This window comes from Lactuca virosa, chromosome 4, assembly GCF_052849685.1.
Source record: "Lactuca virosa cultivar CGN04683 chromosome 4, Lactuca_virosa_CGN04683_v6, whole genome shotgun sequence".
In the NCBI taxonomy this organism is placed as follows: domain Eukaryota; kingdom Viridiplantae; phylum Streptophyta; class Magnoliopsida; order Asterales; family Asteraceae; genus Lactuca; species Lactuca virosa.
In genome coordinates, this window is record NC_136429.1 from 369214498 (window position 1) to 369286586 (window position 72089).

The 72089-nt window shown below is 38.0% G+C and overlaps 2 pseudogenes; one reads left to right on the plus strand and one right to left on the minus strand.

The window, feature by feature from the left end:
* Positions 1-35009: 35009 nt before the first annotated feature.
* LOC145106321 (secreted RxLR effector protein 161 pseudogene) lies at positions 35010-37493 on the plus strand (annotated as a pseudogene).
* Positions 37494-40267: 2774 nt separating this feature from the next.
* LOC145106322 (UDP-glycosyltransferase 85C1-like) lies at positions 40268-46578 on the minus strand (annotated as a pseudogene).
* Positions 46579-72089: the final 25511 nt, after the last annotated feature.

Here is a 72089-nt window from a genome sequence, read left to right on the forward strand (position 1 = left end):
GCCTAGCGTAAGTTGGGTTACGCCCAGCGTATAAATGGGAATGGTCGTGGGTGCGGAGGGGCGTACGCCCAGCGTACGCTCAGAGTCACTAAACCCTAATTTTAGCATTAAGCCCTATATAAAGGACCATATGTATCGAAGGCCAGCCTTCATTTCCACCCTAAAAGAGCTGCTACGAAACCCTAATCCATATTTTAAATGTTCTTGGAGCTTAGAAGGCCACTAGAGATCATTTTGATGTTGAGGATCAATTTTCCAAGCAAGAAAGGAGCAAAGCAAGGTGGTGGTTCAAAGGAGAGGTTGGAGATCTGGGATTGTTGCTTTATTTCTGATCATTTCAAGGTATAAAGATCTAAACATGGTGATTACTTCCTTAGAGCTCTTAGGTTGAGTTTTTGGACCATTTTGGTCCAAAAGGTTGGAGCTTTATGGTTCAATCTGATTTCTAGGACTTGGAGTTGCTACTCTCAATTCTAAATGAGGCCCTAAAGCAGAAATTTGCCATCTTGAATATCTTAATGAGTTCATACATGAGATCTAGCCATTTCCATGGAAGTATGTTGTCAAATTTCAAGTTTGGGCTCATTTGGTGGGTTGCAAACCACCAAGTAAGCAACTTTATGGTTTAAGACGTTGAAAATGACTTGGATCTATAATTGTAGCTTCTGGAGTAGAGTACTAAGTACTTAATGGAAAAGTGGCTTAACAGAGGACTATGTTGGGTGTACATGCAGGTACACGCAACGTACACTCCATTCAGCCAGTACGCGCTGCGTACATTTGAGTACGCCATGCGTACATTTGAGTACGCCCCGCGTACTCATCAGTTACGGCCTTGGCGTGTTTGGGCCTTGGGTTGGGCCAAGCAGTGGACTTTAGGTCTTTGGGACTTAGTGGGCCATTAAAAGTCAGATGTTTAGGGCCAATAATATGTTTGGGCTTACGGTAAGGCCCATTAGAGGGATTGGGCCCAATTTAGCAAATTGGGCCAATAGTGGGCTTGGGAAGCCTACCTAGCGGTGGGTCTTTTTATATTATGGTCTTGGGCCTTAGATATGGACCAAGTTAGACTAGGGGTAAAATGGTCATTTTACCCTAAGGAGGATTATTGGTTTTTGGGCTAAGTGTTATTTTGGTATTGATAGCTCAAGGAGCCGAAGGAGCAGCAGTTCCGGGAATTGCCACTTAGCAGCCAAAGGTTTATTGGTGGGATTTCAGCAGTGCGAGGTGAGTCTCCTCATTGTATGCATGGGTCTACGGCTACAATGTCGGCCCATTATGTTTGAGTAGAGTAGGAAGACCCGGGGGTTAGCCCTAGTCATTTTTATGATATATGTTACGGATTACGATCCGATGCCGGGCGAGGCCCGAGGTATGTTAGTATGCTAGAGGTCCTTATGATTCCTGCATGTGTCGGTAGTATGTTCCGGACTACGGTCCGATGTCGGGGTAAGCCCGAGGAATGTTATATGTTGCATAGTAGATTATACTTGTTGTCTTTGTGATACATATATGTGCCTGGTAGGGAGGTGAGTGTGGGGGAGGTCCCGTATCTCACCACTAGCTGAGTACGGACGGGGTTCCATATCCCATTATTAGCCGAGCAGGGGCGGGGCCCGGGATTGGAGAAAGGTGAGTGTGGGCAGGGGCCCGTATCACACAATTAGCAGGAGTATGTACGGGGTTCCATGACTCTTCAGTAGTAGGTCAGGGGTGGGGCCCAAGATAAGTGAGGCCTTAGAACAGGAATACAATAGTGTATGTTTGCTTAATGTGCTAGTATGTTTATATGATTGTATATGTATATCGGGCGGGGCCCGGAGACAGACGAGGCCTAAGAGAAATAGATTTGTATACCGAGTTGGGCTCGATGCCAGGTGGGGCCCGATGCCGGAGCGAGTCTGATGTCGGGCAAGTCCCGATGCAGTGGGCGGGGGCCCAGTATGTAGTTATGTGTATGGTATGTGGTAGGTTGGGGAACTCACTAAGCTTCGTGCTTACGGTTTTCGGTTTTGGTTTCAGGTACTTCTGGTAGCGGAGGGAAGAGCTCGGGATGACTGCATCGCACACACCATGACGTTTAGCCTGGGATGTTTTACTCTGATTTTTGATATGGAACTCTGATGACAATGTTTTGATGAAATGTTTTGATAACTTATGGTTTTATTAATGAATTAAAATGAAATTTTTGGTCTTGAATATTGGGATGTTACTAGTTGGTATCAGAGCCTTGGTTTGAGGGATTCAGGCACACTCTTGGGTGTGTCTGAACTGAAACTAAGGAATTGGTATGAAAAGTTTTCAAAAGAAAATCATTTTTATATAAAGGAATTTTGAAAAGAGAAAAGGACTTTGAAAAGAGAAAAGAATTTTGAAAAGAGATAAGGGTGTGGTGCATGCAATCAGCCGAGCTCAAGTAAGTTCTCCCAAATTACCCATAGATGTTTTTTTAGATATGATATGCTTATGAGAACTGCATACTAGATTAGGGCTAAGGATCTAGGAAGAGGCCTTATGTGCCTGTTATATGTGTATGAACCTAGAATCACATGCTAGTACAGATTCCTGATATGTGGACAGAATTGCTTGATTATGTTTCTGGTTAGATTTTTCCATTGGTCTAAATGCTGCTTTCTTTGTGCTTGGTGGGACTTTGAGTGATGGCAGTTAACTACTAGGTGAATACGTTAAGTCACATGTGACGAGGGTTGAATAATCTCAGAGTATTGGATTTGACCCTATTGCGCAGCTCTTGTTTGAGTCCAACCGTTGTAGGGATGAGTCCTTTACTCGAAGGATTATCTGAGCCTCGTAACATGTGATGGTATTCACATAGTGGTTAATTGGCATTATGAAGAGCCCTTCAGCAGCTGAGGACTGGGTGGGGTTATAGATTTCCCTAGGGTAAGCCTAGGATGAGATTAGTGTTGGGAGTAATAGTAGTTGTGCAAGGGACTTGGTGGAGTCAAGGAAATCTTTGAGGAAAGTACGGATAGATGTGGAAGGTAGTAGGGGCCCATACTACTGAAAGCAGAGGATATGTACTCAAATCAACGAGGGCTGAGATAAAGCCAGGAAACTTGTAGTGTGCGTATGTGATCACTCAGTAGTAATGAGTATTCTGATGGTTATTATGTTGCATGGCAGAATGGTGACGCTACGGGGTAGACCAGTTGGCGATTCAGGGGCAAGCGAGGGATCAGGCCTGGGCTCAGGAGCCGAGCAGCTCGGGGAGCAGATGAGAGAGTGTATTTCAGCAGAGATTACGTGCAGTATTTTAGACCAGACTCCTTTGATCTTTGGTACGGTCAAGGAGGGCATACTAGAGATTTTGGATGAGAAGGTGGGAGCTTTCCGTACTGAGGTGATAGCCATGATGGGGGCGCGTACCCTAATATTCCGAGAGTTCAGAGCTTGTGGAGCTCCATATTACCATGTGGCTCGGGACCCCATCGCTAGCAGCAGGTGGTTAGCTGATGTTGCCAATGCTTTCCGTACGAGCCGATGTCCCGAGGGGGACAAGGTCCGACTTGCCTCCTGTCTTCTGAAGGATAGAGAACGAGATTGGTGGGAGGAGGTTGGACATGCCAATGGGGAGGACGGCGCATTGGACGCAATGACATGGAGTGATTTCTCGGTCAGGTTCAAGGCCGAGTTTCCACCGGTGATTGAGGTGCATCAGTTAGCGCGGGAGTTTCAGGACCTCCGGCAGACGACTGAGACTGTGGCGGAGATTACCGCCAAGTTCAGGGAGAGGGCTCTTCTTGTTCTGCAGTATGTCGCGGACGAGGAGATGAAGAAGGCCCGATATCACGAGATGCTGAGGGATGACATCAGGCAGTTTGTGAGCAGGTCCAGCTGCAAGACGTTGGAGGATATAATTGTTGGAGCCAGGGAGAGGGAGATCGACCTAGAGCACCTCAAGAAGAGGAAGCCGGATGAGATTCAGGTAGCCACAGGTTCAGGCAAGAGACCCAAGGGGTCAGACTCGAGATTGATGGACTATCAGAGTTGCAGCTGATGTGGCAAGTGTGGCAGGACGCACGAGGGTGCGTGCAGGAGTGGTAGTGGTGGTGATTCTGGCTGCTTCAAGTGCGGCCGGACTGGTCATTTTAGCAAAGATTGTACAGCTACCACCGCCCAGGGATCAAACATGATATGCTTCCATTGCTGTCAGCGGGGACACAAGAAGGCCAAGTGTCCGAGCTTGGTTACCACGGGACAGGTGATAGCACCTGCCCCTGCGACGTTGAGGATCACTGACAACCGTCAGGGCCGGGTAGAGGCACCCACGTTGAGGAGCAGGGCTTTCCATCAGACATGATATGCTTCCATTGCAGTCAGCGGGGCCACAAGAAGGCCCAGTGTCCGAGCTTGGTTACCACGGGACAGGTGATAGCACCTGCCCCTGCGGCATTGAGAATCACCGACATCCATCAGGGTCGGGTAGAGGCACCCACGGTGAGGAGCAGGGCTTTCCAGCTGACCAGAGAGGAGCCACGAGCAGCTTCCGATGTTGCAGGTGCGTATGTTTTTCTGCCCTATCAGCTTTTGTTTATGATTTTATTGTTATGGTATTGCATCGATATTGAGTTATATGCCATTTGCATACCTTGGATTTTAGAATAGTAGTTAGAGGTCGTTCCCTTTTAGAGAAGGTTATCAGGATGCAGTAACTGTAGCAAGTATGACTAGAACTCGGGATATGTGTCGCTAGTATTTCAAGAGACGTATTGATTGGAACTTGTCAGTTAGATCACTAGAAGTGGTGAGCCTCGGATTGCGAGCGGATCGATCGTTGGGCGGTAAGAAGGATGAGGAACCCTTTCCAAGGTTGTGAGCTGTAAGGAGTTAGCTGAATCGAAGTGGGGGAGAACCATCCAAGTATTCAGGAGCAGAAGGAAGTGCGATCCGGGATAAGTTCGCATCGTGTTGGGTAGGGAAGTGGTCCGAGTAACCATGTGGATAGAGTAGTGCAGGAATTGGAAGTTTGGGAAACTTCCCGACGTTGGGTCCGTGTATTCACGACAGTAGATAGCTGGTTTGGGAAACCAGGTCGGAGAATTTCCGGTAGGACGAGGGTGTAGACAGGATGTAACACTACGGGATAGCCGTAGCATCCAGCAACAGTCAGACAGTGAGAAAAGAGTTGTAAGTCTGCGGGATAGTTGTAGCATTCATTAGCAGCCTAGTTAGCGGAATGTGGGCGGGGGCCCGTATCTCCTAGATTGCAGAGTATGTGTGAGGGCCCGTATCTCCCAGTTAGCGGAGTGTAGGCGAGGGTCGTATCTCCTAGTCAGCATGATAATAGTCAGGAAAGGATAGCTAGCTGAGATTTGAAGAGGAGTGGGCCTGCATAGCCCTAGAAAAATGAGACCTGTGGGAGAGGCCGCTCCGAGATATAGTTCAGGTGGGACCCGTGGACGAGGCCCGTGTACTTATAGCAGCGCAGGTGGGACCTGGTAGAGACCGTAGGGTCAAGGTAGAGGACCGAGTATCCCAGGACTTATAGAGCCAGAGTGGCAAGGAAGATAGAGCAGGTTTAGATAGCCAAAGTTTCTTCGGAAGTCGCCGGGAGCGACTGAGAGATTGAGCTTGGGTTTAGTAACCGGTGGGAGTCTGGTAACCCAGATGATGGCAGACCAGTTGGGACCGGGGTGGTCCCGGTTCATCCGGAACGCGGATAAGAGACAGCAGGACCTTCGGACAGGTAGTGATAAGAAAATTCTGGAGTGAAGCAGCTAGTTGATCGAGATTTGCTAAGTCACTCACAGTTGGATTAAATAATCTCAGAGTAAAGGGTTTGACTCTGTTGTGCAGCTCTCGTATGAGTCTAACCGTTGCAGGGATGAATCTTCTACTTGAAGGATTATCTGATTTTCACGCTGAGTTGAGTGTTCAGCATCTGGACATAGTAAGTGGAAGCATTCAGTGGGTAACAGCGAAGGGACCAGCACTGGGAGTGGCTGGAGATTTGTTACAGCGAAGGATATGCCCATCGCAGAGACCGGAAAGGTTGTCGCTTATGTACAGTTGCCTTGGGAAGGTTGTCAATTGCGAATGGTAATGGTTGGACCTCAGGAGGTCAAGTGTAGCGGTCCTTTCGTGGATCGGACTGAGTGGACAAGGTTAAGCGTTGTATAAGAATGGTTGTGAGCATTCAGGCTAGCTTGGAGTTGCTACTGTGACCCATGAGAAGTACCCGAGATAGTATCCGCAGAAGACTTCGAGGACGAAGTCTAATTTAAGTGGGGAAGAGTTGTAACACCCTGTTTTAAAGTACTAGGTTGTGGACTCGGAGGCCAAAGGATAGGGGCGATTCGGTCTTTTATGGGTCTCGGGTTTATTCGTAAGGTTTTAGGCTTGGGGGCGTGACTAGGAGCGTAGGGCTTCCCGCCACCTTTTCGTGTATATAAAGTTCGTCGGAAACGGACTTAGAATGAAGGAGTTATAGCACTTTCAAGTTATAGGCATTATTGGTCCTTAATGGAGAAAGATGGCAAGAAAGGACCATGCATGCAAGGTGGTAGGCGCGAGTGTACGCCCAGCGTAAGCTGGGTTACGCCCAGCCTAGAAATGGGAATGGTCCCAGGTGCGGAGGGGCGTACGCTCAGAGTCACTAAACCCTAATTTTAGGGTTAAGCCCGATATAAAGGACCTTATGTCTCACAGGCCAGCCTCCATTTCCACCCTAAAAGAGCTGCTACGAAACCCTAATCCATATTTAAGTGTTCTTGGAGCTTAGAAGGCCACTAGATAGTATTATGGTGTTGAGGATCCATTTTCCAAGCAAGAAAGGAGCAAAGCAAGGTGGTGGTTCAAAGGAGAGGTTGTAGATCTGGGATTGTTGCTTCATTTCTGATCATTTCAAGATATAAAGATCTGAACTTGGTGATTACTTCCTTAGATCTCTTAGGTTGAGTTTTTGGACCATTTTGGTCCAAAATGTTGGAGATTTATGGTTCAATCTGATTTCTAGGACTTGGAGTTGCTACTCTCAGTTCTAAATGAGTCCCTAAGGCAGAAAGTTGCCATCTTGAATGTCTTAATGAATTCATACATGAGATCTAGCTATTTCCGTGGAAGTATGTTGTCACATTTCAAGTTTGGGATTATTTGGTGGGTTTCAAGCCACCAAGTAAGGAACTTTATGGTTTAAGACGTTGAAGAGGACTTGGATCTGTAATTGTAGCTTCTGGAGTAGAGTATTAAGCACTTAATGGAAAAGTGGCTTAACAGAGGAGTACGCGCAGCGTACACTCCATTCAGCTAGTAAGCGCTGCGTACATTTGAGTACGCCCCACGTACTCATCAATTATGGGCTTGGTGTGTTTTGGGCCTCGGGTTGGGCCAAGCAGTGGACTTTAGGTCTTTAGGCCTTAGTGGGCCACCAGAAGTCAGATGTTTTGGGCCAAGAATATCTTTGCGCTTAGGGTAAGGCCCATTAGAGGGATTGGGCCCAATTTTGAAAATTGGGCCATTAGTGGGCCACTAGTGGGCTTGGGAAGCCTACCTAGTGTTGGGCCTTTTTATATTATGGTCTTGGACCTTAGATATGGACCAAGTTGGACTAAGGGTAAAATTGTCATTTTACCCTAAGGAGGATAATTGGTTTTTGGGGTAAGTGTTATTTTGGTACTGATAGCTCGAGGAGCCAAAGGAGCAGCAGTTCGGGGAATTTCCAGTTAACAGCCAGAGGTTTATCGGTGGGATTTCAGCAGTGCGAGGTGAGTCTCCTCATTGTGTGCATGTGTCTATAGCCTCAATGTCGGCCCATTATGTTTGAGTATAGTTAGCCCTAGGCATTTTTATGATATTTGTTCCGGATTACGATCTGATGTCGGGCGAGGCCCGAGGTATGTTAGTATGCTAGAGGTCCTTGTGATTCTTGCATGTGTCGGTAGTATGTTACGGACTAGGGTCCGATGTCGGGGTAATCCCGAGGAATGTTATATGTTGCATAGTAGATTATACTTGTTGTCTTTGGGATACATGTATGTGCCTGGTAAGGAAGTGAGTGTGGGGGAGGTCTTGTATCTCACCACTAGCTGAGTACGGACGGAATTCCATATCCCATTATTAGCAGAGCAGGGGCGGGGCCCGGGATAGGAGAAAGGTGAGTGTGGGCGGGGGCCCGTATCTCACCATTAGCAGGAGTATGGACGGGATTCCATGACTCTTTAGTAGCAGGTCAGGGGCGGGATCCAAGATAGGCGAGGCCTTAGAACAGGAATACAATAGTATATGTTTGATTAATGTGCTAGTATGTTTATGTGATTGTATATGTATACCGAGCGGCGCCCGGAGATACGCAAGGCCTAAGAAAAACAAATATGTATACTGAGCAGGGCTCGATGCCAGGTGGGGCCTGATGTCGGGCGGGGCCCGATGCCGGAGCGAGTCCGATGTCGGGCAAGTCCCGATGCAGTGGGCGGGGGCCCAGTATGTGGTTATGTATATGGTATGTGGTAGGTTGGGGAACTCACTAAGCTTCGTGCTTACGGTTTTCAGTTTTGGTTTCAGGTACTTGCGGTAGCGGAGGGAAGAGCTCGGGATGACTGCATCGCACACACCTTGACGTTTACCCTGGGATGTTTTACTCTGATTTTTTATATGGAACTCTGATGACAATGTTTTGATGAAATGTTTTGATAAGTTATGGTTTTATTAATGAATTAAAATGAAATTTTTGGTCTTCAATTTTGGGATGTTACATATTAATTTGGCATATTAAAATAGTTAAGATCTTTAGGAAAATAAACTCTTCATCATTACGTAGGAAAAATATCTTTAAGGATAGATAACACCTGGTGATCTTTAGGTTTCGTAACCTTTTGATTTAGGAGAAGTCTTAAGTTATGATCCCACATGATCTTTAGAGTTTGCATAGAGAATAAACCCTATTAAAATACCTTTGAGGATCCTTATTTTTCTTTTAAATCTGCTTAGCAAATAATAGGGGGAGATCCCAACTAGGCCTCCACTTGAAGTCTTCAAAAAAGGCCTCCGTCTTCATCTTATTACATTTTTCATAAAATAAATCTAGTCTAAAACTAATCTATTACAAAAAAAATTACAAGAATAAAAACTAATTACTTTTATTACATGCTTTTATGAATTAAAGAATATTACAAACCATTTTCAAATAAATCACACAAACAACAACACAAATGGTCCAAGACTTGTTTATGCACTCTAAAATACATACAAACATAAAACAACCTTTGTTTTTCTAAGACAACTTTAAGTGACAAAAAATGCATGTAAGTTTTTGTCATAAAAAATAAAAAATTAAAAAAGTTGTCAAAGAAAATATGTATGAACTTGTTTTTAAACAAAACCAAGTTATTCATATTCTCCAAAAACTAAGATTTCCATAAATCAAAAATCTAACCAAACTTGCAAGGTGTATCTAATACCAATTGTTGGGTTTTGGACAAAGTTAGTTTCTAAAAACTCATAATATTAGCAACAGAAGTCTTAAAATTTCAAACCTAATAACATATTACAACCCACCAAGGATCTTCTATAAAGTAATGGAAAGATAAAAACACAAACATAGAATAAGGAAGTAACAACAACCTTTGAAGAACTTTGGGTCCTCTAAGGGAGGCTTGGATGTTGAATAAGATGGATGAACTTTGAGACACCAACAATTGATCAACTTGAAGAGAATGCTAGTTCTTTTGTTAACTCTTAAGCTTAGAATCAAATACACAAGTATTTAATCTAAGAGAGCATAAAAAAACAAGTAAGAACTCCTTAAGCTTTGCAAGAACAATTCTCGAGAGCATAGAGAGAGGGAGTTACGCTTTTAGCATGCATGAATGAAAGACCAAATTCAAGCAACTAGTCTTAAGTCATAAAGCAAAGTCCTTAACCATTAGGTCTTAGCACTTTAAAACAACCATGTCCCTATGTCATCAACATGTCTCTCTTAGGGTGATTATTTTGCATTAAACAAATGGAAAAGCTATGCTCCTTCACTAGAAAACTATTTTCGGCCATGCTCACCAAGAGAAGACAAATAGTTTAAATTTTATAAACTCAAAGTTTATAAAATATGAACTTTGTGTCTAGGTAAAAGACAAAAGACTCAACTAGTCTAAAATGTTGTACATGGCTGATTAATTCATGCCTTATGAAATAATGTGTTACTTGTATTGTAAAATAATTATTTCCATGAAATAAATATTTTCCCAATTCATTATAAGAGTTTATGAATATTTATTAAAATCAATTTTTAATAAATATTCAATTGTATCAAGTTGTTGTTAGTGTGACCCTTAGTATCATATGTTAATTAGCAATATCATTCTAATATGACTCTTAAGCATATAAGATATTTCATCAGGATCATGGGCGGTGAGATCTTCTGGCATCTTGGTTTGATATTCTATTCTTGGGATCATTATGTGAACCATTGGGACCTTGGTCTCTAGTGGAATCCTAAGGGAAGATCCTAGATTGGCTAGTGCATCTGCTTCAACATTATCATCTCCATGAACTTGGTTTAAACTAAAATTTATAAATTTTGAGGCTAACGTTTTATGTATTTGAAGGTATAACGTTAATCTTCCACCTTTAACTTCATAGGATCCATTGAAATGGTTAGCTATCAATAGTGAATCAGCATATACTTGCGGCTCCTTGATCTGAAGATCCTTCGCTAGTTGTAGTCCCTTGATTAGTGCTTCATATTCTGCTTCATTGTTACTCTCATTGAATTCACAACTAACTGCCTGAGGTAGGATGTTCCCCTGTGGAGATTTTAGTATGATCCCAATACCTAATCCTCTGAAGGTTGATGCTCCATCTGTAAAGAGTATCCACTCCCCCATGCTTTCTTCTTTCTGAAGTCGTTGAATTTCAAATTCTACCTCAGGTTGAAGGTCATCACTAAAATCAGCCACAAATTCTTCTAATGCTTGTGACTTTATTGTCGATCTTGGCTAGTATTTAATGTCATACGTTTTGAGCTTCACTGACCACTTAGCCATTCTGCCTGACATTTCTGGTTTTCTCATGACATTCTTAATATGATAGTTAGTTTTGACGTGTATAGTATGAGTTTCAAAATAATTTCTTTGTTTGGTAGAAGCTATAACTAGTGCAAGTATTAATTTTTCAAGGTGAGAGTACTTGGTTTCAGGATCCAATACACTTTTACTTACATAGTCAACAAGATGCTGATATCTGTCAATATCCTTGGCCAGGATTGCACTAACGACATTGGATAAAACTGAAAGATAAAGGAGGAGTGGTTCCCCATTTAGTGGTTTCACCAGTAGTGGTGCTGAACTTAAATATTTTTTAAGTTCTTGGAATGTATCTTCATGTTCTTTGGTCCATTCAAACTTCTTGTTTTTCTTCAAGATATCATTTAACGGTTTGCACCTCTTTGAGGATCTTGAGATGAATCTATTCAAAGATGCCACTCTTCCTATCAATCTTTGGATATCCTTGCTTGAAGTTGGGAATTTTAGATTGATTATGGCTTTGATCTACTCCAAACATGCCTCTATTCCCCTCTTAGTGATCATGTAACCAAGGAAATTTCCTTTCTTCATTCCAAAGTGGCGCTTGGATGGGTTTACCTTCATGTTGTATTCATCTAGTATGTTGAAAGCCTCTTCAAGATCCCTGAGGTGATCTTCAGCATTTTCATATTTGACCACCATATCATCAATGTATACTTCCATGGTGTCCCCCATTATTTTCTTTGAACATATGATTTACTAATATTTGATACGGTGCGCCCACATTTTTTAAACCAAAGGTCGTAGCGATATATTAATATATACCCGTGGGGGTTATGAAGGTAGTATCTTCTTGATTAGATGGTTCCATTTATATTTGTTGGAACCCCACTGAGGAGTCCATGAATGTTATTAATTCATGGCCTGTTGTGGCATCTATCACCGAGTCGATATGTGGCAAAGGGAAATGATCCTTATGTCAAGCCTTATTAAGATCCGTGTAGTCCACACATACCCTCTATTTTCCATTCTTCTTTTGTACTACCACCATATTCACCAAACAACTTGGGAATTTTACTTCTTTAATCATTCCTATCTTAAGAAGTTTTTCTACTTCCTCTTGGATGATTTTGGTTCCTTTCAGGTTCACATTTCATTCTCTTTTGATGTATAGATCTGAAAAAAGATCTATATTAAGTTGGTGAGTTATAATTTCTTTGCTTATACCTATCACATCTTCTTGTTTCAACACGAAGGTCTTTCTTCTGTCCTTTAGGAACTTCACTAGGTGTTGTTCAATTTCTTTGGGTATTGAGGATCCTATAAGTACTTTGGCGTCAGGATCCTCAAGATTTAAGGGCCTACCTAATATAACAATTTACAAAGACAAAGCATCAATAACACAAAAGTGTTGCATAGATTTTACCCCTTCGATGTAGATAGGTAGTTTGATCTCTCCAATTGTATGCTTCGTTTCACTGCTGAATTCTATCAATACTGAGGATTTTTTTATTATCTTAGATTTTGGGATGTTCATCATAGTCAAAGAGTCTAAGAGTATGATGTTTACTAAGGATCCTCCATCTATCAGGATCCTTCTAACTAACTGATTGGCGATGTAGAGAGTGTTCACCATTCCATCATGGTGAGGATCTTAGATGTTCCCTTTATCCTGTTCATCGAAGGTGATTTCTTTCTCGATTGTTATTGATGTTTTCTTTCGGGGTCTCTATTCTTTCTCTGCCTTGGATACATTAGCGTGTCTTTTCACTGCAGAGTAAGAAGTTCCACAAATATCAGAGCCCCCAAAAATAACGTTAGTTACCTTGGCATCTGAAGGAGGGGATCCTGGTTTTTCCAGTATCTTTGCATGATCTTGCTCCATATCTTTGGAACTTTCTTTCCTTCTTATTAGGATTTCTTTAAGATATCCCTTTCTCATAGGATATTTAATTTCCTTCCTAAGGGTTATATACAGTCGTTAGTGATGTGGACAAAATCTTCGTGGTACACGCACCACATAGATTTGCCTTTCCAACCACTTGATTTTTTCCTTTCCTTGGCCACCTTGCTTTCTCACCTAGGTCATGCATGTCAAAGATCAGACCTGAATATCCACAGAAAAATAACAGTCATTGATCTTGGGGAATTCATCTTTATCCCCTTTATTATAAAGGGAATTAACCATATGGTGATCATGTTTGGAGTATGGTTTTGGTTTATAGGGTCTTTGGGTCGAGGAATCATCCTTCCTGTTAGGGTTATGATATGAATTTGGAATGCTAGTCCTCTTCTGAATTTCTTAGTCTTCGTCAAGTCTGATGAATCTCAATGCTCTACTTCTGACTTCATCCATTCTCTTGCATGGGCTCATCAGAAGATCTCCATAGAAAGGAAAATCTTTCTTTAGGCCCATCTCGAAAGCTTCTACGGTGGTGGCCATTTCAATATTAGGAATGTTCAATGCTTCCTTGCCAAGCCTGCATACAAACTCTGTAAGGGATTCATTAGGATCATGGACTACTCGATAAAGATCACTAGTGATCCTCTCGACTGTCCTGCTACAACAGAACTGACTGTTAAGAAGGTTAACAAAATAAACAAAAGAAGTAATGTATTAAAGAGGGACATTGAGAAGCCATTTCAAGGCTGATCCGATAAGGGTTGAACCAAAACCCTTGCATATACAAGTCTCTTTTAGGTGTGATGGAATAGGAATGATTTCCATCCTTTCTTTGTATTGTGCTATGTGTTCTTCAGGATCTGTAGTTCCATTATAGGGTTTCATGTTGGAAGATTGGAATCGTTTTGGAACTTCAGTGTCAGCTATTGCGGGACCAAATCTCAAGAATCTATGGCTAGTGGGGGACACATCAGGTATAGGTTGAACTACTCCTTGTACACTCGAGATCATCTACCTTAGTCCCTATAGTTTCCTAGCCATGAATGGACTTATCCATGCATCAATATCCACATAATTATTATTAAACGTATTGTTTTCCATGAAGCTACCAACATCTTTGTTTTTAGGAGTAATTAAGGTTTCATCAAGATCATGGATCATAGGAGTTCGATTGTTTGGGATTACACCCAAAGTTGAAACAGCGGCAGATGTTGAACTTGCAGTCTACCGACAATTCGCTAAGGATCATGCGGTATCAAAATTTAGGATCTTGGGTTGCAAGCTCGAGGGTACTGCTTCATTAGGTTTGCAGATCTATGCTACTTTTCTTTCCACATCCTTGAGGAATGTCTTGTTGTCCGCATGTTGTTGACTCACCTATTGCTTCAACACCTTCATCATAGAGAGGAGTTCGTTGTTAGAAATCAAAACGGAAGGATCCTGGAATCCCCCAGATCCTAGACTTCCATCGATACTGATCGCAGATGTGCTCTTCTTAGAGGTATCATGAGTTTTCTTCTGATTAGAAGGTCCGCTTGGAGGTGGTGGGATACTTTTAGAATAAGTGGGAGGAATAGAGGAAAATGATAAATTTTTTTGTGTAGACATGATTTTTTGAGAATTATGAACACCACTACCCCACGGTGGGTGCCAAATTGTATTGGTCAAAAAAACAATCAAATAAATATCAACCACGTTGTATGAGAGGTTGTTAAGTTGAATTCAATATGAATGTGAAAATGAAAGTGACACGATTGATCTTACACGGAAAGCCCTTGATCATTTCTATGATCTCCGGCATAAAACCTTGGGAGGTGATAATGATCACCTGCCTTTTTTAATCTTATTAATCCAAATATAAATTACAAATTTTTTTTAGAATACAAGTACAAGTGATACTGTTGCTCTAGCTGTGTGTTGTGCGATTTATACATGTGTATTTATAGCCTAGGTTGAGTAAATAGATGTCCGATATTCCCGAGATCCTGTTGAACAAGCTCTTGCACGTTGCCTTGACTTGGTAACTCTGGATTTGAAGCTTTGACTAGAGTTATTGTTCAGTGTAGACACGTGGTGTGTTTACTATTTCTACACATGAGAATAATAAACAAGAAATATATTCGTTAATCTGTAACACTTGGTTCTTTGCACATTTCAGTTTAGACCGTTTGGGGGTGTATTATTTGCAGAATTGCTCCCTAGGGGATGAATTTCCAACTCTAGGAAAGTTGGAATATGATGGGCGTACTAGCACAGGCTGGTCGTGGAGCTCATCCATGTATGCCGGGTGTACGTGGAGTACGCTTAGCGTACGTGAGCGGTTTAGAAACCCTAATTTTAGGGCTTGTACCCTATATAAAGCATAAGATAGCCTCTTTTGGACTTGTTTAACCAGCATCCATACCCTTGAAAGCCCTATTTCATTCCTTAGCCTTTTATGGTGCTTTTGAGCTCTTGTGAAGCTTTTATGGGGGATTTTGTGCATCCTGATGGGGAAGAAGAATCTTGAGACTCGTTCTTTGGAGGATGGCCTTGAGATCCACCTTTAGCACCTTCATTTTGTGGCTTTTGAGGTATAAGGTTCAAAGCTTCTCATCTCATTTCATATATCTACTCCTTGGTTTGTTGTTGGTCATTTTGGTCCTTTTGGTTGGTGATTGTGAGTTAAGGTCGTTTTGGAGCTTATCCTTGTAGATCTTGACACATTAAGGGTTTCTTAAGCATAAAAGTGCAAACTTTATGGTGGTTTTGGTCTCATGCATGTGTTAAGTCATTTATTAAGCTCTTTTGAGCTCTAGAGCCCCATTAAGCCATGCATGCACATAAGGTTGGCAACTTTACATGATTAACCACCTTGAGGAAGTCAGATATGAGTTTGAGTTGAAGTCTTAACCGATTAAGACCTGAAATTGGAAAGTTGGCCAAGTTGGTGGTCACGCGGAGCGCACACGCAGGTACGTTGCGCGTACAAGCCCCGTAGTGAGTACGTTAAGCGTACGAGCTGAGTACGCCTCGCGTACTCCACATATTGGGCTTCGGTATTTTAAGCTCTTAGTTTTGGGTCATGTTGGACTTTGGTTGTCTAGGGCCTTGTTGCGCCATCAGAATTCTATTGTTGGGCTGTTGATATTTTTGGTCTCTCTTGGTTAAAGGCCCATGAAAGGGATTGGGCCCAATTTGGACAATTGGGCCATATTTGGGCTTTGGGTGATTATTTTGGAATTTAGGCTTTTTGGGCAATTGGTTTAGGCCTTAGCCTTGGCCTAAGTTGGGGAAAGGGTAAAAAGGTCTTTTACCTTAATTTGGAATCTTAGTGTAAGTCAGGATCCAATTATTAATAAAATGTTATTTTGTGATTGATAGCGCAGGGATTTTAGTGGATCTGCAATCAAAGATTTATATGTGGGTTTCAGTTGTCCCCTGGTAGTTAAGTAGATTATTAGTTGTAGATGTTGGGTTATGAGCATTCTAACACTCCTAAGTGTGCATGCAACCCTAAATACCTTGGATCTATGTTTTCTCTATTATACATACAATTATGAACATCCAAGGTATTATCCTAATCTAGCATACAAAATAATAAATATAACAAGATAGAATACATACCTCTTTGATGTAGAATGTCTTCATGAAGCTTGAGTGCCTAGTGCCCCAAGTGTGACACCTCAAATGGTTCACACAACACCAAATACACTTGGAATAACTTGAGAGAAACTTGAACACTCCTTGAAATCGTCTAGCCCTCACACTCACACATTAGTGCACGATTTCTTGAGCCATGGGATTCTTTTATATGGTGGCTATTAGGGTTACACCATGTAACTCATAACTTTACCCATTCCTTATGCTCCATGGATTTTAACCTCCATGGAGTATCCATGGGTCACCCTATGGACTTAGTCCAACATAAGGAATCTTGGATCACAAGCCCACATATATAAGAATGAATGATTTACACAATCAACCCATATATTTAATTAGTCTCCTTTTGATCACTTAATTAATTCCAAATTAATTCTTGATCAATACTAATTAAATAACCTTATTAATATATTAGAACTTATAATATATTAACCAACCTTAAGTGTTATTTCTCTCATTATAGTCTATCCAAATGCATGATTCCATGCAACCCAAATGGACCATGCCGGGTCGGGTCAAGTCTTACCAATTATAGTTATGGACTTAGACATTAATCCAACAGTCTCCCACTTGGATAAGTCTAAAACTATTATTGCGTATGACTTCAGGAACCGATCAGCAATCGTAGCTCTCAAAAGCTTCTGTCGAACTCTGACCTTGTCGATGAACTCTGACCTTTGTCAATGACTTGTCCATTAGATAAGGGATCATATATTCCTCCATTCTAGATATCATATGGACTGAGACATGGATTATCAATCATTCTCTATGTCCATTTGTTGTTTCTCGATTTCCGATTCATGATGAGTGACTGATTGAACAAATCAAATCAGTCCTGGCTTGGCCAAGCACTCACATGTATCATCTTTAAATCATCGAGGGGCCCACAGATATCGCTTTTATCTCGAAGGTAAAAGGAATGGATAAACTTCGACTCATATGGCTTGTTCTACTACTTGTTGAATCATACACAAAGGCACGTTTTATAACATCGAGTTACCAATGCGTTTTCGTGCAATCAATGTATAACCAACTCATAGTAACAACTCATATCTCTAGGTTTGAAGAATATAAGATATTATCGTCTCATGATCACTCGTGATAAAATCCATGAAGTGATTCAAATGAGCGCGGGTTGAATCCAATACTCAGAACTTATGAGCACTCATGAGTGTTGTAGCACCACTTTGTCCACCAACTTGGACCTCTACAAACCAACCCATGACAGTCTTGATTCATATCTACTTCCAACATATGACCGACTGTGGATGGTTTGAATAACTTAATCATTCAGGAAGAGCGACTTAGTTATTCTGGAAGTCAAAACATGCAAAGTGAAACACAAGAATAAATGAATCAAATATGGTATCAAACCCTATGAATATAAATAAACACTTTTATTTATCACCATACTGATTACTCATTATTCATTGTTTCGGTTTTATCAACTTTATACTTGAATTTAAAACAATAGTTGTCCCATGCTCCAAGCATGTACACTATGTTTTCTAAACACTAGTCATGCCATACACCAAGTATGCATACTATGTTTGTCTATGATCTTTACTTTGTAAAATAGATCAATTGAACATCACTCCAATGATCCTCTTTTCACAGTCCCAAATCCTTACTGCAAATGCAAGAATTCCAAATTCATGTCATTTACTGAAATCTGTTATATTCTAAACTTATATGCATTGATCCTCTTAATGATTATGCACAAAGTCAGAAAGACTTGACAACAATCATTACAGAGCATTCCAAAGGAGATCAGCACCTTGGAAACATCCTTCTTTCATTAAGTTTCCTAATCTTACACAGATTGAATAATTTCTAACTTTGAAACATTTCCATATTCCATTTTGACTATCACTTCTGAACAAGAGTTGCCTCCTTACAGATTATGTCAATATGGTCCTTCCAGAATTAACATTATACTTCCAACTGTCCTTGAGCAACCAATCTTTGGTAAACCTTAGATTGTCCTCGACAATTGCTTAATCATTTTAGTCATATCCAATTCTAGACCTTTTCCCTTCATAATGCCCCAGGCATTTGGAAAATTTTAGAAAGGATGAATATAGCACATGTAATCGATCCTATATCCGAAGCATATGGGACACGATTCATGATATCTCACATAAAGACTAAACCAGTCTTTTGCTATAATATTTCCATTTCAATTTGCCAAGTTCTCAAAATTCAGATTATGAAAAGGGATGCCGTAATCATAATCGAATTTTAGAACGCAAATAATGGACCCATATATAGAATTTCCTTAGGTTGAGCCATTCCAACATGAAATTCATATATATATATATCCTTGATTAAATACGATTAAAATCTCAATCTAAGCTTTTAGAATTGAAATGAAGTATAATTTCCTCTCCCTTAATTATAGCAAAACAATTTTTTCAACCCCTGCAACCTCACGAATTGAAACTTTTGTTTTCTATAATTAACATTGCTAACTTGCAACCTTTGTCATAATTATCATGCTCCCACTAACATGATGATTATTAGCATAACACTTATGCTCCCACTAGCTTTGACATGTACTCAGAAATCAGCTGACTTTCTTACCAAAGTTCAGATTTCTGATACTAGATTGTTTTGATAAAACTTTATCAAAATCATACACCTCTCTTAGATAGCTCACATGTGTGTCTAAACAATTTTAGAACTATGAAAAGGGATGCCGTAATCATAGTCTCAATTGTTTAGACCTTTGCCACTTCTCACAAGTCCATGTTAGTGTGCCGGTAAACCACACACGCTCCACTAACGACTTTGAGAATGCAAATATCACAATTGCTATCTAGCTAAAATCTACTTAGTGAAAGTGTTTCCTCACCATCATATTCATGAATCGGAGAGAAACCTTATGACACTTAGATTTAATAGTGTATGTGTTCTTATCCATGTGAATTTGTCAAAACCATAATCACAAGACAAGGTTAGTGACAAATCCAAACTCATATTGATTAAACTTGTGCAATCTTAAATTCTTGCCATTTGGCAGCTCAGGTGCCTGCCATTGCTTCCAAGTAGTTGTGCAACCAACTGAGAACTTTCAGAACTCCTATGCAAAGTCAACTTTAACTGGAATGGGCACATAATATGTCAACACGATAGGTTATAAACCTCAAGTCGTGTGCTAGTGAAGAACCTCAGGTTTTATTCTTTATTAGTTCTTGAGACTTTCAAGACCTTTAAGACTCCCACTGTCCTCTTGACATATAAAACTCTCTTGTCAAATATTCAAGGGATAGTGCGGATTCTTTATCAAGACAAACACTTCACACAATTGGCCTAAGTTGGTCTTTATTTTATCTAAAACATCACAACTTACCAATTTCAAATGTACAAGAGTAGGACACGTTTACTCTTACATTTGACAAGTGTTTTAAACCTTTCTTTAAGATATGTCACTCAACTTACAGTCTTGGAGTATGACTCTAAGACTTGTTTTGAAACGAAGTATGACTCATCTTCTTGATTTAACCATTTCAACAATTCATGACTCCTCTTCTTAGTCATAAGAATGCACTAAGATGTCCTTAGAAAACCAATTGTGATGTGGTTCTTTAATCATTAAGATGATCACAAAACATGATACTAAAGTACTCTCCCGTCTTTTTAGATTTGAGAAACTTTTATCTGTCTACCATACTTTGATTCTTCTTATTCGTTCTGTCTCACATTGAAACTTCTCCAATGCTACAGACTTATACTTAAACTTATAAGTATAACCATATTTACTGAACTTAAGTAAATCATGACGAATAGTCTTCTTGATCTTTTGTGGTGCACTTGACCAGTGCACAAGAATGTGTACTCGATCCCTTAGTCCTTTCCTTATTCACATAAGGAATTAGTCTTAATTTTCCAAGCTGAAAGTTCTCATTCATCATACTATACAACTTGCATGATTCCAAGTTTTGGTCCAATTGAACCTTGGGTGATGAGAATCTTTCCTTATTTGGTAATATTAGACACTACCACAACCGAAAGAATCAAATCCATTTTTCCAATATTGCTATCAATGGAATCTTATAAGCAACAAATTTTCACAAATGCCATTGTAAGGATACTTAAAATAAATAAAATCAAAACCTTTTTCTTTTATTTTAAAACTTTGCGGAAAAACTTATCCTTACAATCCATATGAAAACCTTGTTGTTATCTATTCCTAAGCAATATAAATATCATAACTCTTAAGTAATAGCCCAAAATTCTGATCACCGAACCATGCGATTGAAATCCATCTTCGCGATCAGAATCAGCATGTACTTAATAGAGTTAGACAATGGACTTTACCTGAAGTAGAGCCAAACTTATTGACTTTAACATCCTTAGGTAAATTTGGCAGCTTCGTAACCAATGCCCCTTCCTTTGGCAATAGTTACCTATGGACCCTTGATAATGTGACTATCTCAAACTTCGCCTCTCTCTTTACCATTGGGTCAACCGAGTTGACTATGGCCGATCCCTTTCCATTGGGAAGAGAGAGCTTTACTGGATATCCAATGTCATCATTGTCAATGTCCATAGCGTTTTAGGAAGTTGATCTTAGCAAATAGATAAGATCATTAAGGGTCTTGTCTTAGTCTGTTTCATAGGATTCCCAAAAGAACTCACTATGTGACTTAGAAAGTAGTTGAGCCACCAACTTTCTCAAGACTTTGACACCCAACTCTCCCGGCTTGTCAATATGTGACTACATCTCCAAGATGTGATCACACCTAGACCTTGCCTTGCCAATAGGGTTTGAGTGACCTTAAACTTTTTAGGAACTTGTGGGTTAGGGAGAATAATTGGAGGAGGTGAAAGAAGTATGATATCCATGGGACATCATCTTCATTTAGGAAAGCTTGTTTCAAGAGATTTGGGAAGATCATAAATGTCTAGACCAAACATCTTTTTGGGAGATATTCAAGATAGTTGATCTAAAGTCCTTAATATAACACCCAATATGAAATATTAAGGCTAGGATCCAACAACCTATTTATAACTGGAAGAGGGATGCCGTAATCCGAGTTATAAAATAGTTGAAGGTAGGTAAATGACGATTTACCAATTTCCACCATGAAAAACGAAATAATTTAATTAGGTTTTTACTTGGATTTGAAACTCCTAGATATTTTTAGATTCATTGAACTTTTCAATGGCATGTTTCAATCTCGAGTGTGCCCTTCAGGTTTTGTGACTGGGATGCCGAGGATCACAAAACAAGGTGTGAAGTAACCATGCAAATATACTTGGTACCCTTAATATTTACCCCTCAATCGATGTGTCGGTTAACCACACGAGCTCCACTGATACTATGATAAATATTAAGTTACCCTTTGCCTACTTTGTTAAATCCAGGTTAGTGTGCCGATTAACCACACACGCTCCACTAAAGGGTTAAACAAAGTGCAAAGTGTAATTTCATGGGTTAGCACCAAATTCACATTTTCCTAAGTAACTAAGATTGGGTATTAATAAGAGTTTAGTTACTTAGTATTTATCATTAATACTTTTAATGAAAGGAGAATTATAGTCCTTGTCCTACCCGTTCGGCTAACGACCCTCCACCAGTCAAGGAAGCGGTGGGTGAGAGTGGACACCCATTAAACTGCCATTTTATAGGCAGTAACCTTATACCCCCCTTATAGACCGGCTTCGTGAATGAGGCCTACTAACGGTAAGACTGACTTTACTCTTATACATATATATAAATATTATTAACTTATAATATTATAAAGTATAAGGGTTGAATTTTAACTTTTAAAATTCTAAGGGCTAACTTGGAATTAAAGTATTCATAAGTGAAAACTTTTCAAATTCCAAAACTTGAGGGCAAGTTTTGAAACTATTCAAGGTATTATCCTAATCTAGCATACAAAATAATAAATATAACAAGATAGAATACATACCTCTTTGATGTAGAATGTCTTCATGAAGCTTGAGTGCCTAGTGCCCCAAGTGTGACACCTCAAATGGTTCACACAACACCAAATACACTTGGAATAACTTGAGAGAAACTTGAACACTCCTTGAAATCGTCTAGCCCTCACACTCACACATTAGTGCACGATTTCTTGAGCCATGGGATTCTTTTATATGGTGGCTATTAGGGTTACACCATGTAACTCATAACTTTATCCATTCCTTATGCTCCATGGATTTTAACCTCCATGGAGTATCCATGGGTCACCCCATGGACTTAGTCCAACATAAGGAATCTTGGATCACAAGCCCACATATATAAGAATGAATGATTTACACAATCAACCCATATATTTAATTAGTCTCCTTTTGATCACTTAATTAATTCCAAATTAATTCTTGATCAATACTAATTAAATAACCTTATTAATATATTAGAACTTATAATATATTAACCAACCTTAAGTGTTATTTCCCTCATTATAGTCTATCCAAATGCATGATGCCATGCAACCCAAATGGACCATGCCGGGTCGGGTCAAGTCTTACCAATTATAGTTATGGACTTAGACATTAATCCAACAGTAGATTGTATACTTGTTGTCTTTGTGGTGCTTGCATGGAAGACCAGGAGGTGGATCTTGGCACTTGTCTGTAAGACCCAGGGTATTGGCCTTCGGCTTGGCAAGGAAGGACCATGATATGGTTCATGATATAATGGCAACACTATGATATGGCTCATGGAATAATGGCAACACTATGGCTGGTACATAGCATTCTCTATTGTATGTATGGTATGTGGTATTTTGGGGAACTCACTAAGCTTTGTGCTTATGGTTTATTGTTTATGGTTTCATGTACTTCCCGTTCAAAAGGGAAGGGCCCGGCGTGAGCGTAGCGCATACACCCATGTTTTTCTACAACTTTGTGATTTTGGGACTATACTCTGATAAATGTTTTATTATGAAATAGTTTTAATTAATGAGTGAAAGATAAAGGGGTTTTTGATTGTATTAAAAATGAAATTTTTACCTTGAAATTTTGGGATGTTACAAGTTGGTATCAGAGCCTTGGTTTGAGGGATTCAGGCACACTCTTGGATATGTATGAACTAAAACTGAGGGATTGATAATCTTTTGAAAGAAAATGAGTTCTAAAAAGATTTTAAAAAAGGAATAACCTACTAAATGGATTTTATATAGACAAAAGGGGTGTGGTGCGTGCAATCAGCCGAGCTCAAGTAAGTGATTCCCATAATACCCATACATGTCTGTTATGATTATATGTTATGAGAATTGCATGCTAGATTAGGGCTAAGGATCTGCTCAGGATTTCATGCTAGGAAAGATGCCTTTATATGCCTGATTGTTTGAGCCTTAGGATTGCATTCTAGTATGTTTTCAAATAATCAGATAGAATGGCTTGATTAGTTGGCACGCTGGTTAGAATTTTTTGTGCTCGAATGTTGCTTGATTTATGCTTTGTGGGACTCCTAGTGTTGTGGGTTAGCCACTAAGTGAATATGTCACGTCCAATGTTGCATAGGTTAAATAATCTCAGAGTGATGGATTTGACCCTATTGTGTAGCTCTTGTCTGAGTCCAACCGTTGTAGGGATGAGTCTATTACTCGAAGGATTATCTAAGCTTTGTTGCATGTGATTGTATTCATGAAGTAGTTAACTGACATTATCGGGAGTTCTTCAGCAGCTGATGGAATGGTGAGGTCGGGAACTTAGGAAAGCCTACGAAGTGCTTCAGTGGGTTTAGTTACACTGTTTAGCGATCATTTGGAGTATCAGTTTGAGGAGGTGAATTATAGGATTTGGGATGACTCTTGAGGAAGGTATGGATAGGTGTGGAAGGTAGTATTGGACCCGTACTACTGAAAGCACATTATCCATACTCTAATCGGGGAGAGTTTTGGAGAATCTAGGAAGCCTATGGGATGAGCATTCTTGGGTATGTCTGATCATTTGCGTGTTGTTTTCAGTATGGTGATGAGCAATCAGGAAGGAGGTTCAGGTTCTGGTTCCGGCTCAGATGTTGGTACTGATCCGATTAGAGAGCAGGTGCGGGAGTTCATCTCGTCGGAGATTAGCCACGGTATTATGGAGCAAACTCATGTGATCTTTGGTACGGTCAAGGAGGGGATTTTGGAGATTTTAGATGAGCGTCTGGGCGCATTCTGTGTTGAGGTTTTGGCGATTGTTGGAGCTCGCACTCTTTCCTTTCGTGAGTTTCATGCTTGTGGAGCTCCCGAGTTCTTTGGGGAGAAGGACCCCAATGCCAATAGGAGGTGGTTAGCAGATATGGATAACGCTTTTCGGATGAGTTTCTGCCCTGAGGGGTCGAAGGTTAGATTTGTTTCCAGTCTTCTGAAAAACAGAGCTCCAGATTGGTGGGAGGAGGTGGACTTCGCTTTGAGAGGCGAGGCCCTAGATACGATGACTTGGGATGATTTTGTGACCCGTTTTAGGGCTGACTTCATTCCAGCTATTGAGGTATATTAGTTGTCAAGAGAGTTTTAGGACCTTCATCAGACTACGGAGACTGTGGCAGAGATCACTGCCAAGTTACGAGAGAGGGCTTTATTGGTTCTATAGTATGTAGCGGATGAGGAAATGAAGAAGGTAATGTATCATGATATGTTGAGGGATGAAATCACGGAGTTCATGAGTATTTCAGGGTGCAAGACCCTGAATGATACAATTTCTAGAGCCCGAGAGCAGGAGATTGATTTGGAACACCTGGGGAAGACGGAGTCAGAGCATGTGCAAGCAGTTGAGGGTCTTCCGAAGAGACCTAAGACTTCAGATCAGCGATTGAGGGGCCAGCAGGGTTGGGGTTGGTGCATCAGGTGAGGGAAGCAGCACGATGGTGTTTTTCGTTCTAGGGGCATGGGTTGCTTCTAGTGTTGAAGGGTTGGTCATGTCAGTCAGGATTGTCCTCAGGGGAAAATCCCGTTATGTTTCCACTGCAATCAAGTGGGCCACAAGAAGGCTGAATGTCTGATGTTGAGGGGTGGGGCAATGAGAGCACCTGCTCCGGTTACTTTGAGGATCACTGATGGTCGTGAGGGTAGGGTAGGAGCCCCAGCGGAGAGGAGCTGAGCATTGTAGTGTCAATCAGGGGAGACCAAGGTTCCATCAGGTGCTATTGCAGGTCTGTTATATTTTGCTTTCTTCTTGATTATTATTAGTGTTTATTTTGCGTTGGAATTTTGTATTGGTTTGGGTAAGCATTATCCTTGCTTTGGTTCTTTGTTATTGTCTAGGTTATATCATTAAGAATTATTATATGCCATTTTTCATGCCAAAATTCATTAGTGGATCGTATCTTGCTGAGATTTCGGGGAGTGTTCATCTAGATTTCAAGAGTTGTGTGGTCATTGGGATTGGATAGTGATGGAACACTAGTATTAGTAATCGCGGGTTTTCGGCGGTTCAAATTATAAGGAGGTAAGATTGGTTAGGAATCCATCAAACTTTATGGGCTGGGAGAGCTTCGATGAATCCAAGTGCGAAGAATCATTCAGATTTCCGGAAGCTGAATCATGCATGAAACTAGGATGAGTTTCACATCCCAATCAGGAGGTAAGATGACTTACGTGGTCGACTTGATTGAAAATTGTGTAAGTTAGGAGTTCAGGAAACTTCTAGCAGTTGGTGAGCGTTTTCTTTGTGATAGATAGCAGGCATATTGATGGATCCAGGTTGAGGGTTGTGTTAGAGCCTCTCTGTCTGTTCTTGTCTGATTAAGGCATTGGGGTTCGAAGCATGATCCAAACACCTGATTGGGGTATAGTCGGATGCATGTTCGACTCAGGATTAGTATGGATGGATCAGTAGAAGAGCGGTAAAACCATGGGTGGTGGCCATGGCAAGATAAAAATTTGTAAGATTACGGGGTGGACGTAGCATTCACTAGATTGGTAGGTGGTATAGGAGTGTTGTAAGACTATAGGGTGTCCGTAGCATTCAGTTGATTGGCAGGTGGTATAGGAGTGTTGTAAGACTGCGGGGTGGCTGTAGCATCCACTAAAGTTGGCAGCTGGTATGGGAAGTTTTGTAAGACTTCGGGGTGGCCCGTAGCATTCTCCGGTATTTGAGTAGCTGTGAGAGCATGCAAAATCTATGATTTGGCTTGTAGATTTCTTCATATGGGATTAGACCAGGGTAGGTCAGGTTGTGAGACTGTGGGAAGGCCACAACATTCTTGTAGTTAAGGAAGTGGTGGGCCGTATAAGACCAGTTGTGATATAAGACTACAATTGGTCGTGTAGTATTCACTTTAGTATTGGATTTGGTCGCGTCAGCTTTAACGGTTGTTTATGATCGGTTGGATCAGAAAGGTTGTAGGAGCCATAACGGTGAGATGGCTAAGGCAATTCTTGTCGAATGAGGCCTTTGTTCAGAAGTCGCGTGGTGCGACTATGTAAGATTTTTTGTCTCAGAAACCGGGTGGAAATCGGTGAATCGTTTATTCGGTAGGTAAGTTGGGACCAGGGAGGTTTCAGCTGCTTTTGGAAAGCAGCTAAGGGGGGCATCAAGATGAGCCTGAGATGGAATCATTGATTTGGGACTCGTGTGTGGAGTCGCTTGTTATTTGGTGAAAATGCTAAGTCACTTGCAGCTTGGATTAAATAATATTAGACTAATTGATTCGACCCTGTTGTGCAGCTCTCGTCTGTGTCTAACCGTTGCAGGGATGAGTCTTCTACTCAAAGGATTATATAAGCCTTCTGTCAAGTAAAAGTGTTCTGCAGCAATGAATGGTCAATGATTTTGTTCCCAGTAGAAGCAACAAGATAATCAAGGTTGGAAGTGTTTTGTTTAGTGTGGAATTCAAAGTGTATTTAACCTAGTAGTGGTTCAGTATGGGCGGTCTGACGAGGAGTCAGACCAATTCGAGATTTTAGATTATGGGTAAGGTAGAAGTGGTTTTCTGCAGGGGATTAATTTAGGCTGAGAAAGAATTCGTTCATCATCAGGTTTGGAGTGCCCTACAATGGTTGGGTTTGGTTGCCTTTGGGAAGGCTGTGGTATGCTCGAGATTGTGGTTGTGTTGCTCAGGCTGTCTAGCATGCCTGAGATGGTAGGGAATTATTTCGAGGACGAAATCTAATTTAAGTAGGGGAGAGTTGTAACACTTGGTTTTTTGCACATTTCGGTTTAGACCCTTTGGGGGTGTATTGTTTGCAGAATTGGTTCCTACACAGCTGAATTTCCAACTTTGGGAAAGTTGGAGTATGCTAGGCGTACTAGTGCCGGCTGGTCGCGAAGCTCATCCATGTACGTTGGGCGTACGTGGAGCACGCTTAGCGTACGTGAGGAGTTTAGAAACCCTAATTTTAGGGCTTGAAAACTCATTCTTTAATTGGAGGAGGGCCTTGAGATCCAGCTTTAGCACCTTCATTTTGTCGCTTTTGAGATATAAAGTTCAAAACTTGTCATCTCATTTCATAGATCTACTCATTGGCTTGTTTTTGGTCATTTTGGTCCCTTTGGTTGCTGATTGTGAGTTAAGGTCGTTTTTTGGAGCTTATCCTTCTAGATCTGGATATATTAAGGGTTTCTTAAGCATAAAGGTGCAAACTTTATGGTTGTTTTGGCCTCATGCATGTGTTAAGTCATTTATTAAGCTCTTTTGAGCTCTAGTGCCCCATTAAGCCATGCATGCACATAAAATTGGCAACTTTACGTGATTAACCACCTTGAGGAAGTCAGATCTGAGTTTGGGTTGATGTCTTAATCGATTAAGAGCTGGAATTGGAACGTTGGCCAAGTTGGTGGGTACACTGGGCGTACAAGCAGGTACGCTGTGCGTACAAGCCCTTTAGGGAGTACGCTAAGCGTACGAGCTGAGTACCCCCGCGTACTCAGCAGATTGGGCTTCGGTCTTTTGGGCTCTTGGTATTGGGATATGTTGGACTTTGGTTGTCTTGGGCCTTGTTGGGCCATCAAAATTCTATTGTTGGGCTGTTGATATTTTTGGTCTCTCTTGGTTGAAGGCCTATGAAAGGAATTGGGCCCAATTTGGAAAAATTAGGCCATATTTGGGCTTTGGGTGATTATTTTGGAATTTGGGCTTTTTGGGCACTTGGTTTAGGCCAAGTTGGAGAAAGGGTAAAAAGGTCTTTTACTCTAATTTGGACTCTTAGTGTGAGTCAGGATCCAATTATTAATTGGATGTTATTTTGTGATTGATAGCGCGCATATTTTAGCGGATCTGCAGTTAGAGATTTATCTGTGGGTTTTAGTTGTTTGAGGTGAGTCTCATCACTATACTATGGGTTAAAGGCACCAATTCCAGCCCGTTGGCTTATTTATTATTGGAAGACCAAGGGATGGCCCTTAGCATTGTATGTAAGACCCGGAGGTGGCTCCTGGCAAATTTGTATGCAAGACCAGGGTTTGGACCCTCGCAGTTAAGTAGATTGTTAGTTGTAGATTGTATGCTTGTTGTCTTTGTGATGCTTGCATGAATGACCAATAGGTGGTTCTTGGAACTTTTCTGTAAGACCCAGGGTATTGCCCCCCCCCCCCGGACTGGCAAGGAAAGACCATGATATGGCTCGTGGCGTAATGGCAAGACCATGATATGTCTAATGGCATAATGGCAACACTATGGCTGGCACATAGCATTCTCTATTGTATGTATGGTATGTGATATTTTGGGGAACTCACTAACTTTGCGCTTACGGTTTATTGTTTATGGTTTTAGGTACTTCCAGTTTGAAAGGGAAGGGCCCGACTTGATCGCGGTGCATACACCCATTTTTTTTCTGCAACTTTGTGATTTTCGGATTGTACTATGATAACTGTTTTATTATGAAATACTTCTAATTGTTTGAGTGAAAGATAAATGGGTGTTTTGATTGTATTAAAAATGAAATTTTGGGATGTTACATAATCTCGTTAGGAAATAATATTTGTAATATTCATGATCATGCATCGTTAAAACATATGTTTTAGGATCCTGACTCCACTTTAAGATCGTAGATCCTGGACATGTTTTAGGATCTTGACCCCTAACACTCAATTTAAATGGATAGTAGCAGTACCTTATTCGATCAGTATGGATAATTATAGTATGTTATGTCGTCACTCAACTCGAATAATCGTTATCTCATCATTCCGCCGGTTTGGCTTTGGTAAGGATATATATTTAAAATAATTATATATTATTTATAATTATACAATTAGACATTGAAACACTATTACGTCATAAGTACACAATTATATAGGTTAACATTGGACGACATCCAACTAACCTCCATTAAGTTCACTCTCGGTTAGCTTGCTCTTGAAAGCACTATTTTCCTTAAGTGTACTCCTAAGATATGGATACACTAATAGCACATAAGATGAATGAGAATTACGGAAGCCATAGTAGTTATAAGTAGTAGAATACTATTTTCAAATCAAAGAATCAAAATAATTATACAACTTAACAAAGTTATGTACAAAAAGTATTTTCAAAGTATAATATATAAAGCCTGTGAACTCACCAACATTATGTTGACCTACAAAACCACATGTATTTCTAGGAAACCAAGAGATAGAAGATTGCACTCCCTGAAGCAAAGATTGATTGATGAAGCTACCGAATACTTGTTATCATTTATAGTCATGCCTAACTGTCAAGGCACCATGTGTATTATAAATTATAGTATTTCAAAAACATATTCTTATATAATACGTTTATCCATAATGGAAGTGATAATTATGTTATACATTTTATATTGTTCAATGTACGTTCAATATCTGTTATCCAACATTCTAATGTCGCACAACTCGGCGTTTCCGTCGATGGTCGAGGGTGTGACATATATATAAAAGGGTTTTGTTATATAAAAGATATTTTCATGACTTTCTATCCTGGTTGGTCCCTCACCATATAAATCGATTTTATTTTACCTTTTTTTAGTTTAATTAAAACTATTTTTTAAAAAGAAAAAAGAATATATATAACCTCTCTCTCTCTCTCTCTAGCCTTCCACCGACCATCACATCTTGCAGAAACATGTCTTCCTCTCACGACCCAATAAATCCAGTCGCTTTGTCCCAAACCACTAAAACTATCTCGTTGCCTACCTCCTACCTCTAACATCACCACTGACAACTCCTACAACTCCCCATTTCTTCATTGATATTTCTTCCATTACAGTTGCATGCAGCTATGAAGGATCAAACCAGTTGCACGCCAACTTCTTATCTCGTCGCCTACCTCCTACCAGTCATTGGAAACTCAATGACTTCAACATTTGTGCACTTTGCACTTGTTGTAACTCTGGCAGCAGTGTCGGTGGCGTTGGCGGTGGTGGTGGTAAATATTGCTTACATTCTCCTTATTGCTATGCAATCAAATGCAACATCCCAAATTGCCTTTTTGGATTCTATTCATTTACTCCAAAAAACATGTAACAGCTTTGGATGCCATCTTTGATCAAAACCCCAAATTTGTTTTTATTATAAAAAAATCATTTGATGTTTGAGGTAGGAATGGAGAGATTCATAGAACATATTGATGGAGAAATTTTGTGGTTCCAATTGCTTCATACATACTTCGATTAGTTCCAAAGAAGGAACTCTCTCTGATGATGATTTACTATGGTGAAGTTGATCTATCTAATGAACAGGATCTCACGAGGTCAAACTTAATTTTAAAGAAAATTTATGAGGGCTTCACGGAGAAGAATTTGTTGGTGATTTTAGTGTCACCATGTCATTTTATGTAACTGGAACTAACATGTGAGTTAAGGGGCTTCATAATTTGTACTCTAATATATGTACGGTTTAGTGCGGAGTGTACGCATGTATAAGATCGAATTAGAAGTCGGTGCAACGTCAAGTCGGGGGTCCGGGGGCAGCGCCCTTGGGTTCGGGGTTTCCAAAGGAGCGGCGACCCTTTGGCGGGGTCTAAGGGCAGCGCCCCTAGCGGGGTCCAAGGGGCAGAGCCCCTGGCTGGGGTCCCGCTGCTAGGTCAGCGGGCAGGGTCCCGCTGCCCCAAAACCTCACCGAATTTTAGATATGGGAACATAGTGGAAAATTCAGATTCTTGAGGGTGATTATGGTAAAACTAACGAAACTCGTTAGTTTTGGTAACCCTAAATCATCATTAATCTGGATTACCCTGACTTGCTTCCAAAGCAACTAATGACGGCCCAAACCTAATGAAACCCTAATTTCGTTTATTATATAAACGACTCTTCCTATTGTGAAGTGATAATCCAAAAAATTAGCTCTCATTTTCTTCTAACTTTCACAGAATCTTTCTAGCAAATTGGCTTACAATTTCTATGCCTAGAATCGTAAGTGTCCACTTGGATTATCCTAGGCTGGATTTCTTGTAACCCAGGAATAGGGTAGAAATATCAGTTCGGAAAGTGTTCTCACGATCCAAGTTGGTATCCAGATCTCCACCACAAACCGTCTAATTTTATTACAATCAAACTGATATTTTCTATTCCTAGAGATGGGTGATTCAATCCGCGAGATGACCACTAAGTTTGCAAAGCTGGAGAAGTTTGAAGGTGCTGACTTCAGGCGGTGGAAGAAGAAGATGCACTTCATGGTGACTACTCTGAAGGCAGCATACGTGCTGACTACTCCTAGACCAGCGGAGCCTGAGGAAGGTGTTGTTGAGACAATTGAAGAGATAAGGAGGAGACAGAAGTGGGAAATTGATGACTACATCTACAAAGGTCACATTCTGAACGGTATGTCTGATGTTTTATTTGATATCCATAGTGAACCCTTGTGTGCCAAGGAGTTGTGGGACACCCTTGAATTGAAATATATCACCGAGGATGCTTCTATCAAGAAATTTCTAGTCAGTGACTTTAACAATTATAAGATGGACGATTCAAGGAACCAAAACCACAAAGGACATGGAAAAGTTGAACCTGGACAGGCCTCGGTTCATATGGTTAAAAACAAACCAAGGAACCAAAACCACAAAGGACATGGCAAACGTAAGCAGGAACATCTCCCAAACAACTCCAACAAAAAGAGAAAGGATTTGGTTTGTTGGAGGTGCAATCAAGTTGGGCATTGCAAGCGTGATTGTCATGTGAATTTAGGCAACAATGGTATTGGAAACAGTGGAGCCCATGAAAAAATGAACGGGTCTTCGGCCCAAGTTAAAGGAGGTCAGTTTTTGACAAACTTTGATAATTCTAATCAGAATTATGTTTACTATGTTTCATTCATTCCTGAATCATTATATGTATAGGATGATGATGTTGTTTGGTGGATCGACTCCGGGGCAACGAACCATGTATGCAAGGATAAACGGATGTTTGAAACATTAACTCCGCTTGAAGATGGGTCGGTGCTGAAAATGGGAGACGATTCTTTTATTCCTATTTGTGGTTTAGGTGTCGTGTGTCTTGAATTTAATTCTGGAAAGACAATTAGTTATTTGATGTTTTGTTTGTTCCCAAGATTCGCAAGATTCTTGTTAGTTCTAGTTGTTTGAATTCTGATGGTTTTAAACAAGTTATTGAGTCGGATAAGTTTATTTTATCCAAGGGTGGAATGTTTATTGGCTTTGGATATTTAAATAATAGAATGTATCGTTTAAATATTGTTGACAAATTATTACCTGTTCAAAATTCTGTATTTGTATCTTCTGCTTCTAATGTTGATAAATCTATGCTTTGGCATGTAAGATTAGGTCATGTCAACTTTAGAAGGATGCTTGAAATGTCAAAAGATGGATTAATTCCCTCCTTCGATATGACATCTGATAAATGTGAAACATGCATGCTTACAAAAGTGACAAAGCATCCCTTTCCTAATGTCACTAGAAATTCAGCTGTTTTGGAACTTGTACACAGTGACCTGTGTGACTTTTCACTCCACTCCTTCTTTGGGAAATAAAAAGTATGTAGTCACCTTTATTGATGACTGCACTCGGTTTTGCTATGTGTATTTGTTACATTCTAAGGATGAAGCCTTAGATAAATTCAAAATATACAAAACCGAGGTGGAATTACAATTGGGCATTCTGGTTAAATGTCTTAGGACTGATAGTGGAGGTGAATATATGGATCTCGTATACTTCCAATCAGTGGGTATCATTCATGAGACCTCGACACCTTACACACCCCAACAAAATTGTATTGTTGAACGCAAAAATCGAGTTTTAAAGGAAATGGTAAACTCGATGTTGTCATACTCGGGATTGAGTGAAGGATTCTGGGGAGAGGCCATGTGAACGGTCTGTTATTTATTAAATAGGGTTCCAAATAAAAGAAACAAAACAGTCCCATATGAACTTTGGTTCAAGAAAAAACCGAATTTGAGTTATTTTCGGGTTTGGGGATGCCAGGCAGTTGTAAAACTCACCGAGCCCAAAAAGAAAAATTTGGGAGAACATGGAATTGATTGAATATTCATAGGATATGTTGAACATTCCAAGGCATATAGGTTTTATGTAATAGAACCTAATCATTCGGTTTCAATTAACATTGTTATCGAATCACGGGATGCAGTTTTTGATAAAATGTGTTTTTCATCGATTCAAAGGCCTAAGGATCTGACTTTTGGTGCTAATATAGTGCAAAATTCATAAAGTCAAGATGGTGGTAACGCACAAGAACCACAAAAGCTTCGTAGAATCAAAAGAGGCCAAATTTCGGATCCGACTTCCAACTGTATTTGGTGGAAGGTTCAAGGGATGAAATTAATCTGGAATACTCATATTGCTATAGTATTGAAGATGATCCTAAGACTTATTAAGAGTCCTTGGAGTCTCGTGATAGTGCCTCTTGGAAGGAAGCAATTGATGATGAAATGTCATTAATTCTGGAGAACAACACATGAGTGTTGTCCGATTTTCCTCCAGGTTCTAAACCACTTGGTTGCAAATGGATTTTCAAAAAGAAAATGAATATTAATGGGACTATTGACAACTTCAAAGCCCAGTTAGTTATTCATGGTTTTAGAAACAAACCCGGGATTGACTATTTTGATATGTATGCTCTAGTGGCACGCATTTCTACTATTAGATTGTTGATTGCCTTGGCAAGTATCCACAATCTGGTTATTCACTAAATGAATGTGAAAACAACCTTTTTAAATGATGATCTTGACAAGTAAGTTTACATGAAACAACCAGAAGGTTTCATTATGCCCGGTAAAGAGCATATGGTTTGTAAACTTGTCAAATCTTTGTATGGGCTGAAATAAGCGCCTAAACAATGGCATCAAAATTTGATGAAGTTATTTTGTCTTCTGGTTTCAACACAAACCAATGGGATTAATGTGTTTATAGTAGATTTGATGATGCTACTAGAGCTGGAGTGATCATTTGCTTATACGTAGATGACATGTTGATTTTTTGTACTGACCAAAATCAAGTAGATGAAACAAAAAAATTGTTATCATCTAAGTTCTCCATAAAATATTTAGGAGAGACTGATGTAATTCTTGGAATAAGAATTAAAAGGATGAACAAAGGTTTGGTAATGACTCAAAGTCATTATATTGAGAAAATACTCAAGCAGTTTATTTTTACCGATTGTTCTCCTTCGAGTACTCCTATGGATCCAAGTGTGAAACTAATGCCAAATAATGGTGTTCCCATTTCACAGTTGGAATACTATAAGGCTATTGGTAGCTTCATGTATGCCATGACAAGTACCAGACCTGATATTTCTTTTGATGTGGGTAAATTGAGCAGGTATACTAGTAATCCTATTGCTCAACATTGGCAAGCAGTGAACAGAGTGTTCAAGTATCTCAAGGGAACCATGGATTATGGCTTGAGTTATTTGGGAAGTACTTCGGTTTTAGAAGGTCATTCGGATGCAAGTTGGATAACCAACATGGAGGACCATTCCTCAACTTCTGGTTGGGTATTCTTGCTTAGGGGAGGTGCCATTTCTTGGGCTTCCAAGAAGCAATCTTGCATTACAAACTCAACAATGGAATCTGAGTTTGTTGTGTTAGCAGCTGCTGGTAAAGAAGTAGAATGGCTAAGGAATTTAGTCTATGAGATTCCTTTGTGGTCTAAACCGATAGCACCTATTTCTATCATTTGTGATAGTATAGCCGCTTTGGCTAAGGCATATAGCCAGGTTTGTAATGGCAAGTCTAGACACCTAGGTGTTAGACATAGTATGATTAGAGAACTAATCATGAATGGTGTGATTTCGGTTGAGTTTGTGAAATCACAACAAAATTTGGTAGATCACTTGACTAACGGTCAGACAAGAGACTTAGTGCACAAGTCTATAATCGGGATGGGATTAAAGTCCATTTAATTCTGTAATGATGAGACACCCAATTCCCTCATAATATAATTTTAGGAGTTGAATTCAATGTGGAAAGCTCATACTTATAGATTGGAACACATGAAGTTTTCATCCCAGGTATGTGTTCGGTTCTGCAAGTTAGCCAGGTTGAAGTTTAACTTCTTAATAATTCATTTGGGAAGTGTATGTGCAGATACATGGAAATGAGTTACCTACGTGATTGTGAAGTGTAGCCGCATTTCAAGAGGTGGTGAACTTGACCTTGATACGATCATGAGAGGATTGGGACACACAGATTTATAATAGTGTCAAGTTGTATTTTGCTAGAAATTCAATAAACTAGTATGTATTTTACTTTCTGGTATTCAAATGGGTTGATGGGTTCAATTCTTAGAACACCCTGAATCTCGAGTATTTGCAAATGTATGATACTAAGTGGAAATTCAATCGTTTCGATATTTTCATTATGTACTGGTTTGGTTTGTTTTGATAAGGTTATGTTTGTTCAAGGGTTACACTAAAATAGGGGAGGATTGTTGGTGATTTTAGTGTCACCATGTCATTTTCTGTAACTGGAACTAACATGTGAGCTAAGGGGCTTCATAATTTGTACTCTAATATATGTACGGGTTGGTGTGGAGTGCACGCATGTATAAGATCGAATTAGAAGCCGGTTCGACGTCAAGTCGGGGGTCCGGGGGCAGCGCTCATGTGTCCGGGGTTTCCAAAGGGGCAGCGCCCCTTTGGTGGGGTCTAGGGGAAGCGCCCCTAGCGAGGTCCAAGGGGCAAAGCCCCTGGCTGGGGTTCCACTGCCAGGTTAGTGGACAGGGTCGAGGGGCAGCGCCCATGGCTGGGGTCCCGGTGCCAGATCAGCGGGCAGGGTCCTACTGCCCCAAAATCTCACCGAATTTTACATATAGGAGCATAGTGGAAAATTCAGATTCTTGAGGGTGATTATGGTTAAACTAACGAAACTCATTAGTTTTGGTAACTCAAAATCCTCATTAATCCAGATTACCCTGACTTGCTTCCAAAGCAACTAATGATGGCCCAACCCTAATGAAACCCTAATTTTGTTTATTATATAAACGACTCTTCCTGTTGTGAAGTGATAATCCAAAAAATTAGCTCTCGTTTTCTTCTAACTTTCACCGAATCTTTCTAGCAAATTGGCTTACGATTTTTGTGCCTAGAATCGTAAGTGTCCACTTGGATTATCCTAGGCTGAATTTCTTGTAACCCAGACATAGGGTAGAAATATCAGTTCGGAAAGTGTTCTCACGATCCAAGTTGGTATCCTAATCTTCACCACAAACCCTATAATTTTCTAACAAAATTTAATCATTTTAGGTACATCCATAGGTCAAAGATTGGTTTCAAAGTCAAAATTATTGCTTTGATCGAAGAAATGGAATTGGAATGGTCTTCGATGAATAAGAAGGAATGAAAAGTCATCCTTTATTTTCAACTTTGATGGGTTTTGTTTAGATGGGTTGCATATTTGTTTCATCTTGTTCATAAGTTCATGTGTAGACGAGTGAAAATAGATTATGAAGTTTGGCATTGTTTTCATTTTTGGTGACGATGGAACGGTGGTGGCAGGTTGTGGTGGTAGTGAAAGGAATGGAATCATTAAAATGGTGGTATTGGACAGTAATTATGGGTAGCTTGTGGTGGTGGAAGTCCAATGGTGGGTATATGGAAGTCCAGGTGGAAGTTGATGATGACGATGGTGTGGACAGCAGTGGTGGTGGTAATGGGGGGCATTGACCGTAAAGGATATGAGAAGGGGTAGGGTAGGATGGGGTGGGTGGGATGGTGTAAGTGTTTTTATTTTATATATATTTTCTATTTTAAATGTAAAATTAGTTTAAAGAAAATATAAAATAAATTAAAAATCGTGTGAAAGTCATTTTTCATTTTTATATGAGTGAGAGACAACTACGATAGAAATTGAAAACCATGTGTATTTTCCATGAAGTTTTTTGAAATTAGGGACTAAAATCCGGATATTATGTAAGGCAGAGGACCATTTATGAAGTTTTGTCTAAAAGCTATTTTCTTTATCTCGTAGGAAAAACATCAAGATATTTGTATGTCTATATTGTTCTAAAAACAAACGCCTCTTTTTCGATAATATCTTCTACAAAAAATAAACACTTTATTCCTCATGGAGTTAAGCAATTTCTCTCTCTTTAAACAAATTGGATTTATCGACGGTTCATTGCCAAAACCAAGAAATACTAATCATGTTATGTACAAATATGGATATGCAATAACAAATTAGTGGTTTCGTGGATTCTCAATTTGGTATCACAGAAGATATTTGTAATATCCTTAAAATTTAGTTAGGATATAAAATTATGTTAATGTAAAGGACTACGCTTTGTATATTGTTCAAAATGGCCAAGTGATCAAATTGTGTGACACGGAGACATAATTATAATTTTTTCCCAAATAATTTTCAATAATTAACTTTAATTAAAATTTATGTTTTAAAAAGTCATAATGTGTATGATTTATGATTATGCAATGAATAAAGAAAATGACTAATTATAGTGCCATTAGGCTAAAACTTTCGGGTATCTAAATAATGATGAGATAAAAAAGTAACCAATTGCTCTTTTTAAAAAGAAAAAAAAAAGTAACCAATATAAAGCTAGAGTGTATGAAGTGTGAAAAAAATGAGGAAACCTTCCCTCACTTCCGACAATCAAACCGAGGGGGGAGGGAAATTAGTGATGGGAGCATATCATGTATTGTATTCTCTCTCAACGTATTATTGGTATTTTTTTTAATATTTACTAAATTATAAATCTATTAAAAAATTATAAAAATTTTATTAAAATTTATGGTTTTTAATTCCCTACAAAATGAATATAATATTTGTAAAAGATACATCCCTTTAAAAAAAATAATGAAAGACGACAATTTCTTGTCTATTGATGATGAAAAGAAGAGTAAGGAAAAATGAAAGTGACACTCAGATTTCTATAGATACCTATGGTTTAAAACTTATATAACATTTCTTTCACCTAATTTTTTTAACAATAAATACAATATATTCCTAAACTACTCATCAATCCATCTATGTCTCAGAAGAGACTCGAACCCTCAGCCTCAAGAAGAAAGGGCAACACTTGTTACCGCTAGACTACAACCATTTTACATTTCTTAAAGACATCAATATATTTGCAAGTGAAAAGTGAAGCAAAGGTGTTATTATAGACATCAATATATTTTATTTTTTAACATAGTTATTGCACATTCTACCCTATTTAATTATCATAATCATCTCATTAACTTTATCATTCTTTATAAATTTTTTTAAACTTGTTTTTACAAGACAAATAGAAAAACAAATATAAAACTTTTTACATAAAATAATAATATAAATATAATCATTAAAAAGATATATTCGGAAAAAATCCAACAACCGAGATTCTGAATAAGTTTTATTATTATTATTATTATTATTAATCTTTCCGATAATAGTAATAATAAGCTTTATTATTATTATTATTATTAATCTTTTTAATATATTCGGTAGATTGAATAAACAACAAAGTATATACTACAGAGTTAATAAAAACTAATCTTGTCATTTCATCCTTAAGTTGTCTCTAATGTATACAAACACAATTTTTAGTTGATTATAGTTATTTTTTTTTATCTAGTATATATATATATATATATATATATATATATATATATATATATATATATATATATATACTAGGTGAAAACTCGTGTAACCCACAGGAGATAGTTTTAAATAGAATTAAAGAAATGGATTATATAATAAAGTAATATATCATTAATTTAGAAAAGCTTATGAGTTGTAATATTGTATATTTTTTTTAAAAACTTTGTAATTTATAAGCATTTAATTACACATGTAAATCCATTTATTTTATAAAAAGTTCCTTTATTAAACTTTTGTTCTAAATTATGAGTCTTTTTATTAGTGCAGATAGAGGGTATATATAGATTATTTTTAATAAAGTTGTAAGTCCTTCCGGAAAAGTCTTGCATTCCAAGTGTTTTTTTGTTTTTGTTTTTTTTATGTCCCTGTTTAAGTTCACGCTTGCAACATCGAATTGATTTATTGTTTTTATTGCACTTCCAGATACCTCATTTAAAATGAGCATAATAAAAGTTAAACAAAAAAATGAGAATGATACATCGACATTTTATCGTAACCTCTAAAGCTTAAAGGAACCACGAACAAAAAAAGAATATTACAAGAATAATGACCTTCAAGCACTCAATTCACTTGTATATCCTTGCAAAATGTCATACATTTTTTTTCTCAATTATACATCTCCATGTCATCTTATAAGAAAACCTAACTTGCATTAAAAATCAATCATTTTAAATCTGGACGTACAACATAAATAGAACTGAAATAATTTATAATTTGAGTCTAATGCAAATACATCTTACAACTGAATTCTAATCAATCCCTTTTACGTTTTATCAATAGATAAAAGATCTAAGAAAAACAAAAAAAAAAACATGGAACTTCAGCAAGTTTCTGGTTGCTATTTTCTTGAAAACATATTAATGTCGTTGGTAAGTTTTTCAATGTTCAAAGAAGATGAGCCTTTAGCACTGGTTGCAATTTCAATCTTTTTCTTCCACTCAATAGCCTTGCTCCTCATTCGTTTACCCTTCTCTCCTCCAATTAACTCCCTCGCGAGCCTCTCCACTTCATCCGTGTTCACATTACTATCGATCTCCATGCCAACTTACCATTCCTTGCACATTTGCCTACAATTAGTTGGTTGGTCCCATAAATATGGCCAACATAGCATGGGGACCCCAGCCGATAAGCTCTCAATAGTCGAACCCCACCCACAGTGATTCAAGAATCCACCAACAGAAGGGTGCTTCAACACTTCTTCTTGCGAACACCAACTTGCGATAAAGCCTCTCTCATTAATCATCTCTTTGAGTTCTGGAGGAAAAGAAGCTGATTGTAGCACCTGGTTCCTGGTATGTATTTTATTTAAGTAATGTTGCATTTTTGGCCTGGGACTCGGCGAGTTGAAGGCCCAACTCGCCGAGTAGAAGCGGGATGAGACGCGGGATTTAAGTGATGGACTCGTCGAGTCGGGTCCCAGACTCGACGAGTAGGCTCTGACTGGACAAAACCTTAATCTGAGGGTTTGCACCCTATTTAAACAACCTTATACAGCCTCCATCGCCCCTTTATGCTCCCAGAAACCCTCCATAGCAAACCCTAAGTGTTTTGGTGCAAGATCTAAGGCTTTTGAGTGATTTTTGTGGGTTTTGACCTCAAGGAAGGAGGAAGAACATAGAAGGATCAAGAGGAGACTGAAGGATTCGAGTTTGGTTCATCATTTGCAGTCTTTGAAAGGTATAAAGTTTGTACCTTGCTTGCTTGTTTGTTAGATCCCTTTTTGGGGAAGATTTAGGGCTTTTTAAGCCATATGAGGTAGCCAACCATGATTGCAAACATGGTTGGAGGTCAAGAATTCGGATTTAAGTCTTGGGAGGGGTCACAAGGCAGATTTGGGTTGCTTTTGCACTCAAGGAAGGCCGCATGCAACATAAGAGCCATTTTAGAGCCTTTTAGGCTCAAAAGTCCCATGCATGCACGTAAAGTTCGAAACTTTACGTGCTAGATCGAGCTTAGGGGCTTGGATCTATCTTTTGGTCAAAGGTTGTACATCAGAAATCGAGGATTTAGAGTGTGGACGTTATCGACTCGGCGAGTCCGTTCTTGGGACTCGACGAGTTCAAGGCATAAAGTCCCATGTCTGTTGAGGGTCAAAAGAATTCAGTTGGATGTTAGACAAGTTGTAGAAGGTCCGAAGGAGTGACCCAATGTATTGGACTTAGCCTTAGACCTAGAGTTCATGGGACTCCACGAGTGCTAGAACAGACTCGGCGAGTCCAAGGCAATCTCCTTATGGTTGAAGATGAACTCGGCGAGTTGTTCATACAACTCGGCGAGTCAAGGTCAAAACTTGTTCATCAGATGAAGGTGAACTCGACGAGTTGTTCATACAACTCGGCGAGTCGGATGAAGGTTCATTCGATGTTCATATCGAAGAGGAACTCGTCGAGTCGTCGCTAAACTCGACGAGTAGGGTCGTGGATGAGGATAGTTGAAGAGATAGGGACTCGACTAGTTGGCGGCCCAACTCGGCGAGTCGGGTCAACTGGAAGTTGACTTTGACTTTGACTTGGACTTGATCAGGGGTAAAATGGTCATTTTACCCTAAGAATAGATATCAGACTCTGATTAAGTGTTTTGTGGGGATTATAGCCGGAGGATTTCCGAAGCAGCAGCAGACATAGAATTTTCGCACAAATTATCAGCAGCTACTCGTTCGAGGTGAGTTACCTTCCAGTAGCGGTGGGTCTACGGCCACAATGCCGGCCCATCAGTAGGATTTGTATGATTGGATGATTGTCTTTGTGATATTCATCTAGGTTTACGTTATGATATATGTGATAGTAGCAGTACGGAGTGGAATAGTCCCTGAGGTTCGGTTGATAGGACCGGGGGGTAGGTCAGCACCCCAGAATGGCTTGACATGGGTAGGTCAGCACACCAGAATGGCTTGACACGGGTAGGTCGGCACCCCAGAATGGCCGTACTGGGTAGGTCGGGCACCCCAGAATCGCCCGGAAGTATGAATGTGATATGTATGTATGGTATGTGGTATGATGGGGGAACTCACTAAGCTTTGTGCTTACAGTTTTAGTTTTTGGATTTCAGGTACCTCTTCGTCTAAGGGGAAGGAGCCGGTAGTGTAGCAGCGCATCACACACACACATGATTTCCGCATGGAATTTTTTGGGATTGTACTCTGATATGTTATAATTTTATGACTTGGGTTTTCTGACATGATACATTGTTTTATGAGATGATGTGTTTTCACAGTATTTTCTTATGAATGTTTTTATGAGACAGTTAATTAAAAAGAAATTTTTGGACTTGAAAATTGGGATGTTAACCTGATTCTCCAATAACCAAATCAGGTCTGATGATCCAAAGAAAGTAATGATTGCTATTAGCAAGTCCCCAACCAAACTCTAGCAACTATTCTAAAGACACTGATATTAGGCTTCCAATGTTGACATAAATCACAGAATGTGGTTCCTTTGATTCCAACCATTTAAGGCACCCATCTTCTTCTTTCTACAGACTGTAGCTCTTAATATCCAACTTATTTGTTTCTTCTTCAAGGTTTATCAAATTTAGAAGCAACTCCAATGGCGCGATTTGTAGACATGAGGAATCACGAGTTGGAGGGCTTTGACGACTGTTGACTCTAACTCCTCAAATGTGTGGAGAATTATGTTTGGGACTTTCCTTGTTGCCTTAATGGACTCAATGACATAATTACAGTTTGCATCATTTGGGTTTGTGTTCTAATAAAACCCGGAAGGTCCTTTAAACGAAATCCTTCTAATTCTGGAATGCAATCTATTACTGTGTCAAGATACACATTGGTGATGCAACTTTCATATGAAACATTAGCAAATCTTAGTTATGATAATGGACAAATAAGTAAACCTTTTCCAAAAAAGATAAAATCAAATTCATTCTTAAGTTATGACAATGAACAAATAAGTAAACATTTTGCAAAATGCTAATACAAATTCAATTCTAATAAGGAGTACAATTTTTTGGGTTTAATTAGGTATAATTTGAATCTTAATTTGGCACACTAATATGGTAAAATTCAATAGAAAGTGAATATTATTTTATACGGTTTTTACTTGAAAAATATCTTTAAAAAAATTTAGTTTTTTGGGGTCTGTAACTTTCAAGAAAGTAATTAGTTAATTTAATAATGTCATTTTACAATAAGCTAACATTTGTGCTTCTTTGTCTCTCACCACTTCTGATTTTGAATGTAAATCACCACGTCTGATTCTTAGTACTTATATTCATATATACACGTTCACACAACAAAAGCAATTTTGAACATTTTTATTTGCTTCGGAATTGGAGGGAGTTGAGAGGCTAACCTTTTAGTGGGATAAGTCCTATATACATATACTTCAAAGTTCCTCCTCTGCTATGGAAACGAACAATCAAAATCAAATATTTATTTGAATATAAAAGTAAATCAATAAGATTTGGTTGGGGAAAGACTCCCACATATGCCTCATAGGATAAAAAACCAAGAAGTTGAACATAGCATGAAATTAAACTCACGATTCCACTGACCACGAGAATAGAACTCCAAATACCCAATATGTGAAATCAACATTGGACCTGGTACAATATCCCTATCGATTCTACTTCTCAGGCCTCCTTGGTGCATAGCAGTGGCGAAAGAGCTGCTTTGGGCATAATTAGGGTTTATGGAGAAATAGGGTGCGTATTCGATCGAGAATGAGATTGTTGATTTGAATTGGAGTTTCTGGAGAAATAGAGAGAATGAAGAATAAAATGGGAAATGATTACCTACATGATTTCGTGGATTTATCCGGATTTTACTAACCGACACGAAAATCTGGGTGATTTAGGAATGGATTTCTTGGATTGAAGTTGGAAACTTTAATCTGTTTCCAGCTTTGTGCGTGAAACCCTCATACACTTTCTGATTTTTCATAACTACCATCGTCTTCGTCCTCATCTTCTGCAATGCTCGACTGAATCGGATCTCTAGTTTGTAATCAATTAAGAGATTGATTCCCGGCTCCTGCTTAATTTCCAACAACAAAATTATGGTTGAAATGAATGAGTATGAAATTGTAATTGTATAAATAAAGATATTGATAATTTTGGAACAATTACCTTCAACAATCTCTAGCTGATTTATCGCATAAAAGTTGGAACGTCAGAGCCATAACGAAGGCGGATTGGGTTTTAAGAGGGATAATTTCGGAAGTTCACTTTGATAAAATGAGCGAGATTATAAGATAGGAGATGGCTTGAAGAATGTCACGTGTCATAAAAATAATTATTTATTTATTAGAATAGGGGATATATATATATATATATATATATATATATATATATATATATATATATATATATATATATAAAAGAAAGAAAAAAGAAAGAAAGGAAAATATTTTTTGGAAAACAATAAAAACCAAAACAATTTATTAATGGAAATTATTAAATAAAAATTGTGATGTTTAAATAGATATAGTTTGGCGTGTAAAAAAAGACTCGCACAAAATATGAGAAATTGTATTTGACACACTCATTATAGTAGTGCCCATTGATTTACACATTTGAATGTATTAATAGAAAGATAGCTTTAAAGTTAGACGTTTGGACATGAATGTGAAGAAAATAAATAAATAAATAGTTTCTAGTTAGTACAAATATTGGAAGCAGGTTACCAAATACGAATATCTCGATGCGTAAAAGAAGAGGAATCAAAGAAATAGGAAAGTGGGAATAAAAGGGTGGAAGAGAGACCGAGATAGTTGGTGGCGGTGTCTTGCTTCCTGGACTGAAACTATTGGCGCACGAAAACAGTGGTCTCATACGTGTCACTCATTCATCGAAGATGCAATACTCAGCTTATGTTTTTAATATTTTTTAGTAGGTGTCATTTTGACTCTTTCTTCCTTCCATTTGAATATAAGAGGTTTTGGGCTGAAGAATAAGTTGATGGACCCAAAATTTCGGTTGGAAAAATAAAGAAAGAAGCCAATAAAAAATTAAGAAAAAAAAAACTAGCCGAAAGTAGGGATGACATGCTCTTTAAGACTATGGGGTATGGGGCATTTGTTTGTCGTTATTACCGACGTGGAGGGACTCAACGGCGTCATAACACGATGAACAACGTCCCTCCCTTCTCGTTTAGTCTCGTTATGGCGCTTCTCGTTGCCGTCTTCACCGGATGAAACGAGTAAAATTCGACCGTTTTTTAATTGAAACCGTTTGACTACGGTCAAATTAATAAAAAAAAATTAACTTTAAAATTAATTATTCTTTTCCTATATAAATACCTAATATCTATACAATTTTTTCTACACAATTTTTCTCTTTCTCTCTACAATTTCAATTATCATCCAAAAAATTATAGATCATTTCGACTCGTCTGATGATTCCGATGACGATATATTTTTCAGGATGATGTATCATTATTACACTAAAGAGCTGCTACAACCAGACTCAGTCCCGCTACTAACAAGACGTGCAATGTTAAACAAGAAATCGCGAGGAAGGACACGAACATCTATATCGCGATTACTTTGCGGATAATTGTGTTTACGGGTCGAAGGACTTCAAAAGAAGATTTTGTTTGAGTAGTAATGTGTTCCTACGGATCGCCAACGTCTTGGAAAGTCGGTATCGTTTCTTTAATCTTAATACATATTTACTATACTTTTATACAAAATAAATACAAATGTACTACATGTTTCTTTAATTTTAATACAAATGTACTATATTTTTAAACTGTAGTTAATTTATGTTTTAGGTATGAATTTTTTCAATTGAGATATGATGCTAGAGGTAGACGAGGGTTTACAACATTGCAGAAATGTGTTGCTGCCATTCGTTTGATGGCTATGGGGGAGTCAGCCGACACCATGAACGACTATATGAGAATGTTTGAAAAAACCGCAAGGTAGAGTTTGTATACATTGTCAAGAGGTGTTATTGAAACATTTGGAGACGTATATTTGCGGAAACATTCGTTCCATATTTTGCAAGAATTGTATGCGGCACATGAAGAACGTCATTGGTTTCCCGGAATGATTGGAAGCATTGATTGCACACACTGGAAATGGAAAAATTGTTCAGTAGCATGGAAAGGGCAATACACAAGTGGTCATCACGGATCGCCTTCGTTGGTTTTAGAGGTTGTTGCTTCTCAAGATTTATGGATTTGGCATGCATTTTTTGGGGTTGCGAGTTCCAACAATGACGTCAACGTTCTTGATCAGTCACTAGTATTCGACGATCTTTTGAATGGAAAGGCACTGAATGCTCCTTTTCACAGTGAATGGAAACGAATACAAATACGGGTATTACCTTACAGATGAAATATCCTCAGTATTCCTCATTCGTGAAGGAATTCCGACACCCGGTTGAAGAAAGAGAAAATTTTCAAGAGAAGACAAAAAGGAGCACGTAAGGATGTGGAACGTGCTTTTAGAGTGCTAAAGGCGAAGTGACACATAGTTGAACATGCAGCACGACCACTGGACTTAGAAACTCTACGATATATCATGTATGAATGTATCATAATTCATAACATGGTAGTAGAAGATAAAGGACGAAATATTGCACACTATATCCCAATGGAGCCCAGACACGTTCAATTTCAATCAGGAACAGCAGAGTATTTGCATAGAGTCGTTGACATTCAGGGCACAATGAAACATCCCAAAAATACGGTCCAAAATTTTCATTTTAAATCATTGATAAAACCATAATTATCCAAACTGTTGGATTATGTGTCTAAGCCCATAACTATAATTGGTTTGTACTTTACCCGATAGTAGCATTGTCCATTTTAGGTTGCATTCACCAGAGCAATTTAATAGGAAGGATATTGAGAAATAGGTTATTTGTGATTTATTAAAATATTATAAGAATAATATATTAATTGAGAAATCATATTATTTAATTGCTATTGATCAAGAAATAATTTGGAATTAATTTAGTGATCAAAAGAGACTAATTAAATTAACAGGGGCTGATTATGTAAATCATTGATACATATAGTTTGGGCAAATGATCCATGATTGATTAGTAATGGACTAAGTTTATATGGAGTCCATGAAAATGATTTATTGGATCAATAGCCTATGTGAGTGGATTAGGGTTTACAAGTGACCCTTGGAATCCTACACTATATATGTAACCCTTAGCTCCAAAATCGGATACACTAATATACTATGAAGACTATAGACGATTTTGGTGGTTCCTAGCCTCTCTCTCATAATCCTCCATTTTCTTTTGGTGTTTATGAACCATTTGAGGCATCACACTTGAGGTGCTAAGCTCTTGAAATGCCAAGTTCTACAAGCTACAACAAAGAGGTATTCATCTAACTAGTTTTTATGTTTCAAATATCAATATTGGATGCTAGTGGTAGGTTTCATGCTTTGTATAATTTTGTTGCATGTATAATTAGAGAAAACTTAGATCCAAAACATTAGGGTTGTATGTGCACCATAGGGATATTATAGTACATAAAACCCAACAGTGGTATCAGAGCCATGGGTGTTTTCTGTTATATTGATACATTGGTAATTGTTCAATGCTGAAAAAATCATTTTTTGGACTCTGCCTGATGACCACGAGGTGGTCAAAATCACCACAAGGTGGTGACGGGTCTGATGGCAGACTTCAGATTTCTTGGCTTAATTTGGATTTGGATAATTACTAAAAATTATTTTGTTGATCAAAATTCGTTTTTTATGTAATGAAAATAATTATCCTCATCTAAGTTAAAAGATAATGGTAAAAATTTAAGATAATTATTAGATTATATGATAAACTAATTATTTGTAAATTTTGAATTGTGATTATCTTGTCAAATTTTTTAAGATAATTACATGATTTTGTGAAAAATTAATTATTTTTAGAATTTGAATTGTCTTGTAATATGAGTTGCATTAGGTAAAATTGGTAAAAGATAAATATATATGATTATTTTATTAGTTTAAAATTTGATCTAAATATTTTTGAAGAGTTACAAAAACTTGTCATCAAGTTCTGGAACTCAAAAGTTTTTTCAAGGAGTTACAAAACTTGTCATCAAGTTTGGAATCCAAAAGTTTTGAAGAGTTTCAAAACTTGACCTCAAGTTTTGGAACTTGAAAAGTCTTAATTATGAAATATTAAGTACCAAAACCCTAGTATTTTAAATGTTTTAAATACAACCTTTTGGTTTCATAACTTACATTTAGAATTACAAGTTTTTTAATTATGGCTTTGTTGATAATTAATTCAAAGATTAATTAAAAGAGTATTAATAAATCCATAATAGAATGGTTTAAAGTTTAATTAAATTAAAATTCTAATTTATTAATAGTTTAAACCACTTAGTCTTTTAAAAGTTTAAAATACACCCTTATACTATATAAAATTAAAAGTTTAATATATTATGTATGTATAATTAAAAGTCAGTCTTACCGTTAGTAGGCCTCATTCACGAAGCTGGTCTATAAGGGGTGTTTAAGGAAGTGGCCTGTAAAATGACCGTCATTGGGGATACACTCTTACCCACCGCACTCTTGACTAGTGGAGGGTCGTTAGCCGAACGGGTAAGACAGGACATTCTCATTAAAAGTATAATGAATATTTTAAGTAACTAAATGTCTTACAAATTCCCAATCTTAGTTACTTTAGGTAAAATGTGACTTTGATGCTAACCCATGAAATTGCACATTGCACCTTATTGGTCAGTTAGTGGAGCATGTGTGGTTAACCGACACATTGATTAGGTGATTAATGACATCGAGAGTACCAAGCTAATGTGCATGGTTATTCACACCTTATTTGTGATCCTCGGTATCCCAGTCACAAATTTGAAGGGCATAATCAAGATTAAACATGCCATTGAAAAGTTCAATGAATCTCAAAAGATCTAGGAGTTTCATTTAAAAGCCTAATTTGTTTAAATTTCGTTTTCATAGTGGATTTGATAAATCGTCATTTACCTACCGACAAATAATTTACAATTGGATTACGACATCCCTCTTCCGAATTATGAATTATTGTGTCGGGTCCTAGCCTTAATATTTCATTTGGGTGTTATATTAAGGATTAAATCAACTCACTTGAATTTCTCTCCCTTGTAGATGTCTAGTTATGAGAACTATGATCTACCTTATCCTCTTGGAAAAAGCTTTCCATTCGAAGATGATATTCCACATGACGATCGAGGTGAAAGATCAATCCCTTCTTCGTGCTTTGGTGGAACTTCTCTTCCCCCCACCTCCTCCAATTATTCTCCCTGACCCACATGTTCGTCAACTTGAAAAGTTCAAGATCACTCAAGCCCTATTGGCAAGAAAACATGAATATGGAAAGTCTGTATGTGCTCACGTCTTGGACATAAAGCTGCATATTGACAGGCTGGGAATGTTGGGTGTCGTGTTCCCAAGGAAGCTAGTTGTTGACTTGGTTCTTCATTCACTTCGTAAGTCATATAGTGAGTTTGTTAAAGAATACTATGTGACAGACCACGCCGTGACCCTTATCGATTTTACTTATTTGCTTATTGCTGCTGAATCGGAAATGATTTGGCGCACTGGTAAAGCAAACTTGATTGGAAGATCTACTTCCCAAACTTCCATGGACATTGACAATGGCGATGTTGGAAGTCCAGGAAAGCTTTCTCTTCCCAATGGAAAGGGATTGGCCAAGGTCAAACCGTTTGACCAAATGGTAAACAGAAAGGCTAAGTCTGTTATTGTTCTGTGTACCATTCCGAGAGAGTCTGTTTGTTTCTATTGCCAAGAGAAGGTGCATTAGTTGCGAAGCTGCCCTGACTATCTGAGAGATCTAAGAGATGGTAAAATCAAATTGTATGGTTCTACTTCAGGTAAGTTCAGTATCTAACTCTATTAAGTTCCCACTTTTAGATTCTTAATACATGATGTGATAAGATTGCATTTTGATTTTTTGTAAGATCGAAAAAGAGAAAGGAAGCTTAAAGGAAGAATGAGCTGATTCTGATCACGAAGAGATGGATTTCGATCGCATGGTTCGATGATCGGATTTTTGAGCTGCTACTTAAGAGTTATGATAGATTGCTTAGGAATAGATAGCAACATAGTTTCATTTGTAATTGCATTGTAAGGACAAGTTTTTCCGCCCCTTTTATAAATAAAAAAAAAATTTGATTTTTATATTATTTTAACTTTCCTTGCAATGACATTTGTGAAAATTTTTTCTATTAATAGTATTGTTGAAAATGGTTTGATTCTTAGTTATATCACTTCTGGTAGTGTGATAATTTTCTAAGTAAGGAAAGATTCTCGTCGCCCACGTTTCAGTTGGATAGAAACTTGGATTCATATGATTTGAATCATGTGATGTATGAAAATCTTGGTACTTGGAAAAATTGGGACTAATTCCTTGTTTACATATATATGTAAGTCAAGTGAAAGATGAAACGATCTAGTACACATTGATGTGAACTGGTCAGATCAACCACAAAGAATGATAAAGGTTATTTGTCATGATTTACTAATGGTTCAGTACATATGGTTATGCTTACAAGTTTAAGTGTAATTCTAATACCTTGAAAAGTTTCAATGTATAGTAGAACAAATAAGAAGAATCAAATTAGGCAGAAAGATAAAAAGTTTCTCATATCCAAAAGGAAAAGAGAATTCTTTAGTATCGTATTTTGTGATCATCTTAATGATTATAGAACTATATCTCAATTGATCCTCTAAGAACACCTTAGTACACTTGTATGGCTGAGAAGAGGAATCAGGAGTTGTTGAAATGGTTAAATCAAGAAGATGAGTCATACTTTGTTCCAAAATCGAGTCTTAGAGTCATACTCCAAGATTATGCCATGAGTGACTTATCTTAAGTAGGTTTATGACACCTCATGAAATGTGGAGTAGAAATGTTTCTTATTCTTGCACATTTGAAATTGGTAGGTTGTGATGTTTTGGATAAAACAAATATCAACTAAGACCAATTACATGAAGTTCTTATCTTGATAATAACACGCACTAGCTCTTGAGTATTTGGGCGTCAAGGAATGTTTCTTGACAGAGAATCTTATATGTCAAGAGGTCAGTGGGAGTCTTAAAGATATTGAAAAGGTTCAAGAAACAATCAAGAATAAACCTATTGTTTATCACTAGCACACGACTTGAGGTTGATAACCTATTGTGTTGACATATTCTTATTTCTGTGCCTATTCCAGTTATTTTGACTATGCATGTGAGTTCTATGAGTTCTCAATTGAATGCATAAAGCAAAACACTTTGATCAATGGAAAGTACATTGATCTGTAGGGGTGAACTGCTCAATAACTTGGAAGCAATTGTAGGACCCTTGTGCTACCAGATGACAAGAAATTAAGATTAAAGAAGTTCAGTCCATATGAGTTTGGATTTGTCTTAAACCTTGTCTTATGATAGTGGTTGGGAATGACAGATTTATATGGATAGGAACACATACACCATAAAATCTAAGTGGCATAAGGTTTCTCTCCGCTTCATGAAAATTATTGTTAGGAAACGCTTTCACTAAGTAGATTTTAAAGAGATTACAGTTGTGTTAATTGCATTCTCAAATTCAATTATGATTACGACATCCCTCTTCATAGTTCGAATTGTGAGAAATGGAAAAAAGTTTGAACATTCGGGACTTACTGTTGTAAGTTCAAAAACTGTTTAGCCGCACATGTGAGCTTTCTAATGAAAGGTGTATAAGCTTGTGAAGTCTAAATAGAAGACTTTTCGAAACACCAAGTATCAGAAATCTAAACTTTGGAAAGAAAGTTGATAAGAATTGATTTCTAGAAGTCCAGCTGATTTCTGGGTACATGTCAAAGCTAGTGGGAGCATAAGTGTTATGCTTGTAAGAATGTAATTATTATTCTAGTGGGAGCATAATTATTACGTTAAGTATTGCGAGTTGGCAATGCTAATTATAAAAAACAAAAGTTTGCAAAGTTGCACAGTTTGAAAAAATTGTTTTGCTATACTTAAGGGAGATGAACTCATACTTCATTTTAAATCTAAAAGCTTAGATTGAGATTTTAATAGAATTTAGTCATGAACATATATGAATGTTATGATGAAATGATTCAACATAAGGAAATTCTATATATGGAAATGTTATAGCGAGAGACTGGTAAAGTATCATGTATTTATGTAAGACATTATGAATCGTGTCCCATATGCTTCAAGTATAGGATCGATTACATATGCTATAATATTTGTGACTTCTAAATTTTTCAAATGCCTAGCGCATTAAGAAGGAAAATGGACCAGAACCGTATATGACCAAAGTTGTTAAACAACTGTTAAGGACAATCTAAGGTTCGCCAAAGATTTGTTGCTTATGGACAAGTTGGAAGTATAGTAATGGATGGACCATAATGACATGATTATAAATAGATAGGATTGTCACATGGCAAATATGGAAATGTTTCCATAATGTGAGTTGGATATTAAGAATCTATGTGTAAGTTAGAAACTTCATGCAAGAAGGATGTTCAAAAGAATGTACTTTGAATGTGACACTTCGTATCTGTGGAATTTACTTGTAACAGTCTCCAGTAGAGTACTTTGTAATATCAGTGACAAAGTCTATGTAACTTTGGTGCATTGACATTACAAAAGGATCATTGCATGATAGTTTAGAATCTAACATATTCAAATAGTGGCCAGAATTTTGCATTCTTACACTTACGATAAGGATTTGGAATTGTGAAATGAGCATCATTAGAAATGTTTTCAATTGATCTATTTCACAAAGAAAAGACCATAGGTAAACATAGTGTGCATGCTTGGAGCATGGGATAACTATTGTTTTAATTTAAGTATTAAGTTGATTAGTCGAAACATTATACATTGAATAATGTGTAATCAATATAGTGATTAAATAATAAGTGTTTTTATTTATATTCAAAAGTTTTGAGACCATATTGGATTCAATTATTCTTGTGTTTCAATTCACATGTTTTACTTCCCGAATAACTAGGTTATTCAAACATCCACAGTCAATCATACTTTGGAAGTAAGTAATGAGGTAAAATTGTCATGAATCCGACTGTAGATTGTATAAGTGCTTAGACATAGCACAAGTTAGCTGCAGTGTTCATGAGTACTCCTGTAATAAGATTTGAGTATTGGATTAAACCCACGCTCATCTGAGGCACTTCATGGATTTTATCATGAGTGATTTGGAGACGATAATATCTTATATTCATGATACAGAGACATATAGTTGTTGTTTACGAGTCGGTTGCGCGTTGATAATACGTAAACACATCAGTAACTTGATGTTATAAAACATATTGTTGTGTGTGATTTGACGAGTAAATAGTACAAGCATATGAGTCGAAGTTTATCCGTTCCTTTTACCCTAATAGGGATAAAAGCGATATATCTGGGCCCCTCGATGATTTAGTGATGACACCCTAAGCGCTTGGCCAAGCCTGGACTGATTTGATTTGTTCAATTAGTCTTTCATCATAAATCGGAAATCGGGAAACAACACATGAACAGAGAGAATGATTACAATCCATGTCTCAGTGCATATGATATCTTGTGGAATGGAGGAATATATGATCCCTTATCTAATGGACACGTCAGAGTTCGACAGTGGCTTTTGAGAGCTATGATTGCTAATCAGATTATGAAGCTACATTGGCAGTTATAGTTGTTAGACTTATCCAAGTGGGAGACTGTTGGATTAGGTGTCTAAGCCCATAACTATAATTGGTATGTACTTGACCCGATAGTAGCAAGGTCTATTTTGGGTTGCATGCACCTGAGCAATTTGATAGGATGGATAGTTGAGAAAGAGGTTATTTGTGATTTATTAATATATTATAAGAATAATATATTAATCTAGAAATCATATTATTTAATTGTTATTGATCAACAATGAATTTAGTGATCAAAAGAGACTAATTAAATTAACAAGGGCTGATTATGTAAATCAATGATACATATAGTATGGGCTAATGATCCATGATTGAATAATAATGGACTATGTTTATATGGAGTCCATGAAAATGATTTATTGGATCAATAGCCTATGTGAGTGGATTATGGTTTACAAGTGACCCTTGGAATCCTACACTATATATGTAACCCCTTAGCTCCAAAATCGGATACACTAATATACTATGAAGATTATAGACAATTTTGGTGGTTCCTAGCCTCTCTCTCATAATCCTCCATTTGCTTTTGGTGTTTGTGAACCATTTGAGGCATCACACTTGAGGTGCTAAGCTCTTGAAAGCCAAGTTCTACAAGCTACAACAATGTGGACTAATGAAGGATGGCAATGGGTTTCTCGTAAATTATCATTGATCAATGGAGCATGTGTGGTTAACCGGCACATGGATTAGGTGATTAATGACATCGAGAGTACCAACCTAATTTGCATGGTTATTCACACCTTATTTGTGATCCTCGGTATCCCAGTCACAAATTTGAAGGGCATAATCGAGATTAAACATGTTATTGAAAAGTTCAATGAATCTCAAAAGATCTAGGAGTTTTATTTAAAATCCTAATTCATTTAAATTTCTTTTTCATGGTGGAATTGGTAAATCGTCATTTACCTAACGACAAATAATTTACAATTGGATTACGGCATCCCTCTTCCGAATTGTGAATTATTGTGTCGGGTCCTAGCCTTAATATTTAATTTGGGTGTTATATTAAGGATTAAATCAACTCACTTGAATTTCTCACCCTTGTAGATGTCTAGTTCTGAGAACTATGATCTAACTTATCCTATTGGAAAAAGATTTCCATTCGAAGATGATATTCCACATGACGATCGAGGTGAAAGATCAATCCCTTTTTCGTGCTTTGGTGGAACTTCTCTTCCCCGACCTCCTCCAATTATTCTCCCTGACCCACATGTTCATCGACTTGAAAACTTCAAGATCACTCAATCCCTATTGGCAAGAAAACATGAATATGGAAAGTCTATATGTGCTCACGTCTTGGACATAAAGCTGCATATTGACAGGCTGGGAATGTTGGGTGTCGTGTTCCCAAGGAAGCTAGCTGTTGACTTGGTTCTTCATTCACTTCCTAAGTCATATAGTGAGTTTGTTAAAGAATACTATGTGACAGACCACGACGTGACCCTTATCGATCTTACTTATTTGCTTATTGTTGCTGAATCGACAATGATTTGGCGAACTAGTAAAGAAAACTTGATTGGAAGATCTACTTCCCAAACTTCCATGGACATTGACAATGGCGATGTTGGAAGTCCAAAAAAGCTTTCTCTTCCCAATGGAAAGGGATTGGCCAAGGTTAAACCGTTTGATCAAATGGTAAAGAGAAAGGCTAAGTTTGTGATTGTTCTGTGTAGCATTCCGAGAGAGTCTGTTTGTTTCTATTGCCAAGAGAAGGGACATTGGTTGCAAAGCTGCCCTGACTACCTGAGAGATCGAAGAGATGGTAAAATCAAATTGTATGGTTCTACTTTAGGTAAGTTCACTATCTAACTCTATTAAGTTCCCACTTTTAGATTTTTAATACATGATGTGATAAGATTCCATTTTTATGTTTTGTAGGATCGAAAAAGAGAAAGGATGCTTAAAGGAAGAATGAGCTGATTCTGATCGCAAAGAGATGAATTTCGATCGCATGGTTCGATGATCGGATTTTTGAGCTTAAGAGTTATGATAGATTGCTTAGGAATAGATAGCAACAAAGTTTCATTTGTAATTGCATTGTAAGGACAAGTTTTTCCGCCCTTTTATAAATAAAGAAAAATTTTGATTTTTATCTTATTTTATGTTTCCTTGCAATGACATTTGTGAAAATTGTTTCTATGAATAGCAATGTTGAAAATGGTTTGATTCTTAGTTATATCAATTGTGGTAGTGTCATAATTTTCTAAGTAAGGAAAGATTCTCGTCGCCCAAGTTTCAATTTGATATAAACTTGGATTCATATGATTTGAATCATGTGATGTATGAAAATCTTGGTACTTGGGAAAATTGGGACTAATTCCTTGTTTACATATATATGTAAGTTAAGTGAAAGATGAAAGGATCTAGTAGACATTGATGTGAACTGGTCAGATCCACCACAAAGAATGATAAAGGCTATTCGTCATGATTTACTAATGGTTCAGTAAATATGGTTATGCTTACAAGTTTAAGTGTAATTCTAATACCTTGAAAAATTCAATGTATAGTAGAACAAATAAGAAGAATCAAATTAGGCAGAAAGATAAAAAGTTTCTCATATCCGAAAGGAAAAGAGAATGCTTTAATATCGTGTTTTGTGATCATCTCAATGATTATAGAACCATATCGCAATTGATCCTCTAAGAACACCTTAGTACACTTGTATGGCTGAGAAGAGGAATCAGGAGTTGTTGAAATGGTTAAATCAAGAAGATGAGTCATACTTTGTTCCAAAATCCAGTCTTAGAGTCATACTCCAAGATTATGCCATGAGTGACATATCTAAAGTAAGTTTATGACACCTCATGAAATGTGGAGTAGAAATGTTTCTTATTCTTGCACATTTGAATTTGGTAGGTTGTGATGTTTTGGATAAAACAAAGATCAACTAAGACCAATTACATGAAGTTCTTATCTTGATATGAACCCGCACTAGCTCTTGAGTATTTGGGTGTTAAGGAATGTTTCGACAGAAAATATTATATGTCAAGAGGTCAGTGGGAGTCTTAAAGATCTTAAAAAGGTTCAATAAATAATCAAGAATAAACCTATTGTTTATCTAGCACACGACTTGAGGTTGATAACCTATCGTGTTGACATATTCTTGTTTATGTGCCTGTTCCAGTTATTTTGACTATGCATGTGAGTTCTATGAGTTCTCAATTGAATGCATAGAGCAAAGCACTTTGATCAATGGAAAGTACATTGATCTGTAGGGGTGAACTGCTCAATAACTTGGAAGCAATGGTAGGACCCTTGTGCTACCAGATGGCAAGAAATTAAGATTAAAGAAGTTCAGTCCATATGAGTTTGGATTTGTCTTAAACCTTGTCTTATGATAGTGGTTGGGAATGACAGATTTATATGCATAGGAACACATACACCATAAAATCTAAGTGGCATAAGGTTTCTCTCCGCTTCATGAAAATTATTGTGAGGAAACGCTTTCACTAAGTAGATTTTAAAGAGATTACAGTTGTGTTAATTGCATTCTCAAATTCGATTATGATTACTGTTGGATAAGATGTCTAAGTCCATAACTTATTTGGTATATACTTGACCCGACCCGGCATGGTCCATTTGGGTTGCACTTCACCCAAACTAGTTATGGATAATTTTATGAGAGTTGTATACTTACTATTTATTAATATATTATAAGTTATAATATATTAATATAAAGTCATGTTACTTAATTAGTTTTAATCTTGAATTAATTATGAATTAATTTAGTGATTAAAAGGAAGACTAATTAAATCATGGGCTATTATATTTATATGGTGTGGGCTAACACTCATTTGGGAATGGGCTAAGCTTATATGGAAGTCCATGGATGATCCATGGAGCTTTTACCCATGGATCCTTGGAAGAGGAAAAGACATGGGTTATTAGGGTTTCACCCTAACCATGTACACTATATAAACAAGCTTATGTTGCATGAAAAAAACACTAATGTGTGTGTAAGTGTGGTGGCCAAAATCAAGAGTTAGTATACTCTCTCATACATTTTCCAAGTTTGTGGTGATTTGTGATTTCCATTTGAGGCATTCACATTATTGGTGCTTGGCTCTCAAACTCCAAGGAATCAACAATCAACAAAAGGTATGTAATTCATCTAGTTCTTTTATGGTTAAAAGTACCCCATGCCATGCTAGATAGGTTATAAACCTTGGAAAATAATATTTTGCATGTATCTTAGACAAAAATAGATCCAAGGTTTAATAGGGTTGCATGTACACTTAGGAAGTGTTAGAATGCTCAAAACCCAACAGTGGTATCAGAGCCTAGGCTTGTTTGTTTGATACTTGATGCAAAATAGTGATAAAAAAGTCGATTTTTGGCTGTATGACTGATGAACTCGCCGAGTCCATGGGGGGACTCGCCGAGTTCATGTGTAAACTCATCCTACTCGCCGAGTAGGTTCGTGCACTCGGCGAGTAGGAGCCTCAGAATGCAGATTTTCGACTTTTGCTGCTGGAAATGGACTAGAAACATTACCCTAAACTGTTTTGGTGTTTTAAAACATGTTTTAGTTGGTGTAATGGTTGTTCTAATCCATTTACAATAGCTTATATCAAAATTTCATGCTTTGTATGTGTTCATATAATTCTTGAAACTTTGATGATCATGTTCATGTTCTTATGAATTTAGAAGATGATATGAATTATTTGTTGAATTGTTTAGGATTAATTCTTGATCATTTATGTGTTTTAATGGAGTTCATAATTTGTCCTCAAGTTATGGATATCCAAAGGTCACTTCTTTTAAACACACACTTAAAACACATAAGTTACATGGAAATGAAGAGTCTTCATTTTTATGAACCTTTAATTCATAAGTTATGAAATGAAAAGTTTTGAATAGTTTCAAAACTTGTCCTCAAGTTTTGGAATTTGTAAAGTTACACACACTTTAATATACTTTAATTCCAAACCCTTAGAGTTTTAAAAGTTAAAATTCAACCCTTATACTGTTTATAACATTAATGGTTAATTATTATATATATATATATATATATATATATATATATATATATAAGATCAAAGTCGTCTTACGGCTAGTACGCCTCATTCACGAAGCCAGTCTATAAGGTGGGTATAAGGTTGTTGCCTATAAAATGGCAACTTAATGGGTGTCCACTCTCACCCACCGCTTGCTTGACTGGTGGAGGGTCGTTAGCCGAACGGGTAGGACAAGGACTTATAAATTCTCATTAAAAGTATGATGAATATTATAAAGTAACTAAACCATTTATAAATTCCAATCTTAGTTAATTTAGGAAAATGTGAATATGGTGCTAACCCATGAAATTCACACTTTGTACCTTACCAAGTCGTTGGTGGAGCGTGTGTGGTTAACCGGCACACTAACTTGGACTAGTAAGGATCACGAAGGGTGACTTAATGTTTATCATAGATCGGTGGAGCGTGTGTGGTTAACCGGCACATTGATTAGGTGATAATATTAAGGGTACCAAGTGAATTTGCATGGTTATTCACACCTTGTTTTGTGATCCTCGGCATCCCAGTCACAAAACTTGAAGGGCACAATCGAGATTGAAACATGCCATTGAAAAGTTCAATGAATCTCAAAAGAATCTAGGAATTTCAAAAACCAATTAAACCTAATAATTCATTTCGTTTTCATGGTGGAAATTGGTGAATCGTCATTCACCTACCTTCAAATATATTATAGCTTAGATTACGACATCCCTCTTCTAAGTTATAATATATTGTGTTGGATCCTAGCCTAAATATTTCATTTGGGTGTATTATTAAGGATTCGATATATCTAATCTAAACTTGTTTTCTTCTTTTCAGATGTCTTCCAACAACAAAGCTTCGGGCTCTAACCCTACTGGCTCCTTTTCCCTCATGAACCTTTGTGGGAGGGTTATCTTTGATGGTTCCAACTTCATGGATTGGATCCGGAACATCAGGATGGTTACTCGTTACGAGGACAAGGAATATGTCCTCGATAAGGAGCTAAAGGAGCTTGATGAGTCCACTGCTACTCCTGAGGAGGTCGCTGAGTATCAGGCACATGAAAGAGATGCCACCAAGGTGGCATGCATCATGATGGCCACCATGACAGCTGAACTCCAAAAGTCCTATGAGGACTATTACCCTTTTGAGATGCATCAGGATCTGATGGAAAGGTACCATCAGAGTGCTCGTCAAGAGCGGTATGAAATAATCTCCTCCATGATCACTACCCGTATGAAGGATAGCGAACCAATCACGAGCCACATGCAGAAAATGCAAAGGTATGTGGACCGTCTAATGAAACTGAATGTGAACTTCCCTGAGGAGTTGGCAATTGATATCATTTTGCACTCCTTGCCATCGTGTTATGATCAATTTCATATGACATACCACATGAACAAGGAGGAAGTCACACTCAGTAAGCTTCATGGACTTCTGAAGACTGCCGAAAGTGGTCTTAAGAGTAAGTCGGTTGCTACTCCTACTCCTACTACTACCCCTGTTTTGGCTATCGGGCAAGGCAAAGGGAAGAAGAGGAAGCACCCTTCGAAGGGTACCAAGGGAAAGTCCCTTGAAGGCTCCTCATCTGGAACCAAAGGTGGTTCTATCACTCCTTCTGCCATCCCTAAGGATGCTGAATGCTTCTACTGTCAAAATAAGGGGCACTGGAAGCGAAACTGCCCAAAGTACTTGCAGGATGTCAAGGATGGGAAAGTGAAACCATCCCATGCAGGTATTTACACTATATTGTCTAATAACTCACCATATTCTAATTCTTGGGTTCTTAATACAGGTTGTGGTATTCACATCTGTTGTGACTTGCAAGGCCTAAGAAGAAGTGAGGATGTGGAGCACGGAAAGATAAACTTAATCATGGGGAACAAGAAGGTTGCACCTGTTACCAAGATTGGAGTTTATACTTTGTTGCTAGATAGTGGGTTAAAGTTAGATTTGAATAAATGTGTGTACTCGTCTGAAATGGCGAGGAATATTATTTCCTTTCATGCTTTGTACAAACAAGGTTTTACCTTTTCTTTTGATAATGAAGTTGGTAGTATTAATGCTTTCTTTAATAATGTTCTTTATTTTAAAGCATTACCTTGTGATGGTGTGTATGAAGCTGTATCAGTTGTAGATATTTTAGGGAATAATGTATTATATATTGATTCTTCTACTAGCTTGGATAAAGCATCTTTGTGGCATTGTCGTCTTGGACATGTAAGCAAGAAACGCATAGGCCAGCTCCAAAAGGATGGAGTCTTGGAGTTGTTCGACCTCAAGTCGGATGATAGTTGTGAGTCTTGTCTACTTGGAAAAATGACAAAATCACCCTTCACTGGTACTTGTGCAAGGGGTGAGGGTTTGTTGGACCTTATACATACTGATGTATGTGGACCATTCAAAACCGCCACAAGGGATGCTAATCGCTATTATGTGACTTTTATTGATGATTTTAGTAGATACGGTTATGTCTACTTAATCAAACATAAGTCAGAAACTTTTGAAAGGTTTAAAGAGTTTAAACAGGAAGTAGAAAATCAATTGGGCAGGAACATTAAGATGCTTCGATCCGATCGAGGTGGTGAGTATCTTAGTACTGAGTTCCTCGACTATCTTAAGGAGTGTGGGATTGTCTCACAATTGACACCTCCCAGGACACCACAGCTGGATGGTGTAGCTGAGAGGCGCAATCGAACTTTGTTGGACATGGTTCGCTCTATGATGAGTCGAGCTTCGCTACCAATCTCTTTTTGGGGGTATGCCTTAGAGACTGCCACCCACATCCTTAATCTAGTCCCTACAAAGAAGGTTGCCAAAACACCTCATGAGATGTGGACTGGGAAAGTTCCCAATTTGGACCACATCAAGATTTGGGGTTGCGAGGCTTTCGTGAGGCGCGAGACTCATGACAAGCTCGAACCTCGAAGTGAAAGGTGTATTTTCATCGGCTACCCACAAAAATACTTTGGTTACCTCTTCTACAGACCCAGTGAGAATGTGGTCTTTGTGGCTAGGAGAGGGGTCTTTCGAGAGAGAGAATTTATAAGCCAAGGAGACAGTGGGAGGCAAATTGACCTTGAAGAAATTCAAGACTCAATTGGTGAAGGAACCTCAGACATTAGCAATCAACTTGAGGAGGAAATTCCTGTTGATCCAGCTGACGAGTCTATACTTCCGAGGCGTTCCACAAGGGTTAGGAACACACCTGGGTTTTATTATGGATTTCATATTACTACGGAAGGTGATACATTTATCAGTGACAGTACACTGGTAAATCTGGATGAACCTAACAGTGTTAAGGAAGCCATGGCAGGCCCAGAGTCTGCTAAATGGAAGGAGGCTATGGACAGCGAGATACAGTCCATGTATGACAATCAAGTTTGGAACTTGGTTGACAATGTACCAGGCCGTAAGACAGTCGGGTGCAAATGGATCTTCAAGAAGAAGACCGACATGGATGGGAAGGTGCACACTTATAAGGCTCGACTGGTTGCGAAGGGGTTTACTCAGACTCAGGGAATTGATTATGATGAAACCTTTTCACCAGTAGCAAAGATTAAGTCTATTAGGGTTATGCTAGCCATTGCTGCATTTCATGATTATGAAATATGGCAAATGGATGTCAAAACCGCTTTCCTTAACGGAAAGTTGGCTGAGGATGTTTACATGAATCAGCCAGAAGGTTTTGTCAGTGCATAGTACCCCAATAGAGTGTGCAAGCTTGAGAAATCCATTTATGGATTGAAACAAGCATCTCGAAGTTGGAATCTTTGTTTCGATGAGAAGGTCAAAGAGTTTGGTTTCTCAAGAAGTGAAGATGAGTCCTGCGTGTATGTCAGAGCTAGTGGGAGTATAGTTAGCTTTTTGGTACTGTATGTGGATGACATACTACTCATAGGAAATGACATCCCAACCTTGCAGGAGGTTAAGTCCTGGCTTGGGAAGTGCTTTGCTATGAAGGACCTTGGAGAAGCTACCTATATCCTAGGGATAAGGATATTAAGAGAAAGGAGTAAAAGACTAATTGGACTTAGTCAGAGTATCTACTTGGATAAGGTGTTGAAAAGGTTCAACATGCAGAATTCCAAGAAAGGAGAATTACCGATCCAAAGCAATGCCAAACTGAGCAAGGCTCAGAGCCCGAGTACAGAAGATGAGATAGCTGAGATGAGTCGATTACCTTATGCTTCCGCTGTTGGTTCGATCATGTATGCTATGACTTGTACTCGTCCTGATGTGGCCTTCGCTTTGAGCATGGTCAGCAGATATCAGGGGAACCCTGGCAAGGCTCATTGGACTGCGGTAAAGAATATTCTTAAGTACCTGCGGAGGACTAAGGATTGGATCCTTACCCTTGGTGGGAGTGATGACTTGAGAGTAGTAGGGTATAGTGATGCTAGCTTTCAGACTGATAGGGATAACTTCCGCTCTCAGTCGGGCTGGGTCTTTACCTTAAATGGAGGGGCAATCACTTGGAAGAGTTCCAAACAGGAGACTGTAGCTGATTCGACTTGTGAATCAGAGTACATAGCAGCGAGTGAAGCGGCAAAGGAGGCGATATGGCTGAGGAACTTCATCGGAGACCTTGGAGTTGTACCAGCTATTAAGGAGCCTATGGAGATTTTCTGTGACAGCAATAGTGCGGTTGCCTTAGCCAAGGAACCAAGAAATCATGGCAGATCCCGACACATTGACAGAAAATATCACTTCATAAGACACAAGATAGAAGAGGGACTCCTCGTGGCAAAGAGGGTATCGTCAGATGAGAACCCTGCGGATCCCCTTACGAAGGGACTGACGAGGGTGAAACATTTGCAGCATGCGAGACGCATCGGGCTGAGGGACGATATTAGTTTTACAGATTAGATAGTTATTACTGAAACTTGTAAAATGTAATCGACGTTTGATGATGAATAAAAGTTGTGATTTATTCATGAGTAAGGTGTTGCTATCATTGTCAATTGTTTACTATTGTTTCAGCTTTGCATGGTTTGACTTCCAGAATAATAAATTTATTCAAACTCTCCACAGTCGGTCATATGTCGGAAGTAGGTATGAATCAAGACTGTCATGAATTGGGATTGTAGATGACTAAAGGTGTTTAGCCATAACAATGGTTGCTACAACATTCATGAGTACTCATAAGTTATGAGTATTGGAATAAACCCACGCTCACTTGTATCACTTCATGGAATTTATCTCGAGTGATCGTGAGACGGTAATATCATATAAGTCTTCAAACCTAGAGATATGAGTTGTTACCTATGAGTTGGTTGTGCATTGATTGCACGTAAACGCATCAGTAACTTGATGTTATAAAACGTGCCTTTGTGTGCAATTCAATAAGTAGTAGAACAAGCATATGAGTCAAAGTTTATCTGTTCCTTCTAGAAATAGAAGCGATATCTGGGCCCCTCGATGATTTTGTGTTGACCCATGTACCGGGCCCGGTCAGAACTAAATTGATGTGTTCAGTTAAGTTCTTTGTCAAACAAATCGGAAATCGAGAAACAACTGCTAGACAATAAGTAAGACATTGTTCCATGTATTTGTCCGGCTGATATCATGAGAGCAGAGGATTATATGATCACTTATCTAAAATGGCGCTTCATAGTTCACAAGAGTTTTCGAGAGCTACGATTGCCGGTTGGTTCCTGAAGTAATATAGGCAAATACAGTTATTAGACTTATCCAAGTGGGAGTCTGTTGGATAAGATGTCTAAGTCCATAACTTATTTGGTATATACTTGACCCGACCCGGCATGGTCCATTTGGGTTGCACTTCACCCAAACTAGTTATGGATAATTTTATGAGAGTTGTATATTTACGATTTATTAATATATTATAAGTTATAATATATTAATATAAAGTCATGTTACTTAATTAGTTTTAATCTTGAATTAATTATGAATTAATTTAGTGATTAAAAGGAAGACTAATTAAATCATGGGCTATTATATTTATATGGTGTGGGCTAACACTCATTTGGGAATGGGCTAAGCTTATATGGAAGTCCATGGATGATCCATGGAGCTTTTACCCATGGATCCTTGGAAGAGGAAAAGACATGGGTTATTAGGGTTTCACCCTAACCATGTACACTATATAAACAAGCTTATGTTGCATGAAAAAAACACTAATGTGTGTGTAAGTGTGGTGGCCAAAATCAAGAGTTAGTATACTCTCTCATACATTTTCCAAGTTTGTGGTGATTTGTGATTTCCATTTGAGGCATTCACATTATTGGTGCTTGGCTCTCAAACTCCAAGGAATCAACAATCAACAAAAGGTATGTAATTCATCTAGTTCTTTTATGGTTAACAGTACCCCATGCCATGGTAGATAGGTTATAAACCTTGGAAAATAATATTTTGCATGTATCTTAGACAAACATAGATCCAAGGTTTAATAGGGTTGCATGTACACTTAGGAAGTGTTAGAATGCTCAAAACCCAACAATTACGACATCCCTCTTCATAGTTCGAATTGTGAGAAATGGAAAAAAGTTTGAACATTCGGGACTTACTGCTGTAAGTTCCAAAATTGTTTAGACACACATGTGAGCTTTCTAATGAAAGGTGTATAAGCTTGTGAAGTCTAAATAGAAGACTTTTCGAAACACCAAGTATCAGAAATCTAAACTTTGGAAAGAAAGTTGATAAGAATTGATTTCTAGAAGTCCAGCTGATTTCTGGGTACATGTCAAAGCAAGTGGGAGCATAAGTGTTATGCTTGTAAGAATGTATTTATTATTCTAGTGGGAGCACAATTATTACGTTAAGTATTGCGAGTTGGCAATGCTAATTATCGAAAACAAAAGTTTGCAAAGTTGCACAGTTTGAAAAAATTGTTTTGCTATACTTAAGTGAGAGGAACTCATACTTCATTTTAAATCTAAAAGCTTAGATTGAGATTTTAATAGAATTTAGTCATGAACATATATGAATGTTATGATGAAATGATTCAACATAAGGAAATTCTATATATGGAAATGTTATAGCGAGAGACTGGTAAAGTATCATGTCTTTATGTAAGACATTATGAATCGTGTCCCATATGCTTCAAGTATAGGATCGATTACATATGCTATAATATTTGTGTGTTCAGAATTTTCCAAATGCCTAGGGCATTAAGAAGGAAAATGGACCAGAACCGTATATGACCAAAGTTGTTAAACAACTGTTAAGGACAATCCAAGGTTCGCCAAAGATTGGTTTCTAATGGACAAGTTGGAAGTATAGTAATGGATGGACCATATTGTCATGATTATGAATAGATAGGATTGTCACATGGCAAATATGGAAATGTTTCCATAATGGGAGTTGGATATTAAGAATCTATGTGTAAGTTAGAAACCTTCATGCAAGAAGGATGTTCAAAGGAATGTACTTTGAATGTGAGACTTCATATCTGTGGAATCGTCTTGTAACAGTCTCCAGTAGAGTACTTTGTAATATCATTGTCCAAGTCTCTGTGACTTTGGTGCATTTACATTACAAAAGGATCATTGCATGATAGTTTAGAATCTAACATATTCTAATAGTGGCAAGAATTTCGTATTCTTACACTTAAGATAAGGATTTGGAATTGTGAAATGAGCGCCATTAGAAATGTAATCAATTGATCTATTTCACAAAGAAAAGACCATAGGTAAACATAGTGTGCATGCTTGGAGCAGGGGATAACTATTGTTTTAATTTAAGTATGAAGTTGATTAGTCGAAACATTATACATTGAATAATGTGTAATCAACATGGTGATTAAATAATAAGTGTTTTTTATTTATATTCAAAAGTTTTGAGACCATATTGGATTCGATTATTCTTGTGTTTCAATTCGCATGTTTTACTTCCCAAATAACTAGGTTATTCAAACATCCACAGTCAATCATACTTTGGAAGTAAGTAACGAGGTAAGATTGTCATGAATCCAACTGTAGATTGTCTAAGTGCTTAGACATAGCACAAGTTTGCTGCAGTGTTCATGAGTACTCCTATAATAAGATTTGAGTATTGGACTAAACCCACACTCATCTGAATCACTTCATGGATTTTATCACGAGTGATTGTGAGACGATAATATCTTATATTCATGAAACGGAGACATATAGTTGTTTTTACGAGTCGGTTGCGCATTGATAATATATAAACGCATCAGTAACTTGATGTTATAAAACATATTGTTGTGTGTGATTTGATGAGTAAATAGTACAAGCATATGAGTCGAAGTTTATCCGTTCCTTTTACCCTAAGAGGGATAAAAGCGATATTTATGGGCCCCTCGATGATTTAGTGATGACACCCTAAGCGCTTGGCCAAGCCTGGACTAATTTGATTTGTTCAATTAGTCTTTTATCATAAATCGGAAATCGGGAAACAACACATGAACAGAGAGAAAGATTACAATCCATGTCTCAGTTCATACCATATCTTGTAGAATGGAGTAATGTATGATCCCTTATCTAATGGACGCTTCAGAGTTCGAAAATGGCTTTTGAGAGCTATGATTGCTAATCGGATTATGAAGCTACATTGGCAGTTATAGTTATTAGACTTATCCAAGTGGGAGACTGTTGGATTAGGTGTCTAAGTCCATAACTATAATTAGTATGTTCTTGACCCGATAGTAGCATGGTCCATTTTGGGTTGCATGCACCCGAGCAATTTGATAGGAAGGATATTTGAGAAATAGGTTATTTGTGATTTATTAATAAATTATAAGAATAATATATTAATTGAGAAATCATATTATTTAATTGGTATTGATCAAGAATTAATTTGGAATTAATTTAGTGATCAAAAGAGACTAATTAAATTAACAGGGGCTGATTATGTAAATCAATGATACATATAGTTTGGGCTAATGATCCTTGATTGATTAGTAATGGAATAAGTTTATATGGAGTCCATGAAAATGATTTATTGGATCAATAGCCTATGTGAGTGGATTAGGGTTTACAAGTGACCCTTGGAATCCTACACTATATATGTAACCCCTTAGCTCCAAAATTGGATACACTAATATACTATAAAGACTATAGACAATTTTGGTGGTTCCTAGCCTCTCTCTCATGATCCTCCATTTACTTTTGGTGTTTGTGAACCATTTGAGGCATCACACTTGAGGTGCTAAGCTCTTGAAAGGCCAAGTTCTACAAGCTACAAAAAAGAGGTATACATCTAACTAGTTTTTATGCTTCAAATATCAAAGTTGTATGCTAGTTGTAGGTTTCATGCTTTGGATAATTTTTTTTGCATTTATAACTAGAGAAAACTTAGATCCAAAGCATTAGGGTTGTATGTGAACCTTAGGGATGTTATAGTACATAAAACCGAACACAAACATCATATAAAACCATAGATCATGTATCTCAAAATTTCAAAAATATCTGTCTAACGTATCAGAGTAAAAACATCCCAGGCTAAACAAATGATGTGTGCATCGCAATCATTCTGAGCTCTTCTGTCACACCCCAAAACCGGAAGGGCGGAAACGTTCGAGGGTGGAGGACGCCATGTTTAGTATCAGAAGACATGCATCATAGTAATCAAAGTAATAAACAACCATTTCATTAGAAAGAAAGTGTTTACAAAGTATGTGTTCACATAACATAGACTACAAAGCAAATAACGAAATAAGACATGAAGCTATACTGCTCCATCTTCTGAATCCCATTATGCGTACCTGTCTACTGGTTTCCTGAGAATACAAGTTATTTGAAAGATTAGATCAGCATTTAAGCTAGTGAGTTCATAAGAGTTTAGTGATGTAAGTAAGTTGCAAGAAAGTTGTAGTAAGTTGTAAGTTCTGTTTAGAAAAGTTCGCCTGTTCCTCCAGAAAATCCTATATTTCCTGCTTTGATGATAGATAAGTAAAAATGACTCTACAATCCTTTCTATGAGTACTAAATGGATACAAGTTATATAAAACCCAGAGTAAACAAACAATCGATTGTGTGTATCTGCCCTAAGCCCACAACCAAACAAGGAACAGGGAATGAGGCGGAAGGCACACAGCCCATTGGTTGTTAGATCATCATTGTATATAACTCTGGCGTATTCACTTGGTACTCACGAAGTTAACTGTAATAGTTCCTTTATATTTGATGAAAAGACTCTTTAAGAAAACCCTTATTTCTTTTAGTAAAAATGGTAACCACAGTGGTTCCTTCTATAATCACTGAGTTTATACTAGCTATATATAATCTAATATCGAACAGATAGTTAATTGTGTGAATCTGCCCTAAGACCACAACCAAACAAGGAACATGAAATGAGGCGGAAAGCACTCATTCAACTACCTATCGGGTATTAATTATATATAACCCTGATGTATAAACTAAGGTATTATAGAATTAACCACCTAAGGTCCTTTAAGTTATACTGGTGTAATAAAATGGATTAAACCCTTTACTGGTTATGTTTCTAGTTTTGAATACCAATGTTCTATTTGCAAAGTATGTTTTGTACTAGAAAATTGTGCATTGAATTAGTGTCCTATGACCTGACCCATACCTGGTACCCCTTATGATTACTTGGTGTATATGGAACATATATATAGCTAAGATCGGATAGATAGTAGGCTGGGTGAATCTGCTCTAAGCCCACAACCAAACAAGGAACAGGAAATGAAGCGGAAAGCACACATCCTACTACCTGTCGGACCCGATTAATATATATCCCTGAATGCATACACTAAGGAATCATAAAGTTAGCCTTATAGGCCCCATTTCTACTGAATGTACTAGACTCGACTGTTCTGTTTGTCGTTTGTAAAATGTAAGTTTTCCCTAGTTTATAACTATCTTGATTCGAAAATAGTTTGCATTGACTTTCAAGTGGAACTGTCACAAAATGAAAGTAATGGGAAATTATAAGTACACAGTTTTCTTTTGAATTGACATCCTGCAGTACTAATTACCTTAAAACATGTTTGGTTTATTACGGTCATAATGTGATGAATAGTCCCATACTATACGCTCTCCCTGCAAGAGATTCTGGGAACCAAATGCGACTTCAGCAAACCTGTTGCTGAGCCGTGAAGTAGGCTCACATTAAAGTTATATGATCATGTATACCCAAATTTACTATCACCTTTTGTTTAGAATAATGAGTTAGTGATTCATTGGTATACTTAGATCCAGTAGTTGTTCTTATGCTATAGCATCTTAGTATGTTCGTTCTGTTATAGTATCTTAGTATGTTCTCTTTGTTATAGTATATAGTATGTCTCTCTGATGCATTATATCTACCTCCCTGTTTCTCTTTATAGTATGTTCTCTATGTTATCGTGTATTGTATCTACCTCCCTGTTTCTATTTATAGTATGTTCTAGCATCTAGTATGAACTGAACCTCTAAACTATACCCCTTATAGTTTACTAGTGTTTTACTTGAACTGTTACTGAAAAGACTCATTTTTCTACTAAGTTATGATTGTACTTTAAAAACAGAGTTTTGATAAACTATAAAGTAACATAACTTTAAAAGAGTTTTTAAAATTTTTTGATCACTTATAAAATACATAAGCAATCTTTTGAAAGATGTTTTATAACAAACATTTACACAATTATCATTGTGTTCAACTTGTATTCCCCCCTTAAAAGCATTTAAAACAGTTAAAAGATTCATTATAAGGGTATGAACTCACCTTATGTGGGTGATTCAAACGAATATTAGCGTAAGGATGAGAAGTTCCACGAATGAAGTCCCGAGACACAACGAGTCCTAAATGACATATAATGGCATATATTGGCATAAATATAGTGTTTAGAAGCAACCACATGCAAGGAAACACCTTTAGGTACTAGGAAACACTTGGACCAAGTGTTAGAATCACATGTGATTCATCTAAGGGGAGTGTACGGCCATAATGAGGAGTGTGCGGCCATGGGTGTACGGCGATGGAGTGTACGGCCGTACACTCATGGTAATAAGTGCACAAATGTGTTTTCTAATGATAGGTAAGCTTGTGGGACAATTGCTCATCAAGTGTTGAAGCTAGAAATGCACTTAGGAGGCCCTTTAGGGGTGTTTTGAGGGGTGTACGACCACACAGGGGTGTACGGCCGTACACTCCTTATGTTCTTGAGTTCTGGACGTTTTTAAGGTGTTAATCTAGTGTTCCTATCAAGTAGTAAGCATAGGGAAGGAGTACTTACGATCTGGAGGCTCAAGAAGGGTCACAATCACCAAGAACAAGTGTGTGTTCTTTGTGTTCTTGCTGAAATGGATGAAGATTTGAAGATCTAGCCAAAAGATGATTTCCATGGATGAAATCAAACGGTGTTACTAGGTGAAGAAGGATAACAACAAATCAAAACGGAAGAAAGGCTTACATTCTTGAAGATCGGGTGAAAGGCTCGATGATAGTTGAGAGAGAAATCGATGTTCTTGACTTGGAAACTGAGGAAATGGCTTGGAAATGGAAGGATATCACTCTTAGGGAGGGGGTGTACGGCCAACATGGGTGTACGGCCGCACACTCATGTGTACGGCCGTACACTCCCTCGAATGGAGTGTAGGGCTTGATTTCAAGGCTAGGAACTTACGCGACCCAATCCTATACTCAATGCTTGAATGTACTGAGCTTTGATACCTTAAACAGACTCTAAACAATGCTAAATGATAGCAAAAATGAGTCTGACACACTGTTGGATCGAATGGTTGAACTTACAAGGCAAAGATTTTCGGGTTGTCACATCATCCCCTCGTTAGATGGAATTTGGTCCGGAAATTAGCTTTCTTAGCAGTACTACTGGGGTTGCGCTCCTCCGATCGGTCCATCTATCATTACCGCATGTATACAAGTCGTATATAATTAAGATTACTTAGACGGTCGGATGTGCGACTCTGCCCCAGGTCCACAACCGAACAAGGAATAGGAGATAGGGCGAAAACGCACATACTAGATCTACGTAATCATAATCATATACTACCCTCGCGTATACACTAAATAGTGATAGGTGGGCTGTATTCATCCTTAGCCTCTGTGCTCGAACTCAGTCTGCTGGACGAGTGGTATTTCGGGAAGGTCTGCGGAACATACGA